This window comes from Lissotriton helveticus, chromosome 5_1 (assembly GCF_964261635.1).
Source record: "Lissotriton helveticus chromosome 5_1, aLisHel1.1, whole genome shotgun sequence".
In the NCBI taxonomy this organism is placed as follows: domain Eukaryota; kingdom Metazoa; phylum Chordata; class Amphibia; order Caudata; family Salamandridae; genus Lissotriton; species Lissotriton helveticus.
In genome coordinates this window covers 11582500-11654588 of record NC_136065.1, presented here as the reverse complement: position 1 = coordinate 11654588, position 72089 = coordinate 11582500, and positions in this window count along the sequence as shown.

The following is a 72089-nucleotide window of genomic DNA, read 5'->3' as shown; positions in this document are numbered from 1 at the left end:
CAACCGCGTCCTCTGACAACTCGTCACCGAACCCACCCTCGCCGACGGCCACACACTCGACCCCGTCTTATCTACAAGCACCCACGTTGCCTTCAACCATACCACCAAACTCCACTGGAATGACCACCGATGCATCCATTTCGCCTTCAAGAAACCAACTACGCACTACCGCAATCAACAGCTGCCTCGCCGCTGCTGGAGCAAAGTCACCGAAGACCAGCTGATCACCACCACAGCCCAGAACCCACCCACCGACCCCACTGACACAGACGGCGCCGCCCGAAATCTCAGACAGTGGATCGACGACTGTGTCAACATCTTTGCCCCGATCAAGAAACCCTCCATCAACCACCCCAGCAAGAAAGCTGCCTGGTTCACCGAAGAACTCCAGATCTCCAAACGAACATGCCGGAAGCTGTAAAAGAAATGGCTTCACGACCACGCACCAGACAGCCATGCAGACCACAAGGACGCCATCCGCAGACATCACCACCTCATCAGAATAGCCAAGAGACCGTCCTTCAAAGCCAGACTGGACAACAACGCATACGACAGCAAAGAACTTTTCAACATAGTGAAGGAATTCTCCAACCCCAGCGCCAACACCAACGACATCCCGCCCTCGCAAGATCTGTGCGACACACTGGCCACCTTCTTCCAGCGCAAGATCACCGACATCCACGACAGCTTCAACTCCTCATCCACCCCGATCAGAACAAACCACACCTGCACCAACCAGCTGACCTCCTGGTCCCAGGTCAATGACGAAGAGTCACGCATGGTCATGAACTCCATCCACTCAGGATCCCCATCAGACCCCTGCCCACACCACGTTTTCAACAAAGCTGACGCAACCATCGCACCCCAATTGCGGAAGATCATCAACATCTCCTTTGACACAGCAACATACCCGGAAAGCTGGAAGCATGCCAAAATCAACTCCCTCCTCAAGAAACCCAAGGCAGACCCCAAAGACCTCAAGAACTTCCAGCCCATCTCCCTGCTCCCCTTCCCAGCGAAGGTAATCGAGAAAATCACCAACATGCAGCTGACCCGCCACCTCGAGGACAACAACATCCTAGACCCATCCCAATATGGATTCAGATGCAACTACAGCACCGAAACTGCCCTCATCGCCGCCACAGACAACATCAGGCACCAGCTAGACCACAGCGAAACCTCAGCCCTCATCCTCCTGGACCTGTCAGCCGCCTTCGACACGGTCTGCCACTGCACACTAAGAACACACCTCCAAGAAGCCGGCATCCAGAAGAAGGGCCTGGACTGGACCACGTCCTTCCTCTCCGGCAGAACCCACAGAGTCCGCCTCCCGCCCTTCTGATCCGAAGCCACTGACATCATCTGCGACGTACCCCAGGGCTCATCCCTCAGCCCGACCCTGTTCAATGTCTACATGACCCTCCTTGCACAAGTGGCCCGCCAGCATGACCTGAACATCATCTCCTACGCTGACGACACCTAGCTCATCCTCTCCCTCACCAAGGGCCCACACACCACCAAAACCAACCTCCACAAGGGAATGAAAGCTGTCGCCGAATGGATGAGGAGCAGCCGCCTGAAACTGAACTCGGACAAGACAGAGGTCCTCATCCTAGGTCCCACCCCCTCTGCGTGGGACGACTCCTGGTGGCTGACCTCACTGGGAGCAGCTCCAACACCCACGGACCACGCACGCAATCTAGGATTCATCCTCGACCCCTCCCTCTCCATGTCGAAGCAGGTCAACGCCATCTCCTCCTCCTGCTACACCACCCTACGCATGCTTCGCAGGATCTACAAGTGGATTCCGACCCAAACAAGAAGAACAGTGACCCAAGCCCTCGTCATCAGCAGGCTGGACTACGGCAACGCACTCTAGCAGGAATCCCAGCCGTCAACGAGAGGATCACCTTCAAACTCCTCACCCATGCACACAAAGCACTCCACTTCACCGGACCAGCCTACCTGAACGACAGACTCAACTTCTACACCCCCACACGCCAGCTCCGCTCCGCCAGCCTCGCCCATGCCGCCGTCCCGTACATCTAGTGAGCGACCTCCGGCGGCAGATCCTTCTCCTTCCTCGCCGCCAAGACCTGGAACACCCTCCCCACCCACCTACTGTAGACCCAAGACCTGCTCACCTTCAGAAGGCTCCTCAAGACCTGGCTCTTCAAACAGTAGCAGCACCCCCCCTCTCAGCACCTTGAGACCCTCACGGGTAAGTAGCTGTACAAGTTCTTTGATTGATTGATTGATTGATACAATGTTAGAATCCTTAAAAGCACAAGAGGTGGATGTGGTGGAATCTTGTAATAACTCGCAGTAATGCCCGCGGATCCCATGAACCTGTATCGTACACGTTACTAATATTTATGTGTTTATATTCCATTGCCTGAAATCGAGAAAAAAAAAGGATACGTTGTATTGATTTTTCATACTATTGTTGGTTTCAAACTGAATAAGTCAGCTGGGCTCTGTACAGACAACCATTCTAACCATGTTATTTACATGTGTACAAAGGACTGGAGGGTGGGAATTTTGTTGGGGAAGTTCTGTTTTATTAACGCAGACAGTGCTACTATGTGACAAAACTACACGCACGACTAGGTGGTCATAGACACCCAGACATTGCCATGCATATATTTGGCATTGATAATACGAATAATCCTTGACCAGTTACGAGAGAGGATAAAAATGTTAAGAACATCAGTGTCCAATGCATGTCAGATTCTCTTGGAAAACAAACAAAAAGAAAATATATAAATTCTGTGACTACAGAGTTGGGGAAACATCCTATATGTCTGTGAAGAATAGTAATTGTATTGTAAAATATGAAAAAACTGCTAATAAAACTTTGTTTAAAAAAAAATAATAATATTAGCATTCTCCCTTCTAGTTGATTTTTCAACTACATCATTTATCCTGCGCTTCATGACAGTCATATTCTTAGGGGCTTGTCGTGTTTCAGTTTTAACTATTACTACTTCCCTTGTTACTTGCATGCTACCCAATTTGAGAACTGCATTTTTACAACAGGGAACCCCCACTCGTGGGAAACCACACATGAACAGTACAAAAATGAGAATAAGAAGCAATGCTGTGCACGGTAATGTAACCCACCGGGGTGAGCCAGGAGAACCAGCTTATGTACCAGTCCTGTTCAGGGGCATCACCCTCCTAACACATGTTGGTTTGTAAATGATGCAGTGCTTTGATGGCAAGAGACATGTCATTGCCTGGGATGAACGTGCAACAGACGCTTCGATCATGGCACACATCCCTCCCTCCATCGCAGTCATCAAGTCCAACACATACTGATGTTGCATCACCATAAGGCAGATGGCTCTAAGTTCTTCCTTAATTGCATGGAAACCGAGCTCAGTACTGTTCGTGATTTTCATCATTTCCCATTTGGGTATTTGCAACCAGCTGCCGTTTGCTTTTGTCTGCATGGCAAATCATTGTATGGACCCTCCCGCCTTGATCTGTGTGTCAGAAAAGAGTCTGAATTCTTCTGGAATGTCCTTGAACTGAGCACCGACCTAGATAATCAATAGTTTTTTTTCTGAAGCCTGATGCAATAGAGTTATATTTCCTGGCATGGGTTATATATGCTGATGTTAACCCTCCCCTACGAGACTCATTTCCCTTCGTATCATTTAGGTGTATGTCCCTACACTGGAATTCCATGTCTGGTGTCCATTTGTTATTAAAGAAGACTGCACCAGACACTCTAAGGGCCACACTGGAAACACAGACAGAAGTGGGAGCTGGCATGATTGTGCACTGGTGTGGTGACTTGCTGCCTCCAAGAATCGCTTTTCTGAAATGTCTGGGGCCAAAAAGTATCCTCCTCTATGGTACCCCGCCTGCGCATCTTATCTAGCTCTTTTTGAATCTCGCTAGGACCGATGAAGATGTACAGTGCTGTGGAAATGGTCTCATAATGGGTCATGTTGACTACTACCTTAATGGTTTCCACTCTGTTAGGTTGTATCTTGGCCTTAGTCCTACCTAGGTAAAGGTGGAGAAGGCATTTTGCTTTTTTGGGGGCTACCTCTTGGAACAAGTAAAGCCTGTCTGCGCCTACTACATGTGGTATCAGCGAACAGACGAGACATGACCCGGCTGATGTCTGGGCACCCACGCCAGTCATGTGTTGACGCCATGTATTGTGTAAAAGTGCACTGTGTAGTGCATGTGGAACACTAGTGTTGTGTTTAGTGTAATTATAGGTGACATGGGTAAGATCCCTAAGCAAGCACTGCGTAAATGCCCTGAAGACACACTCTTGATGGACAGAATGCAGAACAAATCAAAACATTCACCCCCAGTCAAAAGATCTGGGTTAAATCCATCATTCTTTTGCTCACCATGCCACCCCAGTTTAGATCTGGCCATATGCAAATCAGTCTCGACCCTGTGCCTCATGGGAACAGTGCAGCCCGAACTGCAAAGCCAGGTCATCCCTGGACCGAAAACAAGCATCCTAGGACCGGTTTCAGGGTTTCACCCTTCTTCAGCCAGGATAGCTTGGATCCAGTGGCACAGTGAGCACAGGACCAACGTCTGAGAATACCCAGCGCACTTAGGGTGAGAAAGCAAAAGACACACAATTGATGGATGGAATGCAGAACAAATCAAAACATTCCCCCCCCTAGTCAAAAGATCAGGGTTAAATCCATTATTCTTTTGCTCACTGTTGGACTTGGCCCTCTTGGCACGGTCATCCCTGAATTGTTTGCCTTCCTCCAATATTCTCTCTGACCTGTTTTTGTTGGTTTAATGACTCTGGGCACTTTACCACTGCTGACCAGTGCTAAAGTGCATATGCTCTCCCAATGTAAAGTGTACCTGTAATTGAGTTCCCTGATTGGCTCATTGAATTTACTGTCAGTCCCCAGTAAAGTGCACCAGGAGTGCCAGGGCTTGTAAATGCCAATACTGCTAGAGGGCCTGCAGCGCTGGTTGCGCCACCCACAGAAGCAGACTTTTAAAATGTGTCTAGGGTCTGCCATTGCAGAACCTGTGTGCAGTCTGGGACTGTCATGCTGGCTGGGCAAGTGCACACACTTGCCAGCCTCTAAACCTTCCCATTACTTCATATCAGTCACCCCCATGCTAGGCCCAAGGCCAGGGTGCATTGTAAGTGTAAGGTAGGACATGCCCTGATGTGTGTGGCATGTTCTAATAGTGAATTACAGCCAATTTCATTTTCACTATTGTAAGGCTACCTGTTCTCATAGGCCAAGATGGGCTGCTGGAATTATTACACCCTATAATCCCAGCAGGCTCAGGGAACATGGTAGAAAATAAAGTTTAGCCTTGTCTGCTCGCGCCACGCACCTAGAGGGTGAGCAAGGGTTATTCTTAGGAGTAATCCTACGCCCTGACCTAGAGGTGAGGGACCCTGCTTGTCGCTGGTACTTACCTGTGCCAACCAGAGCCCCCCTCATTTCTAACATTAGTGGCAGCGGTTAGGATTTTCGAATTTGCATTTGTAGTTTATACACAGTGAATTATTAATCGCCACGTAGTGAGCGCAGACCAGTAACGCAGCCACAATACTGAGATTTTTTTTGTTTTGCCAAGAATCTCCATTGTTAAGGAACAATGTCTGGTTCACTCCCTGTGGAAAGGGCAGCCTCTGTCTTCTCTGGAGTAGATGACGTAGATTGGGGAGAAGAAGCGCTGAGGACTTTAACAAATAAACAGCTGAAAGGTTTCTGCGTGAAGTTCAGAATTGCCAAACATGGATTGAACAACAAGACCCAACTCGTAACGGCGCTGAGGGCCTGGTATGAGTCAAGGCCACCAGAGAATGAGGTGGAGGTGATTCCACCAGACAGCAACCATGGATTTGGTAGTGGCCTGTCGCCAGAGGAGTTGGCGGACAGGGCCGCAACCAGGGCACATGAAGTGGAGATGGCAAAAATCAATGGCCAGATGGATATGGAAAAGCAAAGGCTGGCAATGGAAAGCCAGAGACTGGCCATGGAAGAAATGAAAATGCAGCTTGCACATGACTTGAGAATGAGGAAACTTGACTGGGAGCTCGAGGGGCTAGAGGCCAGGAGGACTTCAGCCCGGCAACAAGAAATGTGTGTAGCTCAGAGACAATTGGAAATGGAAAAACAGAGATTGGCAATGGAAGCGCAAAAACGCCAAAGAGCTTACCACTTGAGGATGAGAGAACTTGATTTGGAGCTTGAAGCCAGGAGGGCTTCAGCCCAACATCCAGAGATTTGTGTAGCTGGCGGATTGAGCTTTGCTGAGTTGGAGGTGGAGTCCAGCTCAGATGGTGGCAGCAACATTAAGGTAACCAGTGCTGAGAGCATAGCGCACACACCTAGAGATATGGCACCTGACTTGGAGGGGGTTAACACACAACAGGAGGTTCAAGGGCATGAGGTAGCTCCAGTAGTGCGCAGCGTCCCTGAAGGGAATAGGGTAGCTGGCGTAGGAGTTCATGGTCCTAGTGGTGGGAGGGATTCCCCCATGGTTGAGGTCCTGGTGGGTGAGTGTAAGGACCGCCCAGAAGAGTGTGGGTTGTGTGACAGAGACAGTCCGCTACTGTCTGGCCAGTCTCAGGAGAATGGTGTGGAGTATGTGTGTGTGGCTCTGGATGGTGAGGTGAAGGATAGTTTGGTTAACCCTGCTAGGGGGCTGTGTAATCCAATTGTGGGAGAGCATACTTTAAGTCCCATTTTTCCAGAGCTATACCAACACCTGTTTGAGAGTGAGTTCTCTGACCCTAGGGAGCTTGAATTGGAGGCAGACCTTGTGGTGGAATCCAGAGGGTCTGGAGAGGCTTTGTGGTGTGATCCTGTGGGGAGTGGCTCAGGTATTTTCCAATCCAGAGTGGTGGAAGTGGCGCAGAGTAGCCCAGCTAGGTCATGTAGTAGTGAGAGGGGTGTAGGGCCTCACGTCCTGTCCTTAAGGGGAAGGAGTGAGAATGGGGTTTGTCCCGGTAGTGCCCAACCTCAGTCTCAGAGCCTGGATGGTTCTTTAAGGGAACACCAGGTGGGGAGCCTAGGCGGTCCGGATGAGTCACCCGCCGAGGGGGATCCCCCAGTGGCTAGAGAACATAGAGGCTTTATAAACAGAGCTCCAGTAGTTCTGGTGTCTGGCAGTACCCCCCCGTCGGGAGGGTGCAGAAGTCCAGAAGGAGGGGCGAGAGGGGGAAAGAGTCCCCAGTGGAAGAACCAGTGGGTCAGGGGCCAGCCAGCAGGGCTGCGTCCCCAGTGAATGACCATGGGGACATCACTTCTGTCCTGGGGGATCTTCCCACACTGTCAGAGGGACAGGGGTTGGGAGATCTGCGCCAGGCAGACTGTCGCACGACACATGAGCTATGTGCCACCCTCAGGGGGGGCATGCGTGCTCCCCAGGAAGTCCTGGTGCGCCAGGCAAGTGTTCAACTGCTGGGTTGGGCCCTGAGTTGGAGAGCCAGGTTCAGGTGTTGTCTGACCTGGAGGGTGGGACCACTGTAATCAGTGTCCTGACCCATGTCACTTCTAGGGGTACCACTATAGTGGGGAGTGGGCAGTACTCTGGAAGGGGGTGCAGAGGGAGGGAGTCCTCGCCTCTGACCCTGGTTCAACTAGAGGGTTAAGACCCTAGGATAGAGGGCCAGGTGCAGGATGTCCCCCCTGACCTGGTGCCCCAGTTGCAGGATAGCACTCCTGAACTGGTGGGCGAATTGTGCAGGTCACCTGCCACAGGTGCCCTGACAATTCTGGAAGGGGGTACCACTCCAGGTGGGAGGGTACAGAGCCCAAAGGAGGAGGACCGGGTGTGGGAGAGCGCACCCCTGTCTTTGGTCCAGCCGCCAGGTACAGGCCTGGGGTGGTGGGTCAGTGCCAGGATGTCATACCAACAGAAGCAACCTTTCCCCTCCTGAGGCGGAAGCCGGGAGGTCTCTTTCTTTACTCTGTGCTTTTTAGCATTTCCCCTGCACTTTTAACTTTGTGTGATGCAAACCGCTTGATTAATAAGCGTTAGAAACTTAGAGACTTCCTCAGCGCTCCTAAGCGCTTTGTGTTCCTTCCCCCCCCTCCCCTGCCTCCGGACCGCCCTCGGCCGAGTATCGACGCTGAGGGCTGGCTTCCCGGTTTTTGGCAGCCATATTGGGTGTGGGCCAGGCGGGTGACGCGCTCTAGCAGCGCCTTAAAAAGGAAATAGCGAGCCTGTTCCAGTGATAACCAACAGAAGCAACCTTTCCCCTCCTGAGGCGGAAGCCGGGAGGTCTCTTTCTTTACTCTGTGCATTTTAGCATTTCCCCTGCACTTTTAACTTTGTGTGATGCAAACCGCTTGATTAATAAGCGTTAGAAACTTAGAGACTTCCTCAGCGCTCCTAAGCGCTTTGTGTTCCTTCCCCCCCTCCCCTGCCTCCGGACCGCCCTCGGCCGAGTATCGACGCCGAGGGCTGGCTTCCCGGTTTTTGGCGGCCATATTGGGTGTGGGCCAGGCGGGTGACGCGCTCTAGCAGCACCTTAAAAAGAACGGCTATGATCCGGCGCAGGTCCGGCGCGTCCGCGTCCGCTGCGCCGGAGTCGTGCCAGAGTCCTGCCCGTCTGCGCCCATCCGCGACAGGACGCGGCCAGGGGCCCGACACCCACGCCTATTACATCCGCAAGAGCCCCTCTCATTAGGTATTCGGCACAAATCCTGCTAGACCTCAGACCATCCCCTCTTATAGAGTGTTCCAGAGACTCTTGGCCTTGCCCTGAGGTCCCTTTTTCTTGCATATATTGCAAATATCAAACCTCTCCTATAAAATCCAGCACTGAGACACGAGATAAAAAGGAACAAACTCTACCTAAAAGGACAAAGGAGGCAAAGTGCCTTCTCCTAAATGTCCGCTCCCTACCTAGACATCAAGTAGAAGTATGGGACATAATATATACTAAACAACCCGACCTTTGCTTCCTAACAGAAACTTGGTTGAAACCCCACACGGTTCCTGCCATTGCAGGGGGGGATCCTCTTGGCTATAAGTTTGTTCATTTTGACCGTCCAGAGAAGACAGGTGGTGGCCTCGCCATCATGTATAAAGAACATCTGAAGATCATGATACTAGAACAGAAGTATAGCCCCCTCCTTGAGATAATAATCTTCAAAATGCAATGTGCCACAAACAGATTTTGGAAAGGAGCCTTAGTTTACCGCCCTCCGGGGCCCTCCACAGGTTTTTCTCTTGCACTATTGGAACTCTTGGTCCCTCATCTTAAAGCAAAGGAAGACTTCCTCCTTCTTGGTGATTTTAATGTTCACGTTGATAATTCCGTACTCGCTGAAACAATTTCCTTGGTTTCTGAATTATCCTCCCTCGGTCTGACTATGCAAAACCATGAGCCCACCCATATAGGTGGCCACCTTCTCGACCTATTATTCACTAACTTCCCCAAAATACAATGTCGTTCCCCGGTCTAAATAATGTGGTCTGACCACTTTATCGTGGAATTTTCAATATCTAAGGTGGATAAGCCCTCTAATAAAAACTCCTTACCACCAGTCTGGCGTCGACAGTGGCATAAAGTCACCGTAGACGAACTGCAAAAGGAATGGAAGCAGCCCATTCCCATAGAGACAGATAGTATTGACATCGCATTAACTAAATGTAATAATTCTCTCAAAGCAGCAATTGACAAAATTGCACCTCTAAAACTACACAAACAATACCCTTCACCAAACAGGAAACATGGTATACGGAGGAGCTCAGAACAGAAAAACAAAAATGTAGGAGGATAGAAAAGAAGTGGAGAAAAACACGAACCGAAGAAAACAAGAAAGCACATCATGAGGCCCAGATTAAATATTACAAAAATATCAAACTTGCTCGGAGGAATAGCCTCTCTCAACAACTCGCAGAAGCAGGAAATCGTTCTAGGGAACTATTTAAAATTCTCCAAGAGTTTGTAAAACCCACCGCATGCAAAAGTCCGGATGACTTTTCTCAACAACTATGCGACGAAATCTCCTTGTTTTTTGAAAATAAAATCAATTTGATTTATGACAAAATTTTATTGGTCTCAAATCTAAATAGTAATGATCCCTTTTCCCCTTCCATCTTGTCCACATGGAGTAAATCCACACTTACGACGTTTCCAGTAGTCAACAATTCAGATCTCACCTCCCTTATGAGCCACATAAAATCCGGATCCCCAGATGATCTTTTATCAGCTAAAATGACTACTTCCTTGGAAAATTTGCTTAGGCCTCACATCCAAACATTGATAAACCATTCTCTTAGGGTAGGATCTGTGCCTACAGAGTGGAAAAAAGCAGTGGTGAACCCAATCCAAAAGAATGCAGCAATCCCATGGACCGACCTTTCCAACCTCCGTCCCATCTCCCTCCTACCCCATCTCAGAAAGATGACCGAGAGACACGTAAATACTCATTTGTCTAATTACATCGAGGCAGCGGAGGGCCTAGATTTTTTCCAATCTGGATTTAGGCCAAATCACAGCACAGAGTCTGCCCTACTTTCAGTGACTGATAACATCAAGATGTCACTGGATGAAGGAGTTTCAACGATTCTAGTGCTGTTAGATTTATCCGCTGCCTTCGACACCGTGTCCCATGAGATACTTCTCGGTCGTCTGAGGGAGAGGGGAGTAGAGGGAGTGGCTCTTTCCTGGATGGAAAGCTTTCTTTCGGATCGTCAACAAGAGGTAAGATTGGGCTCCCACCATTCCATCTCAAGGGAGCTCACCAAGGGAGTGCCACAGGGCTCATGCCTTATCCCCACACTCTTCAACGTGTATGTGGCCCCCTTGGCAGATATTGTAAGATCTCATGGGTTCACCCCTGTGTCGTACGCTGACGACACTCAGCTTTTGCTCCCCTTTAAAACCCTAGCGCCCGCAATACAAAAATCCTTTGCGGACGGAATGAGGGCAATATCCCAATGGATGGCCACTAATTTCCTCCAGTGCAATGTAAGCAAGACTGAGGTGATGCTCTTTGGGGAGGCCACACTTCTGTGGTCTCCGGACTGGTGGCCCCCGGACCTAGGATCAACACCAAGCCCCAAGCAAATCGTCAAAAATCTTGGTGTGCGTTTAGACAAATCACTTTTGTTTAGAGAGCACTCAAATCAAGTTGCAGGATCCTGCTTTCAGGCTATTGGACTGTTACGACGAGTCTTCCCATTTTTATCAGATTCCTTTAGGAAGACTCTCGTCCAGGCCTTGGTTATAAGTAGACTGGACTACTGTAATGGCCTGTTGATTTCAGCAAATGAAGAACAACTACAGAGACTACAGGTAGTCCAGAACACTGCTGCGAGATTAGTTCTCAACGCCCAGCCAAGGTCTGCCTCACTCCCCCTTCTCACTAAACTCCACTGGTTGCCAATCAGACAGCGTGTAAAATTTAAAATCTGCTGCACTATTCACAGATGTTTGTTTGGCAATGGACCTAAAAATTTAAAAAACATATTCAAACCCTATATGCCCAGTCGTACACTTCGCTCCAGCAGTCAGCAACAACTTCAGGTTCCTAGGATAAAAAAAGATAGGCGGGGAGGGCGAGCCCTGTCCTACAAAGGCCCCATCCTTTGGAACTCACTGCCCTCTGCTCTCAAAAACACTGTTAATTTTCAATCCTTCAAGAAATCACTGAAAACCTTTCTATTCGTCGCTTGTTAGGTTTCTCTTCCTTTCTTTTCACTGTCTAGAACCCGATCCTGGCTCTTTGGTAATGCGTAAGCGCGGAGATACCATTTCGAGGGTTGACTTCCTGCGCTATATAAGCAAAAAAATAAATAAATAAATACCTGGACTGACAGGAGAGAGAATGGACAAAAGGTGCCCAGCACCTGGGGCTACTGCCCCCTGCTCTTTGAGGCCACAGAGGTTTGAGAGCCCTGAGAGGCATGAGGCCTGGGTCTCAGCCCTGACTTCTGTCAGTGGCCACTGTGATTTGATGACTATCTGTTGGGACACACCTGTGAGGAAGTTAAGGTTAGATGCTGCACAGGTGGTGTCCACAGAAGAAGAGAAGGGTGCCCCATGGATTAGCTGGGTGGACCCTGAGAGTATGGACAGAGGAGTTGAAATAGGCTCAGATTGGTGTAGAACTGGAATGTGCCCCTGCTGTTGCGGGCCAGGTCCATGTTCTATCGCCCAAAGCCGGGAAGTCCATCACAGTAGTGATTGGTCTACCCTTGCGTTTTGGCTGGAAGGGGGTTGTGTTGGACTTGGCCCTCTTGGCAGGGTCATCCCTGAACTTTTTGCCTTACTCCAATATTCTCTCTGACCTGTTTTTGTTGGTTTAATGACTCTAGGCACTTTACCACTGCTGACCAGTGCTAAAGTACATATGCTCTCCCAATGTAAAGTGTACCTGTAATTGATTTCCCTGATTGGCTCATTGGATTTACTGTCAGTCCCCAGTAAAGTGCACCAGGAGTGCCAGGGCTTGTAAATGCCAATACTGCTAGTGGGCCTGCAGCGCTAGTTGCGCCACCCACAGAAGCATACTTTTAAAATGTGTCCAGGGTCTGCCATTGCAGAACCTGTGTGCAGTCTGGTACTGTCATGCTGGCTGGGCAAGTGCACACACTTGCCAGCCTCTAAACCTTCCCTTTACTTCATATGAGTCACCCCCATGCTAGGCCCAAGGCCAGGGTGCATTGTAAGTGTAAGGTAGGACATGCCCTGATGTGTGTGGCATGTTCTAATAGTGAATTACAGCCAATTTCATTTTCACTATTGTAAGGCTACCTGTTCTCATAGGCCAAGATGGGCTGCTGGAATTATTACACCCTATAATCCCAGCAGGCTCAGGGAACATGGTAGAAAATAAAGTTTAGTATGCCTGAACTCAGAATAATAAAATACTTCTTTTAGTAAAGTTTATTTTAATATCCTGTGTTTGCAAATGCTACTTTTAGAAATCTAGCATTTGCTTGCCTAACCATTTCAGCCCACCTCTGCTAGAATGTGTATCTGACTGTCTGGGTTATGTGAGTGACAGGGTTGGGAGATGACAGGTGGTGAATGCAAGGATTACACCTCGGTAAGAGTGCCCCTGGACTCTGAATGGGGCTGTGCTCTGCCACCACAATGCTGGCTCCACCTCCTGGGGAACGACTGATGACTCAGCCCGACACCTGGCCCAGGAAGAGGGAAGCCTGTCAACAAAGTACTCCTGGCTGCATAAGAATATATATATAAATACTATTTTTATATAAAACCTGTTTGGTGTCCCTTTGTGGTGCAGTTGATGTGTTTACGGTGTGTATGTACAAATGCTTAACCTATAACGCCTGAAGTTTAGCCTTGTCTGCTCGCGCCACGCACCTAGAGGGTGAGCAAGGGTTATTCTTAGGGGCAATCCTACGCCCTGACCTAGAGGTGAGGGACCCTGCTTGTCGCTGGTACTTACCTGTGCCAACCAGAGCCCCCCTCATTTCTAACACTCACCTTGCCAACCCAGTTTGGACCTGACCATATGCAAATCAGTCTTGACCCTGTGCCTCATGGGAACAGTCCAGACCAAACTGCAAAGCCAGGTCCTCCCTGGACCGGAAACAAGCATCCTAGGACCGGTTTTGGGGTTTCACCCGTCTTCAGTCAGGATAGCTTGAATCCAGTGGCACAGTAAGCCCGGGACCCACTTCTGGGCACACCTTGCGTGCTAAGGGCGAGAAAGCAAAAGAAACAAAATTGATGGACGGAATGCAGAACACATCTAAACATTCACCCCCAGTCAAAAGATCTGGGTTAAGTCCATCATTATTTTGCTCACCATGCCACCCCAGTTTAGACCTGGTTAAATGCAAATCATTCTTAACCCTGTGTCTCATGGGAACAGCCCATCACGAACTGCAAAGCCAGGTCCTCCCTGGACCGGAAACAAGCATCCTAGGACCGGTTTCGGGGTTCCACCCCTCTTCAGACAGGATAGCTTGAATCCAGTGGCACAGTGAGCCCGGGACCCACGTCTGGGCATACCTGGCGCACTTAGTGCGAGAAAGCAAAAGACACACAATTGATGGACGGAATGCAAAACAAATCAAAACATTGACCCCCAGTCAAAAGATCTGGGATAAATCCATCATTTTTTTGCTCACCATGCCACCCTAGTTTAGACCTGGCCATATGCAAATCAGTCTTGACCCTGTGCATCATTTGGAACAGTCCAGCCCGAAATGCAAAGCCAGATCTTCCCTGGACCGGAAACAAGCATCCTTGGACTGGTTTCGGGGTTTCACCCCTCTTCAGCCGGAAAACCTTGAATCCAGTGGCACAGTGAGCCCGGGACCCACGTCAAGACTGAGTTGCATATGACTGGGTTCAAACTGGAATGGCATGGTGAGCAAAAAACACGATGGATTTAGGCCCAGATCTCTGTACTGGGGTGAATGTATGACATTGTTCTGCATTCTGTCCATCAACTGTTGTTTTTGCAAATGTCCGGGCGTACTCCATTTGACTAGGCAAATCTTTGGCAACATAGATGTTACACCCATAGTATGTGGTTACACCCATAGTAAACTGATTCAGAATCATGCGGTGGTTAATGATTGGTGCTATGGGCGTTATGGGATCTTTATCATTCCAAATGTGCGGAAAACCTCGCTCCCGATTCTGGAACATTGTCTCGTCTTGGAACTGAGAAACGGCCTCCATTGGCCTGGAGGCTGTTGGCTGCGGTAGGGATAACACACTGCGAGGGAATTTTGGTCCTGGGCGGGATACCCGAGAAAGGTGTCCTTTCGATCTCGTTATTGGAACCCGTCCCCCAGTTGGACTTGGGTGAGGGAACATGGGTGTCTGGTTTTATAGGGAGGCGCCCAGTTCCCTCATCAGATAGCCCTCCCCCTGCGGTGTGTCCAGCCATCTCCACACTGGAGGATCAGCAACAGATTGGGACCTGGGCTCCTGTGGGCACCCAGATGTTGGACTTTTGTGAGGAATGCTGATCGACACAACATACAGCAGCCCCAAGTTTCTTGAACACATGTAAAGACTTTGGAATTCCTAATGTTGTGTTACTAGTCTTTATTTTGAAATGTGTTTTGAGGTGTGCATGATGTGTATGTTCTGCATTGGGGGTTAGAACTTACTGCACAGGTGAGTTTTGTGATTGCATAAAGGCATTGTCTCCCCAGACAGTTACCCCTTCCTGCTGCGGTCCCTGTTGTGCTGGGGTCACTGCCTGTTGCAGCTTTTGCCATGCGTTTGACCAACCACCTACTCCCTGCTTTTGTTTTGAAGTAGTTGTCTGGCCTACCTGTGGTTAAGTGTATGTTGCATTCGGGTTGCCTGGGGTTTGTTTCTGAGGATGGGGATTTAGCTGCAACTGGCTCAGATTTATCAATCTCTGCTCGTGATATGCTTTTAAGCGGCATCGGTTGGCCAAATGGCTAGGCCTGGTCGGGGTTTGCAGAGTTCCGCTACGCAGAACTCTGTGAAGTGATCAAAAGACTGTAGAGCACTACTCGGAATTCCACAAGTTGTGGAGTGCATTAGGCTGCGCCGTTCACACTGATTTTTAGCGTCAGGTATTTGTCCCGCACTGGAAAATCAGCGAGTATGGCACCATGCACAGCAGAAGAGGTCGCTGCATCTTTCTGCTGCTCAAGAAAATATTCTACTCGAGCGACAGCTTCCTCAACGCGAGCGGATGGTTTCTCAAGATGAGCAATTGTGACCATCCGTGACTGCCCTCGTTGAGAAATCTCACTGGGAGGTGGTCTAGCATTGGATTTTCCTCGCTCCCCAACTTAACACTGGAGGGCGCTAGCAAGGAGTTTTTCGGAACTCTACGTGTACCGCAGATTGCGGAAAACTCCACTAGAGGAGTTCACTGCCCAGACCTAAATGTGGCCCATTCAATAGCAATAACAAACATTCTCTGAGGTCCGGCTGCTGCCAACATCCCTGACCTCTGCTGTTATAACTGGGTTGAAAACCTCTGGGGTTTTGTGGTGGAGCCCACTGCGAGAAGATGCCCTGGCATTTGCTGTCCACTATTCTAGTGGGCACCTTGCACCAGTCCAAATGACCATTATTGATTGTAGGTTAATGACGTTGTATGACGTTACAACGCATACTTTTACAACGCATACCATTACAACTAATTTTTTACAACGCAAAAACTTTTACAACGCATACCATTACAACGCATGTTTTTACAACGCAAGTACTTTTACAACGCATACCATTACAACGTAAGTATTAGTAAGTATATATTATTTTTTTTTTTTATTAATTGAAATTAATATAATTTAATTTAATTTAATTTAAGTTAATTTCATTTTATTTTTACCCTGTACCCCTGTACCCCAAATTTAATTAAATTAAATTAATTTAATTTTTTTTTCCTGTACCCCTGTACCCCAAAAACCCCAAAATGACCCTGAACCCTAAAAGTACCCCTATACCCCAAAAACCCAAAACTGTCCCTGAAACCTAAAAATACCCCTGTACCCCAAAAACCCCAAAGTGACCCTGAACCCTAAAAATACCCCTGTACCCCAAAAACCCAAAACTGTCCCTGAACCCTAAAAATACCCCTGTACCCCAAAAACCCAAAACTGACCCTGTACCCTAAAAATACCCCTGTACCCCAAAAACCCAAAACTGACCCTGAACCCTAAAAATACCCCTTTACCCAAAAACTGAAAACTGACCCTGAACCCTAAAAATACCCCTTTACCCAAAAACTGAAAACTGACCCTGAACCCTAAAAATACCCCTTTACCCAAAAACTGAAAACTGACCCTGAACCCTAAAAATACCCCTTTACCCAAAAACTGAAAACTGACCCTGAACCCTAAAAATACCCCTTTACCCAAAAACTGAAAACTGACCCTGAACCCTAAAAATACCCTTTTACCCAAAAACTGAAAACTGACCCTGAACCCTAAAAATACCCCTTTACCCAAAAACTGAAAACTGACCCTGAACCCTAAAAATACCCCTTTACCCAAAAACTGAAAACTGATCCTGAACCCTAAAAATACCCCTTTACCCAAAAACTAAAAACTGACCCTGAACCCTAAAAATACCCCTTAAAAAAACCCAAACATATAAAATTTTAAATATATTTATATACTTACCAATACTTACGTTGTAATGGTATGCGTTGTAAAGGTACTTGCGTTGTAAAAACATGCATTGTAATGGTATGCGTTGTAAAAGTTTTTGCGTTGTAAAAGTTTCGTTGTAATGGTAGTGCGTTGTAAAAGTTGCGTTGTAAAGGTTGTTTCCCCCTTTATAGAAAGCTATCCTAGTGGTAGCTGTGGAGAACAGCCTTCAGACTAAGTCTAGGAGGAATGTAAAGCAGCTTGTTTTATAAGTCTATAATCTTGTGAATGACCAGATGAAAGGAGAAGCACACCAGGTCTATATATAAAATATATGTATTTATTCTAAACACATCCCTCTAGTCTCTTTATGAGAATGGAGGCAAAAGTACATACAGTCAACTCAATAGCGCACAGTAAATTAGCACAATATATGTTGAGCCCTAGGGTTGTACCAAATCATACATCAATACAGTGGTATAAGAACCACGACTTCGATAGACACAAGGCCTAGAGCCTGTAGAAGTGCTGAGGCCACGAGGAACCACCCAAAGTAGTGACACAGGGGACCCACATGGAGGGCGTGCTGTGTCTAAACACAGCCCCGGGTTACCATTAACTTCTATGAGGAAAGTCACGGTTGGAAATTTAAAGGAAAGGGACACTTCAAGGAGGACCCCTTGAGACTGATAGGTTTCTATGTGCAGTGATTTAAGGTTTATATAGGTAACCTACATCTTTGTAAGGGGTGCATGCAAAACCTTACCCAGGCTGCAGTAGCAGTCTTGTGGTGTCATTTTGGAAGGCTTCCCAGGGGTGGCATAATACATGCTGTAGTCCCTGGTAGGCATCTGGGGTACCTATGCACTTAGTACCTAGTGTACCATATACTAGGGATTCACAAGGGTACCCCAGTAACCAAACTGGAGTCTACCTATAGTAGATGTAATCAATTTAGAGAGGAAAGCAGAGAGGTTGGACCCTGGATAGCAGGATCCTAGCCAAACTAAGTAAAAAACCATCAAAACACCAGGAAGAAAGTGGGGGCAACCATGTTGTCAGATTCCACCTTCCTACACCCACTTCAAGACAGGTGCCATTTGTATGTTAGCGACCAAAGCTGCTCCCTCGAAGGCATCTTTTTCAATTTTTGTTGGACCAACTTGGCGGTGTCTCTCTGGACTTGCAGTTGCCCCTTGCTTGTGGGAGGCTTTGTGCAGAGTCTCTGTGGCTGCCTACTCCTCCCAGGCTCATGGCCCCTACCCAGGTGGTTGGCCGAGACACTTCCTTGAGGTGGTTTTCTATTTACTCTACGTGTCAAATTTCCTATGGTGGTTACGTACCTGGATACTGCATTTGGCAGCAGGAAGGGGGCTTCAGGCGTGTGCAATGCACAACATAGAGCCAGGCGCCACCTCTTTACTCGTGGAGGTGCAATAGTGGTGATAGGGGCTAAGCTAAGTGAACTCAGGGGTACGTGTGCTCTGACTGTTACTGCCATTGCCCCTATGCACCTTGGCCTTGCTTTACACCCAGTCACGGGGGACATGCACCTGTCGCAGTCCCATGTTGCTTTCTCCCTGATTACCCTGTTGGTTATCAGGGTTCTCTTTCTTTTGGTTGCTTCAGCTAGGAAGTGGTGTGTACAACACACCCACTGCTGGGTTCACACACTAAGGGGTCGATTATGATGGCGGTGAATCCGCATCCTCCGGGCCGGTGGAAGCCACCGCCGGCCCGGAGGATGCGGATTCACCGCCGCGGTCCCTGTCAACACCACCCGGCAGATTAGGATGGCGGTGGGATGAGCGGCGGATGACAGGTTGTCCGCCGCTGATCGGCGGGGTGTAGACCGCTATTTGGTGGCGGTGTCTGCAAGACACCGCCAGCCAAATTAGGAAGCGTGTGTAAACATGCTATTCCGCGTCGGTTTTTCTGCCGTGGAGAAGCATGTGGACCTTTGCTTCTGGGGGGCCCTTGCGGGCCCCCAGGGTGAAGGGGGGGTGGGGGTGCACATGGGGGGTACCTATAGTACCCCCCTGCAGGTGCATGCACTAAGCGGCAGGCACCGCGCGGTGCCTGCCGCTTTGTGCATGCAAATGCAATGCATGCATTTTTAACATTGCGGCGGGTGCTGCTTGAAGCACCACCCGCCGCAATGTTAAAGATACTGGATGTGACCGCCAGGGTGGCGGTCACATCCTAATTGGCATGGACGGAACGCCGCTGCCCTTGTGGACGGTCCCTCCACCTCGGGGGTGGCGGACGCACGCAAGTCCGTCCGCCATCCTAATCGACACCATAGTTCGAAGAAATTTTCTGTATATTCAAGGACTGCCTCAGTGAGGTGGGTCTGCTTGGCTAGGACTGTCCTCGAATGTGTACATATAGTGCAGGAATACTTTGTGGGTCTGGGTTCTAGGGAAGAAGCTCCAAGGGAGGAGAAGGTTATAGTTCAGTTGGTGGCAAACTGAATGGACATTTCTAGCTTGGTAATTAGGTCTCTTCCTAAGATATTAGTCGGGGATGAGGGAACGTATAGTAACTGTTCCCTCATCTTATTCCCCCCATCTCTAGCTCGAGCCATTCTGTGATGGGGATCCCAGCCACTGTACCCAAGACTCCTTGTATAGTTGCAATGTTTAAGATGCTGGCCCTTTATAACGCCCAGGGCCTATGAGTAACATCTGTATCACGCCCATCGATCCAAGCGATGGGGCCTTGCCGCTGTATCACACCCAGGGGACAAGCGCACCATTTGTTTCACTTCCAGTGGTCCACTCCACTAACAACCTTCACCTTTCCTAGTGTGTTGGCTACAGAAAAAAGGTGACCTCTGCAGGATCGCCTCTGAGGCCACCTTGCGACTACTCAGTTTAGACTCATAAAACAGGCAATATGTCAGATTTCTGTCAGGGCAGGCTGCACAGGATACATTTTTGCTCTTCTTAAAAGTTTGCCATACAGCAAATGCTGGGGACTAAGGATCAGATGTATTCTCTTACACCATTGACGGCGGCTTCAGGATGGACCTCCGTCCCATGGATTCAGCAGAGCTTTCAATCAATTGTGGCATCTGCTCACCTTCCTTGCTGCGCTGATGTGAATCTATCAGAGCGGGGTCCTTTACTTCAGTTACAGTTGGGTTAGCAGCACCAATCTCTCAAGGCTGGCTCATTAAATTGTTACTTGAATATGAATTTACCTTGAACAAACAAATACAAGAGGTGTTTGGCAAAACAGGAACAGTTGCTTTAATCAAACAATACGGCCAGGAGCACAGTTACATAGTTGGGGTCTGAGGACTGACTCAAAGTGCAATCGTTTTGAGCGCCTTTATATACATTTCTAGAAGCATCATAAAACAATTCATAGATCCTGTTCTGGGAGTGGAATGTAGGCCTAGGCATGCAGCCATAGATTACTCACACCTGAGGACAAATGCAGGTGGGTCTCAACCTTGCGTGGACACAATGAGGGCCAGTGGGTTATGTGTTCAGATGTCTGGCATGGGGAGCGCGTGATCATTGCATGTGCTGTGTGTGCTATTGTCATATAGTTACTCATTGCCTATATGCTGTGTTGAGTTAGCATGAGCTTATTAAATGTTTAAACACCATTTTACCTTTTGCTGCTTCTGCACACGACACATAATTGTTGTTTTAGCGTTCAGCCTAGTAGAGCGTTTAGATTTACATGAGAATAATATGTTATTGCTCTGATATCAGCTTTGCTTGGTAAACTGTCTGTACAGTGAGTGCTGAAGCCTTCAAGGATAACTCGACACAGTGTTGTTGTGAGGTCTGATCTTCGCACCTTCCTAGACATAACATACATGCAAGCGGCAGCCAATTTCTGGCTTTAGGCACGTTTTATATTGCTCCACACAGATCAAAATGCACACTTGATGGTGCTTTGCATGCAGAGAGCTGGTGGAAGATGATGTGATTCCTTACCACTAGGATCTTGAGGTATGGTGCCGTCCTGCTAAAACCCAAAGAGACCTTCTTAGATATAATATAATATACTAGATAGGGAGGGTGAGAATTAGGTGTTGTAAAACCCTATTCATTTCAGCATTTTAGCATGTTGTCACCTTTTGTATTCTATGGACTAGTAACTATGCTGATAACTTTGCTTCTTATAACATGTTTGCTTTTATAATCTAAGATACTGCGTTTGAGAACACTGCATTAGTAAATAAACATTTCAAATGTGCACACGTCCTTATTTACTCCTCGTTTTGGATTGAAATGATTGTATAACGAAAGAGTGTTCATGCGTTCCACGTCACCTGAGGTATTCTAAGTTCATGTTCTGGTTTGTCTAAGCATTGGGAGTTTGTAATGACCAATGAGACACTGCAGCTAGCTCGGTAGGGGATTTTGGGTACTAAGGTGAGTTTTGGCACACCCTAATTCACTGAGGTTCCAAGTCTCTGTGCACAGTTCTGTAGGAGAACAAGATCCCTGCTACATGGTGCCCAACGTTTTCGGTGGTCTTATTACATGACACTTGAGTAGTAAACTTTTCGATCCTTAACCCCTTCACTGTCGTTTCCGGGAAACGGTGGTGTTGGAAAAACCTACCTATTTGAATAATAGGTCTTTTCAAGCTTGAATCTTTCTAAACGGCTTCCTTGAATTACTACCCAGTTGTGCTACAAAGTTTGCTTTGTCCTTTTTACTTTCTGTGTCGTTATGGCCGCGGTGGACATTCCTTTTTTAAATTTTTTTTTATAGTCCTCATTAGTGCAATATCATTAGTAAGGAGTTGTCGGGCCCCAATCTCTCTTTAATTCTTAGACTTCACTGTCCTGTGATAGATTGTATGTAACTGGACAGTTCCCCTGGAACGTTTTTAGAAGAGAGGTGGGTCCCCTTATTTCCATTACTTTGTAGAAGGATTGGATACGAGGGGGGGAGCTAGCCATTATGGCTACTCATGCAGGCCTTCTCCTGCCTTTCCGTTGCTTACACATAATCATTGGACTTTTTCAAACGTTTATCGTGCCAACCACTGGGACAATATCCCTTCAAGTTTACCTCCAAGCGGATTAGTTTACACCTTGCTGGTAGTTTTCCCAAATGTCCCAGAACTTAAATTTTTTTCTAGGGGCTTTTCTTTTATCGAGTCTATATATTCTTAATATAGATGTTAACCATTCACTTTGAGTTGGAGGGGCCAAACTTACCCATTTTACACATATTTCTCTCCTTGCCAACAGGATTAATAGGAAAAGGAGATTTTCCTGAGCAATAGAAAGTTTATCTAGTACATTTGAACTCCTTACCCCAAAGATAATTAAGTCAATACTTACATTTAGATGTCCTCCTAACACTCCATCGAGAGTCTTACCCACATCATTCCAGAAGCCGTCGAGAAGGGGGCACTGCCAAAACATGTGTAGGTCGTTGGCTCTTTCCAACCCGCATTTAGGGCAGACTTTCACTGTCGACCCAGCAAATTTCGATAACTTTTTAGGAGTCCAGTAGGCTCTATGGGAGGTGAACAGATGGTTTCTCTTTAGGGCAGCTGATGTCACAATTGTCCAGCATTTACTCATAGATACTTGCCATTGGTTGTTTAACTCCAGCATCGGCAGGTCTTTCCCCCATACTCTCTCCAGTATCCGGAATTCTTCCTCTCCTGCAAGGATCAAAGCCCAGTACCAAAACGCGATTTCTTTGTGAATGGTATCTGTTTTCTGCATTTCACTTTCCAGGGTTGGGTTTCCCGCTCTAACTTCTTTTAGAGATTTGGAATTTAGATAGTGAGCCCGTAGTTTTGGAGGATAAGATGTTCCACTCCATGAGATTGTTTTGAGACATCAGATGACCCCACTTGGTTAATCCTGCTGATTTTATCGGGAGAGCTAATTTATCTTTGAGACACTCTGGAGTGCCGGGAGAGTCCCATATGGGGGCAAGGTCGCTGTAATAGGGAATATTTAAGGTACATCTTATGCCAAACCACAATTTGGCCGCAGACTTCAGCATCTTGAGTTTGATTTTTTTGAAGAATTTAGGGTGTCCAAATTTGTATAAGAAGTGGCTGGTATTATTAGTCATTGTTTGAAAGTACAATGGATAGCATTCAAAAGTGTTTAGGAGCTTTCTGTTTGATTTAAATTGAAAGGCTCTACAGTACTCATAGAGATCGGGGCTTGCGATTCCCCCCTGGATTTTTTTTCTTCTTATCTTATTCCAGGCAATTCTGGGATTTTTTGAGGACCAGATGAAACTTGAGATTTCACTCTGGATTTTTTTTAGTGCTTCTTTTTTGAATTAGAGAGGCATGGCACCGAAGGGAAAGGTACATTTTGGTAGAATTGACATTTTAATTAAGTTCGATTTGCCTAGAAGCGTCAAAGGGAGACCCCCCAAACTTTCAATAACCTTTTGACTTCCTTATCTATTCTTTGGAGGTTTATGTTGGTAACTTTATCTAGGTCTTTAACTAGGTCTATACCGAGGAATCTGATTTCATCCTTATTATAGGGGCTAGTGGTGTTGTCATTCCAGCTCATTGTTTCTGTCTTATCTTGATTGATTTGATAACCGGCAATACTCCGGAACCTGGTTAAGGCCTCTTCAGCTGTAGTTAGCGACCCCCTGAGGTTGTCTGTAAAGATCATCAGATCGTCTGCATAGAGAGCGATCTTTTTGGACCAGTCTTGAAAGGAAAAGGGTGAGATTAGAGGATCTAACCTAAGATGTTCCGCCATTGGTTCTATATAGAAGTTAAAAAGTAGGGGCGAGAGGGGGCATCCCTGCCTGGTTCCTCTCTTTATCTGTATATTAGAGGTAAGACTGCCATTAATTAGGATTTGGGCTCTAGGAGAGGTATATATTTTTGCCACCATGTTCAGGATGTTTTCCCCTAGGTTAAACCTTTTCAGAGCTTTACTTAGGTATACCCAGTTAACTCTATCGAACGCTTTTGCGGCGTCGATAGTGATTATTGATAGAGGGAGTTTCTCGTTGGAAGCTATATCTATGGCGGCAAACAGTTCTTGCGTTAGGTCTTGTAATTGTCTTCCCGGTATGAAGCCCTTCTGATTGTTATTTATTAAAAGCCCGGCTATTTTCCCTAATCTCTTCGCCATAATCTGAGTAAAGATTTTATAATCACAATTCAGGATCGAGATTGGTCGGTATGATTCGCATTTTCTTGGGCTTTTACCCTGTTTTAGGAGGATAGTAATTATGGCTTCGTTCCAGGAATCTGGGAGGTCAGATTTGTCCATGAATATTTTATTCAGCAGTGATGTTAAGGGTGAGAGCAAGGCCTCTGATAGTTTAGAGTAGAATTCATTAGGTAGGGCATCTGGACCAGCTGCTTTGCCATTCTTAAGATTTTTTAATACTTCCTCTACTTCCTGAGTCGAGACTTCCGCATTTAGTTCTTCTCTCAGATCCAGTGGTAAAGTGGGGAGGTTTAGGGGGTCCAGGAAGTGTTCTATTTCTTCCAAATTTGGGTGACAATCTTCGTTGTAAAGATCTGAGAAAAAAGTGAGGAATTCTTGTTTTATTACCGTTTCGTCAGCTCCATTATCTGCAGGATTTCTAGGGTCGATACAAACAACTTTATTCCTGGTTTGTTCTGTCTTGGTTTTCCAAGCAAGCAGTTTGCCACATCCCTCCCCATATTCATAGTGAGCTAATTTGCTAGCTTCCCATTTTTCTCTCACTTTGTTTTCTAATATTTCTGCTAGACTATCTTTTTGACTCGTTCTGTCCGCCTCTAACTGCTCTTTATGAGCAGAGGAGGTAGCTGCGGCTAATTGTAAATCCAGGTTTTTGATCTCATCTTCCAAGATTAATATCGATTCTTTTATACCCTTTGATTTATATGCAGCTAGGCTAAGAATGTGTCCCCTTATCACTGCTTTATAAGCATCCCAAGTAATCTGTACCGAGGTACCTTCCTTATTTTCCTCAAAGAAGATGTTGGTCTGTATTTTTAGCTGGTCGATAATCTGGGGGTCTAGAAGGATTGTGCGGTCCAGAGTCCATTTTGTACTGTCCTTGTTGGGCTCTAGTTTCACAGTAATCAGGACTGCTGAGTGGTCTGAGAGATGGGCGGGGATGTGTTCTACTTTGACTGTTTTTTCGATTAGACTATGATCCAAAAGGAAAAAGTCAATTCTTGATTGAATTCCAAGTTTTTTATTTCTAAAGGTAAAATTGTTCTGATTTTCCCCTTTTAGTTTCCAAATATCCACTAAATTCAGATCTCTTTTATATACCCCCAACCAGTCTCTCATTTTTGGCAAAGTTGTTTGTCTTCTTATAGGGAGGCGGTCTGTTTTTGGGTCAAGAACTATATTAAAGTCTCCGCCTAAGACTATTGGTGAAGAGACCGAGAGTAGGTGTGAGTACAGAGTTTGCAGCGGGACCGGATCATCCATATTTGGACCATAATACCCTGCCACAGTTAGGGCATTGTTTCGAATCCTTACTTTGGCCAGGGCCCATCTCCCCTTTGGGTCCGTTTCAGACGCTTCCAATTTTACATTCAGCGACTTTTTGAAATGGATGGCAATGCCTTTGATGACGCACTCCTGATTAGTACAGATATATGAGTCAACCCAGTGTAGCTTTTTCACGATGTCTTCCCACTCTTTTTTTAGTAAGTGTGTTTCCTGGAGTATTATAATCTCGCTATCTACTGTTTTTAGGTACTCTAATATTCTCCTTCTTCTACTTTTGCTTCTTAGACCATTAACGTTCCAGGAGATAATTTTGACTTGGGTATTATCTTTATTTATTTTAAGAGTGTTTTTGTTTTTTGTTTTTGAGGGGCTCCGAGTTCTCCTTCTGTTTATTCTGATTGTTGCTGAGGACAATTTTTTCTTTTTTTTCCCTAATTTGCTCCCGAATCCCGTGCATAATTTTTTTGATTTTTTGCTTCATTATTTCAGTAGTGTATAAATAAAAAAGTTAGATTAAAAAAGCCCCCCCTTCCCTGGGGAAACCTCCCTTTCTTCTTCCTTGGGCTTGTTGGAAGCCCTCTTTGAGCTCCGTGCTTAATAACGTTTAAGAAGAGAAATAGGGCGCAATCTAATTCCTCATCTGATCACGTATTTGTTCTAGGAATATTTCGGCTTCTTTGGTGTCTTTTATGTTATGCATTTTATTTCTCCACATTATCCGTAGAGAAGCTGGAAATTTCATCTGGACTGTAGCGCCCAACGCTTTCAGCTCCGGCATCATCTGCCCCAACTCCCACTGCCTGTCTTGAGTAGCTTTGGAGATATCTGATCGGATCCTGAAGGACCAGTTGACCTTATTATAGGAGCCACTTTTTAGTGCTTCGCTTAGGAGTCTTTCTTTGATGGAATAAGTTCGGAAGTTAACCAGGATTTTCCTCGGGTTCTTCCTTTCCTTGCTTTTACCAAAGGGGTCTCTGTGTACCCGCTGTATGTCCTCTTCAAGTCCTAGATCTTTACACCATGGGAAGAACTCCTCTAGAAGTGAGATGATAAATTTTTTAATGTCCGTACCTTCTCTGCCTTCCGGAACATTTAAAACTCTGAGGTTGTTACGTCTGGAATGATTCTCCAACGTTTCCAGCTTATCAGCAAAGGTTTTGTCTGCTTCTTTCAATGTTCTAATTTCCTTTTGGTTGGATTCCACTCTCCTGCTTATTGAAACTACTTCAGCCTCTACTGCAGTAACTCTGTCTCCTAGGGCTTTTAGTTTCGCGTCTAAGAGTTCACAGGCTTCCTGGATCTTACCTTGATTCCCCTCTGAGATCTCAAATCTGGACCTCATTTCCTCCATCATTTTTTCTAGTAATGCTTCAGTGGGAGATCTCGTCAGGGTTAGAGTTAGGTCTGAGGTTGAGTTTTGGACCTCGGTTTGGGTAGTGAGAAGGCCTTGGGTGTCTGGGGATGCGTCTTCTGTTAGAGGCAAGGTAGACATCATCAAGCTGATTGAGGGTTTGGGTAGACTGTGCGTAGGAAAAGGGGTTACTCCTACTTTGCGGTCAAGACCAGAAGTCCCTTGTGTATGATTTGGGTCGCGTTCCTTCCTCTTCTCTTTCTCCTGTTTCTGCACTTGTAATTTGAAGAAGGATCTTAGTGAGGGAGTTACTTTGATCTTTGTGACATCCGGCCCCTCCCGTAAATCTGCAAGACCCCCTGTTTTTTTAATGTCTTTCCAGCCTTAGACTGTACTTTAGTGGGTTTCTTAGGTTTTCTTTTCGTGCTTCGAGGAGGAACGGGGAGTTTTATATTCGTAACTGGGTTAGTTTTTAGGGATTGTCTGTTCCTTAGGCAGTACGTTGATCTTCCTGTGCAATCTGAAGTCTGCCCTGTCACCTCCGAGATTTCAAGTGATTTTTCAGTCGCCCCTGAGCCCCCCGCTTCGATTAGGGTGCAGGGAGGCACTCTGGTGCGGGAAGAATTAATCTGCTTATTATGATTTTCGATAATCCCCCTTTCACCTTCGTTTGCCTTTGTCCGAGCCCTAACTACCCCTCTTGAGCCGTCCCCCGTCTTCAGAATCACCCCCTCGCTTACCCGGTTCATGTGTTGAGAGGTGTGTTGAAAGGTGGAGTTCCCAGCGCCTTTCTTTTCTGCGCCCACAGTCAGGAAGGATTCAACAGGGATCTCTGCAACTCGTCCCTCCAGATCTAATCCGAGCCTTGCCACAGCAGACCCGAGCTCGGGACCGCGGTGGAGTCCTGTGATGTCAACGCTTAATGGGCTGCCGCCTCCACCCTTGCCCCGGAAGAAGACGGTGATTCTCCTGGCGGCCCTCCGGCAGTTCCTGGTAGCTTCAGAGGCCACCTCCCACCGGTCGAAGAGAGTTCGGAGCAGAGAGTTCGGCTGCAGCGACGGTGCTCGACTCTCACAACTGCCCACAAAGGCAGCAGGTAGGGACGTATGTTGAGATCGAGTCTTTGTTTGAGTGACCCCGCCGATTTTACTCATTTCCGAAACAGCTTTGTACTTGCTGTGAGAGGGTGGAGGGTTAGGACGGGGCGATGAGAACACAGGCTGCGTCGGCTGTCGGGTGTCGTGTGTCGTATCGTGTGTCCAGGATGTTTGAACTACCGCTGCAGCTTAAAGTCTGAAAGATTTATTTTTTACTATGAATGAGCATTAATCCGCATAGCAAGCAGATAAGCGGAAATCCTAAGAAGCCGAAAAAGTTTAGGTGAGGATAAGAATCCTTACATTATCTCGATTTTGCCGATTGAATGCGCCATTGTCAGCGAGAGAACAGCACAGAGCTCCCGACCGAGCTCACTGACCGGCCACCATCTTCCCCCCTCAGGCCGCGGTGGACATTCCGCAGCATAGTCGCATTGCGGTGCGCAACCATTTGCAGCAGTACAATGTCCCCGTGGATGGCATGGCCGTGATAATGGTGGTGAGTGCGGAGGTAGCTTACCCCTACAAAATCTTTTATTCGTGGGTGACATTCCCGGCTGTGGACGGAGCTTCAGGTGTGTTCACCACGTACACTCCAACCCCTGTGCCGAATGAATACACACCGTACAGGGCACAGGAGGTACCTATAGATACTTGGCAGCATCGCTTTTGGTTTGGTGGTGCCCTCCCCCATTCTTTAACAGCTCCAAGGTTAGGTCCTTTGTCCATTCCAGGTGCAAATTGGCCTGTTTTGGCTGGATTTACTCCTCATCCTCAACACGGCAATTGTACCATTGCTGAGCTTCGTAGACTACATGTAGTCTCAATTAGCGTTATTCGAGCGTTGGTACAATACATAACACATAATCTTCCGGGTGGGGCCCCGGGTGGTGCGGCGCTTCCTGCCGGACAGGGCGGTATGAAGCTCAGTCCCATGATGGTCAATGCTGTGATGGGCAAGCGTCCCCAGGATAAGGATGATTTTCCTTTCTGGCTTGCCGAGAAATGTGACCAGCTGGAAGCAGTATTTCCTAACACGACTCCTGGTGAAAAACACAGGATTCTGACAATTAGTTTACCCAAAGACTTGGCCCCTGAAATCGGTGACTGTGAGACCTGGGGTAGAACATTTGCGGTGGTCTATGCGAGGTGTTACGGCACTCCGTCTATGACTGTCCTGCCTATGGTCCTTGAGCGTGTTCAGGATGAGCACGGACCTGAGGCTGCGGTCGACTTGGGTATGCGCCTATGTGGCACCTTTGATGTGGTTTGCGGTCTCGTTCTTGCTAATGTCAAGGGAGATGCGTTGAACTTTCAGGTAACCAATGCATTGCAGGCGCTTCCCGATGCCGAGAAACCCCGTCAGTTAGCGAGGATTATTGTGGCGGCTTATAAAACCATGGCCCGCAATAGTAGGGGTCTCAAGCCATTTTCTACTAAAGAGAAAAACCAATCTCAAGGACAGAAGTCGGAGACTGATGTCCAGCCCAAGACCTAAAAACAAAATTGGCCTAAAAAACAAAAACAGGGAAAGCAACAGCAACAGAAACAGGAGTCTCGTCCTGCGTCTCCATTGCCTGCCCCCACAGAACATGTTTATGACTTGCGCGATCGCACGAAGATAAAACCACCTGATCGACTTCAGGTTTCTGATCAACGCTCTCCTCGTTCTTTTCAGGATTCATCGGCCTCGGCGACCAGTGGTGGAGGAGGCGGCAGGGGGCGGGTGGCCAGCAAGGACGCGACCAGCCCCGCCCGAAAGACGGTGCAGGAAAGCAGGACGGCTCTACACTGAAGAGACCCCAGTTTCAAAAGAAGAAAGTCGCCGCTTTAACAGCGAGATATGCCACAGATAGTGAGAACGCGGCTTCGGAATCTGACATGGGCTCTGACCTTGCTGGACAGCGTGGAGGAGATTACCATAGTGTTAGAGGCCCTGCGTCCACTACTGAAGGTGACAGCGACTGACCGTTATGTTGTAGTAGAAACAGCTGCCCCTGACAAACTTTATGAAATAGTCCTACTAATCGAAGGTGACATACAGCGTAACATAAAAGGGATATTTTGGGAAAAATCTTACAACTACCTATGACATTTTGTTAGCGGAGGCTGACTGGCCCCCACCTTTTGTTCTCGCAGCTCCGCGAGGGGAGGAGGTAATCCTCCCCAGTTTTGCGCACCCAGTCTCTAAGGAGCATGCGCTGAATTTTGCAGAAGAGTGGGCTAAGGCTCTGGTGCCGGCTCTGTACCGTACACACTGTGGTTGGGATAAATTTTCCCCACATCACGAGATTCCTTTTGGGTCTCAGCCACAGTCTCAACCTCAATATCCCATTAGACGTGAAGCTAAGGCTTCCGTTGCGGAAATCCTTGAACAATTGGAATATCAAGGAGTGATTGAAACATGTGTGTCACCAATGAATAACTCTCTTTTTACTGTGACCAAGCCTGACGGATCGTATCGTTTGGTGTTGGATTACCGGCATTTAAACTCGCATTGCAGTACCTGTGCAGTACAGAATACACACGGCTCTGCTTTTGTGGATAGTCTTGTGCGTAAGCGGTTTAAAACCACGCTTGACATTTCCAGTGGTTTTTATGCCCACCATTTGGATGGTCTGAGTTCCCAATGGACCTCCTTTACTTGCGGCGGTGTCCATTAACAATTTCGGCGTTTACCTATGGGCTATAAGAATAACCCTGGGATTTTTACTGCCCGCATTGTCTCTCTCTTAGAGAGAATCGACCCTGATGCATGCTCGGATGTGGATGACATTTATCTCACAGACGACGAACTTTGGGAGCATCTGTGTCGAGTTGACCGCTTAATTTGTAGCTTTGCGGACATGGGTTACAAATTCAACTTTGCAAAATCGCACATTGCTGAGTATACAGTGTTGTTTCTGGGCTACGAGCTCAACAATGAAGGTAAAGGATTGGCTCCTCACTTCTTGGAGAAATGCGCACAACTGCGCTTTCCTACAACTCTGAAAAAATTACAATCTTTGCTGGGATTCTTGAACTTCGGGAGAACATACATTCTTGATTATGCCCAGCGTATCAAGCCTTTGTATGCTTTGATACAACCAATTTTTTCCAAATCATGCTGGCTGCCTGAGCACTCAGCTATCCTGCAATCGTTGCAGGCTGATCTGCTCCTTCTAAATTCTTACTGACTCGTGACAACCACACCAACCTGGTGATAAGAATCATCCCTGGAACGGTGGATTTCACTTACCTGACTTTTAACTAAGGAGACACAGTACCTATTGCTTACAAGTCACACTTGTACACATCGGCTGAAATGTGATTTTCCACTGTGGAGAAGGTTTTGACGGCTGTACAGATGCCGATTCTTAAGGAGCGTGCTCTGTCACAGGGAAAACGCATGTTGGTTGTTACCCCGTGTCCTGCTTTGGAGGCAGTTACGAAAGCCAGTGTACCAAATTCAAAAGCTTTGCACCCTCTGTGGATACAATGGGCTGCTTCATTGACGTCCTCGGATGTCACGTTTGTTTTTGACGCCTCCTTACAGTCGCAGGAGTACTTACAGTATGGATTTGTTCATCCAGCTCCTTTAGCTATGCGGCCTTTGGAGGATTTCCATTGCATCATTTACACTGATGGGTCGGCGCAGGTTGTGCATGGCTCTAAACACGCCTACGTTTCCGCATGCGCCATTTTGGTATGTGCCATGGTGATCGATGAGTTCAAGTCCAGAGTCGTGCACACGCAGACTCTAGGGGACTGCACCGCACAATTGGCAGAGCTTCGAGCTCTGATGCTAGCATTGGAGTACGCTGATCCTAGTGTGACGACTCTTATTGTGATTGATTCCTATTACTGTGTCCTGTCTTACAATGAAAACTTGTTCTTTTGGATTCAAAATGACTTTCGTGCTTCCAAGGGTAGCACAATAAAACATAAAATGATCTGGGTCCGAGTGGCTGAGCTTAAAGAGCAGTTGCCGCTCGTGTTTGTAATTCACACTCTAGGTCATCAGCGCGTGGGAGTACACGCTGTTGGCAACTCGCTTGCTGATGAGGCAGCGAAATCTGCAGTATCGACATATTTAGTTGCAGCAGTTACACGGTCCAAAAGTAAGATTGAAGATGATATCATGACGGCTGTTGCTGCCACTGAGAAGGGAGATAAATATCCTGCGGGGTTCCCTTCGAAGTACACATACCACTTAAGTCCCGATAAGGTTCCTTATGTGAAAATTCCTGAAGTTGGGGAGAGGTTGATTCCCAACTCGGACTGCAGGAATACATTGCTCACAGCGGCACATGGAGGTGTTGCGTCTGCGCATGCGTGCGTTTCTGCCACTGTATCTCAGTTACAACAGCGTTTCTGGTGGCGGGGACAGTACAAACAGACGCGCGATTATGTCCTTCAATGTGACATTTGCCAGCAGATTAAGCCTTCAACTGCTGCGCGTCCGCCACCGACACAGTTGTACATATCTAATAAGCCACTAGGATGCGTTTATTTAGATCACTGCGGTCCTTTTTCTTCTGATACTGCATAGAAGTATATCTTAGTGCAGTTGATTCATGCACACGCTTTGTCTGGGTCTGGCCCCACCGCAGCGCTGATTCACGGACTGTCATAAAAGATTTGCGCGTCTCTGTGGAGATTTTTGCCTGTGGTACCTTCCATTCGGATCAGGGTCTTGCTTTCGCCTCTAAGGCGTATAAGAATGCCATGATGTCGATGGGGGTCCAAGTCAAGTTTTCGTCTCCATACATACCTGAAGGTAATAGTGTAGTGGAACGAATGAACTGTGACTTAAAGCAATCATTAACAGCTCGGGTTATAGGCACTGGCAGGAACTGGCTGGCCCATCTCAATGGCGTGCAGCGTGCTCTTATTAATCTCTCTAGAAGGTCTCTGGGTGGGCGGACCCCATACGAAATGCTCTTTGGTATCAAGATGTATTTCCTGGACCTTGACGGTCTAGACTGCGTGGCCCAAGCCACAGCCTTTGGCGTAGATGAACATTGCAATCTTTTAAGGATCTACAAAAGACCAGAGACAGTCTTGCAAAGGAACATTTGCCCTCCACATCGGATGATGCGTTGCAGATCCCGGTAGTTGGCTGGCTACCCCAAGTTGGAGAACTGGTTCGGGAGAAGATCGAGAACAAGAAAGAATTTGGTCCATCCTTTCGAGCTCCGGTTCCTGTGCTTGGTGTGAAGGGCACAAGAACAGTCATTTTACCACCACTTCCAGGTCGTAAGGAAAACAGGTTTATCTCAATTGACAATGTCAAGATACACAGAGTGGCCGATTCTTCTTAGTATGACACCGGCGGTCTCCTGTCCTTCAATTGTGAGAAATTCTGTTTTGGCCACTGCTTCTAATCCTGGGCCAGAGGTGGCCATCGAGATGCCTACTGTTTCCAGTCCTTTATTAAGTGCTTTGCCTTGTACTAATGTTGATGAAATTGATTACACTTACCCAACTGACTTATCGATGCCTGATCTACAAACACGTTTGGCCACAGAATCCAGATTTTCATTTGACACTGTCTCGCACACTTCAGGGAAGCCTTCTCGAATTGCAATATATTCCAGTTTATTTTAAAAAAAAAATTAATTCCTCCTTGGACATATATTTGGCCGGTACTTTTTTCGATTTATCTTTTTATGTCAATTGGTTTTGTGTTTTATTTTTACCGAATCGTCAATGGACACAATGTCGAAGAAAGAACATGCATTCGACATCTGAATGGAACATTGGCTCCCCTTTCCTCCCCACATTCTGCACACAGACTGAAGAGAGACTTGGCATTTGTTAATATCACTGCCTGGCCTGTCCTTGACGGGATTGTGTGCGATGCTGTTAAATTTCAAATTCATGGCCCGACTGAGGTGGTTAATGTCCCTAATGTGCTCAGGGTAAATATGGGGGATGTAGTGAAACAAAACAAACATTCTGATGATTGGGATGTTCAGGCCGTAGAGGCTTTGTTTTCTGATTTGAAATATTATGCTGCATTTGATGCTGAAGATTTGTACTTCGAATCTGCTAATTATGGTGCTTTATTTTGCTTCCAACATTTTGGCAACCATTTTTTACATAAAACGAATTCCAGAAGAAGTGCTGTAAATTATACACAATGGGAGCATTGCCCTACACCTTTACAACCAGTTCGAGTACTTTTTTGAGAAAGTACACTTATTTTACTGACTTCAATCAGTCCAATCCCACTTCATTTTATTTTAAAATGACAGAAAAGTCCGTGTCCAAGGTTAGACTTACCGATTCTAAGTTATTGTACTCGAAGTCCTTCCTAGACCAGCTAGCTGTTGGAGGCTACGAGTTGTGGAAGGAAACAAATGACCTTAAATCTGTTTGGGGTTCTAAAAGTTGGCAGGTACAAGGCACTGAGGCTTTGCACCATGCATGTCTCATCCCAAATCATATGTGGTTTTTGAACTCTACCATTTCACAAACAACATGCTTTGGATTGGCTACTTCTAAAAAATTGAATACTCCTTCCGTCCCCGATTTAGAGGAATATTCTGGTTGGAGTAATGTTACACAGTGTTCCATTAGGGAATTGCAATCTCTATTGCTAAATTCGTCCTTTAACATATCCAGTTTGGACCCGAAAGGTTGGCTGATGTGGCACAGAAGTGCTGATTCATGCCAACGTCGTTTTCTGGGTTTAGCTGATGGCTTTACGCAAGTCAGGACCGATCCCCATTTTGAAACTGACCATTCTGTCACCACTTATTCAGTAGGCAAATTATGTCAGAATTGGCTCAAACATTCTACCTTGGCTTCAGTTAAACTACATCTATCTAAGCTGACTTATGATGTTGATTTAAATGATTTTATAAAAGGCCCGGCTAGTGGTAGAGGGAAAAGATGGATATAAGCGATTTATAATGAAATCTGGAAGACGTCACAGATTGAGGCGGCTAAACGCCTTAGAGCTATTGATCAAGCTAATTTAGAAAAGGTGCTTACAGTTGTAGGTAATAGCATTAAAACACTTTCTTCCCGCATTTACACGTTGGATAATATTGTGTCTTCTGTTGTTGATATTGTGCAAGATGAAGTGTCTGTGTTATACCATGGTCAAAATTGCGTTCCATTATGCAATTTGCATGGACCCTGCAAACGCTTAAGGCTGGAAAAGTGCCTTGGAATTACATGAATGTCTGCTCCCTCTTTGCCCCTTTTAATTTGACTGACAAGCAGCGCTTACTTTCAATGAGAGATGCATCTTTTTCCATGTTACACATTGAAAGATTGGAGTCTTTACCATTCCCTGTGGCAGAAGCCACTGCAGCAACGTGGCTAATCCACAGGTTAATCACATTACCATTTGCTTTGTTTAAATTTACAAATTGTATGAGATATATTGCAATAGGCCGATACGAACCACTGGGTAGTTCATATCTCCATGAAGCCTGGTCGCTTCCTTTTACTTACAGATGCCTTAAAGATGGGCAGGAAGTTTATCTAAAAGGCGAAGAGTGCACGGAGACACCAGATCACTCATTAATGTGTAGACATATCCAATTACATGGTTCCTGCAACCAAGAACAGCCGAATTTAGCCTGTGTTTTGAAAGGGACTCCCGTTCCCGCAATCGTCCCCACTTTCACATTACTGGCAAACGGCAGTTATTTACTTTTAAATAATGAGGATTATTGTGGGTTAATTAGAGGTATTGCTTATGTGGTTACAGTGTCTGAACGTGTGGTTTGCTGCAAAAATGTTTTGTATTCTCCTCCACATGGGAACTCAGATGTTTCCATCTGGCCGAGGATTCCAACCTTGACGGCAGAGTTCAATGGAATGAGTAGAATAAGAGCCCTTTTGTCCCAAAAAGAAGTGGCCCTGAGTTAAGCTCGTGAAACATTTGTCCTTCACGTAGCCAACACCCGCACAGAAGTGCAGGCGTTATTAAATACTGACCTGCCATTGCATTTCAGTGAACTGATTCATTCAATCTTTAACGCGTTCTCCACTTCTGGCCTCACACACTTTTTTTAGATAGTTAGCAGCGGTCTGGTGACTTCATTTGAAAAGATATTTGGAGTCATTCCTGCTTTCTTCCATTCGATATTTTCAATCTAATTTGGTGGATTTCCTGTGTTGATGGCGCTGGCGGCAGGCGTTCTGGTGATATTTTGTTTTATTAGAAATGGATGCCCATCCGGTGTTACACGACACGCAGCCCCACCTGGCACTGTTTCGCAACAGGATGCTTGAATACTATGGCACGCTGCCGCTCGCCACCTTAAGCGCAGCATATCGATTATCGTTTCGATTTTCCTATTTCACATGTGTCCAGCCCGTGTTTCATTGCCTGAGCTGCGATTTCGAGTGGGCCCTTGATTTGTGTCTCTGCAAGATGGTGTCTCCTGACGTGGATTTTAATCAACTGATGAGTCCCTTAGTTGCTCACGAGTTGTTTTGTTCTGACGAAAGGATTATGGCCTTGGCAGCGATGCATTGACTAATGGGTCGTTGGAATATACTCGCAGCTGCGCAAGATTTCTTGGCACACAGCTTTATTGAGAACGCACGAGTTGTCCTCTGATGTTGCTAGAGACTCCGGTACTTGAAGAGCACATATGTTCTTTCCCACTATTAAATTGGATGGCTGAACTGTTTTCGGATGATAAAAGTGACTTCCTGCTGGAGGCTGTTGCTGCTTATTTTGCATATTCAGTCCTGGCCTGAGGGCATTCATGGCCTTTGATGACCTTACGTTATTCGTTATATTTTTTTTGAAAATTATGGAAAAAAATGTGCCACCCAGGCCTATTGACTTGAGTAACAGAATTGTCATGTTGAACCAATTTCTCTCTTGGGCTATTGAAAAAATTATTACTAGCTTTCCTAAATTTGACTTGGCTGATCGTTCTTGAACTCTGCTTTCATGCTGAGCCCCTTGCCTTATCTTATCTTATCTGATCCGTGCTCGGATCATGGGGGGATGTCATATAGTTACTCATTGCCTATATGCTGTGTTAAGTTAGCATGAGCTTATAGTGGAGAAGTGTGGCTCAGGGGTTAGAGGCGGCAGACCCGGAAACTGAGATTGGTCCTGGACCAGGGTTCAATTCCCCGCCTCGGCGGGTCTTGGGCTAAAAATTCCACGGACTCGATAATTCTCGCCCCGGTGCCTCCTCGACTCACGGGTTCACACTCGGCGACTCTGGGCAATAGCTTGCTTAATCTCCACAACGGCCCCTCGCAGCGGGTGCCTGACTTTCACCTTGTGGATACCCTGCTATCTCACAGGGGAATATCAGGAAGGGTTCCCTAAGCAAGCGCCGGGAAACCCACTGCGGGTAGCTGTGCGCTATATAAGCTCAACTACATTTACATTAAATGTTTCAACGCCATTTTACCTTTTGCTGCTTCTGCACATGACACATAATTGTTGTTTTAGCTTTCAGCCTAGTAGAGCATTTTGATTTACACGAGAATAATATGTTATTGCTCTGATATCAGCTTTGCTTGGTAAACTGTGTCTGTACAGTGAGTGCTGAAGCCTTCAAGGATAACTCGACACAGTGTTGTTGTGAGGTCTGATCTTCGCACCTTCCTTGACATAACATACATGCAAGCGGCAGCCAATTTCTGGCTTTAGGCATGTTTTATATTGCTCCACACAGAGCACAATGCACACTTGATGGTGCTTCGCATGCAGAGAGCTGGTGGAAGATGATGTGATCCCTTACCACTAGGATCTTCAGGTATGGGGCCGTACTGCTAAAACCCAAAGAGACCTTCTTAGATATAATATAATATACTAGATAGGGAGGGTGAGAATTAGGAATTGTTAAACCCTGTTTATTTCAGCATTTTGGCATGTTGTCACCTTTTGTATTCTATGGACTAGTAACTATGCTGATAAATGTGCTTCTTATAATATGTTTGCTTGTATTATCTAAGATACTGCGTTTGAGAACACTGCATTAGTAAATAAACATTTCACGCGTCCTCATTTACTCCTCGTTTTGGATTGAAATGATTGTATAACGAAAGAGTGTCCATGTGTTCCACTTGACCTGAGGTATTCTAAGTTCATGTTCTGGTTTGTTTAAGCATTGGGAGTTTGTACTGACCAATGAGACACTGTAGCTAGCTCGGTAGGGGATTTTGGGTACTAATGTGAGTTTTGGCACACCCTAATTCACTGAGGTTCCAAGTCTCTGTGCACAGTTCTGTAGGAGAACAGGATCCCTGCTACACTATGTCTAATTGGCGAAGTGTTCCTAAGTTCCAGTGGCATCTAACTTTATGGTGTTTGGGGAACGCATGCTCCTCTGGCCATGAGCCAATCTCCTAGGACCATTGTGGTGTAGCTGCCTATCTGTGGAACTAATCTGGGTTTTTCCTGTTCACACGTTTACCTTGCTGGTTACGTGCCACCCTACCTGTGATCTGTCAATCAGTAACCTCAGTCCTAGGTTGCAGGGCCTGCCTGACCATGTATTTCTGACTCAGGGTTGATGGAGAGGTCATATTGAGAGATTTCGACAATAGTGATTCGATTTTTTGTTTGTAAATACACGTATCATTTCGAACATCAACATCAATATTACCATAAACATTGAAAGAGAAACTTGCACGAGTATCAGTAAAGGGAGAGTGGGCATACTGTGTGAGCGCAGGGTGGGTAGCGTGCCTGTATGGGTGTAGGGTCAGTGTGAACGCTGTATGAGTGTATGGTGAGTGGGGATATTGTAGGAGTGGAGGGTGATGTGTGTCATCTTGGGCAGGTGGTGGATCAATCTGGCAGCTGCATACTGGATGAGCTGGAGTATTCGCATGGGTTGGGTGGTGGTCCCGTCATAAAGTGTGTTGCCGTAGTTAACCCAGCTGGCGATCAGGGCCTATGTCACAGTTTTCTTTGTTTTGATGGGGAGCCATCTGAAGACTTTGCGGAGCATGCGGCTCATGTGGAAGCAGGCTGAGGTGACAGCGTTGCCCTCACATTTCATGGAGAGCTCACTGTCCAGAATGAGGCCAAGGGTGCGGGTGTGGCCTTTTGGTGTGCGGGTAGGTCCAAGCTCTGCTGGCCACAAGGAGGCATTCCAAAGGGCAGTGTGTCTGCCAAAGATCATTTTGTTTTGTATGTTTGAACTCAGGCTGTTGTCTTTCATCCATGAGGCAACATTCTTCATGCTGTTGTGGAAGTTGTTCTTCGACATGGTGGGGTTTGCTGAGAGTGAGAGGGTGAGCTATGTGTCATCAGCGTTGGAGATGATGTTGATGATGTGCGATCTTGTGATGTATGCGAGTGGTGTCATGTAGATGTTGAAGAGGGTAGGGCTGAGGAATGAGCCTTATGCTACTCCACAGATGGCGTGCTTCGGTTGCGAGGTGAAGGGATGGAGGCGGGCTCTCTGGGTGCATCCTGTAAGTAAGAATGCCATCCATCTAAGCGCATCGTCTGTGATTTCAATCTGGTGTAGTTGATCGATGAATGTGTGGTGGGAGATGGTGTTGAAATCAGCAGAGAGGTCGGGAGGATGGGAGTGGCTGATTCTCCTCTGTCAAGTAGGGCTCGAATGTCACCAGTTGCTGCGATCAAGGCTGTGTCAGTGCTGTGGATGGCTCTGAAGCCTGATTGGGATGGGTCCAGCAGTATGTTTTTTCCATATGGTAGGTGATCGGTGTTGGGGTGGCGGTGAATCGGCAGTGGATGCAGATGAAAGGTCCAGCTGTCGAATGTGATGAAGTGAGGAAGCAGTTGTTGTTGCCTGCATGGTCCAAGGCACAGAGTTCTGTGGTGAAGTACCTGTGGGAGTGCAGGGGACCAGAGTTTCAGGCATTGGGAGTGGTACAGGCTCCGACGGGTGCACACAGGCTTGCATTTGGTGCACCTTCAGTGTGCCAGTGGGACGGCCGTGCTGCAGCCTCCATTAAGTAGCCCTGGGAGGTGGTAGGGCCTGTCCGGGAGGTGAGGGGACTTGGGTGTCGGGAAAAGATGGCACAGAGGGCAAAACTGATACGGTATGGTGTGTTGTGCAAGAATGAGTGCAGGGTGAGTGGGGGCACAGTATGAGTGCAGGGTGAGTGGTGTGCCTGTATTAGAGCAGGGTGAGCAATGTGCATTTATGAGGATAGGGTGAGTGAAGATACTGTAAGAGTGCAGGTTGAACAGTGTTCCTATATTAGTGCAGGGTATGTAATGTGCCTTAATGAGTGCAGGGTGAGTAATGATAGTGGGAGTCCATTGGTTGTGCGGCACACTATATGAGTGCAAGGTGAAAGGTTCACCTGTGCGGGTGCTGGGTGATTGGTAAGCCTGTGTGAGTGTCCGGTGAGCAAAGCAATGTGCTTTTGTTACTGTAGGGTGAGAGGGGTGACATGTCTGTGAGCGTAGGGTGAGTAAAATGCCTGTTTGTGAGCAGGGAGCGCAGCAAGTCTGTTGGTTTTAAAAATGGTAACAAGCTTTATTGAGAGATATATGGAAAATACTTCATTTACATCTATTATTTCTAAGGTTCTGGAGAGGATCATAAATTCCCAACTCACTGCATATGTGTCCTCCGAAGACCTTATGGATCCTACACAATACGGTTTCCGTCAAGGATACGGTACGGAGACTGCCCTGCTAATGGCAGCAGAGGAACTTCGTACCACTTTGGATTCAGGTGCAAGGGCCGCCTTGATCCTATTGGATCTATCGGTGGCCTTTGACACCGTGAACTACGTTATTCTTATTAAAAGGCTACAAATACTTCCTTGTGCGGTGCGACAAGGCTCATCGTTGAGTCCTACTTTGTTCAATCTATATGTGACCCCCTTAGCTGATGTCATCAGGCAGTTTGACTTTTCATTGGTCTCTTACGCAGACGATACCCAGATTGTGGTGTCCATCTCAAGCAATCTGGTGGATACCGCTGCAACTTTAACCAATGTATGTTCTACGTAGACCACTGGATGAACTCAAACTACCTAAAGCTCAATGGAAGTAAAACAGAAGTTCTGCTGATGGGATCGAATACCTCTTTCTGGTCACAGAACTGGTGGCCTCTGGATTTGGGAACTCTTCCTACTCCAGTGCACAAGGTTAAGAACCTGGGCATCATTTTTGATGACAGACTCACCTTTCATCACCAAATTAATAAAGTCGCCTCTCAGGTTCATTTAACACTGAAATTAATCCGGAAAGTAAGACCATTTATTCCCCCAGATGCAGTGAAAATACTACTGACAAGCTTAGCAATGTCCAGACTGGACTATGGAAATGCCCTTTATTTGGGCATTCAGAAACAGCACTTGCGTAAACTTCAGTGGGTACAAAATGCTGCTGCCAGGCTGCTATTGAACATTCCTAAGTACCAGTCTGTTTCTTATGACCTGAAAGCTCTTTGATGGCTCCCGGTTCAGGGAAGAACAGAGTTTAACCCCTTCCATGCTGATGACGGCCGGGAGCCGTCATGACACACAGTGCACGTGTGCTGATGACGGCTCCTGGCCGACATGACCGCACCCGCGATCGGAATGTGCCGCACAGGTGCAGAATCGCGCCCGCGCCCAAGGGGTTAAATCTTTATGCTTGGCATATAAAGGTGTTAACGGAACAGAACCTGAGTACCTGAAACTGCATTTTTCATGCTGCCATCCTTGCAGAACACTACTCTCAGCACACAGTTAACTTCTTCAGATACCCAAATTTAGGAAAGCTCACTGGGGAAAAAGCAGTTTTATCTTGAACACTGCAAAACTGTGGAACTTGCTCCCTCTAGCCATTAAAAACTGTCCAACTCTGCTTTCTTTTAAAAAAGCGCTGAAAACTTGGCTTTTTTCAAACTAAATCCTTCCTTCAATTAGTATTGGCAGAGTCCTCTGTTGCAGCGCCTAGACACCCTTGGGCATTTGAGCGCTATATAAATTTCAAAATCAAATCCTCTTGCAAGGTGAGAACCCCCTGCATACCCCTCCAATGTCTGATTCACGCTTGCTCACACTTTATATTTGACTCGCAGCTTTCTGCCCCATCACTTTTAAAATGCACCAGCTGCCACGGGGCACTACATCTCTCATCGATCCCTTCAGAGGCAGATAATTGCCAAAAGTACTGTACTTAGAAGAATGAGCTACGTGCACTGCTTGAACCAGGAAATAAAGCTGGTTTTCAATTTATAATGTTCCTATCCTACTCCAAACTAGAAGATTACCTCCTCTACCAGGCCAAATTGTAGGTTATGGTTTTGGTATTATAGAGCAAGTAATATCATAGGGTCCTAGATGAGATTCTGTGCACTCACTTTGGCTTAAAGTCGAAAATAAGCTTGGTGTGGTCTTGTCTCATGTCACTGTGATTGCACTGCCTAATTTGCGGTTCCAGCAATAGACACTACTCTTTGCAATTTCCTATTTTGTCCAACTACTTAAACCAAAAACATCCCAACATTGTGATTTTGCATGGTGGTTGGTGCGCCGGAGAACCTTGACAGATCTTTGCCTACTTTATTTTTTGTGGGGTTGGTTATGAAGGAGGAAGGTTTCAGAACATGTATCTTACTTTGTTTCTTCAATGTCTGTGAGGGACTGACAGATCAGCCCCTTCCTGATTCGGCTTAAGTCTGCTACATAGAAGGGACGCAATGGTGTATTTATGAATGCAGATATAAAACTGGGCAATTAATGTATCATCTGAGGAGAAGAGGGGAATCACTATGCAATACTTGTGAAGTTGGTCACTGAGAGTCTATAGGTATCTCTAACATGGGCAGATCACTGGCCCTCAGCACTGTATGCAAACTAGTTCCACTCGAGAACCTCTGTAGGTTCACAGGTGACCTTTTACGATCACAAACCACTTCCACATCAAAACCTCTACAGGTGCACTGGTGGCATCTCTAAGAGCAGGCTTGGATAGGCTTAGAGGAAATATTCTCAGCTGATGGGATGTCAAATGTCCTTAGGCAACTCCAGTCAGGCAAGACTCCAGGCTTAAATGGCTTCCTGTTGGAGCGCTTCAAAAGATTCTCGCACAAAGGTGTTGAATATCTGTTGAGGACCCCATTCCTGCGGGTGATCTTTTCACCAACTTGTGAGAAGCAACAGTTACAGGGGTCCCTTGGACTGGTCACACTGCTGAATTGTGTATCTCTTAGAGACACATTTTGCTCAAAATAGCAGATGCCAAGGTGTTAGGTAAAGTACAGGTGAAACAACATGATGGTGTGATTGGTTCATCTGGACCAAAATGGCTTCACACCAGAGAGGTCCACTTGCCAAAAAATTCAATGTCTACAAGTCATCTTTGTGCTGATCCACCAACAGGCCCTTTGGAGGTTGTACCCATAAATACTGAGTCAAGGTTTTACATGCTGCAATAGATGATGTTGTTTTCTGCCCTCTGTTATTGCTCCTCTTCTCAAGGCATGGATGCCCTCCCAGGTTTCACTCCACTTGACATTAAGCTCATGATCAGGTACTGTGAACAATGTTTTTTGGTCTATAAAATGTTGATCAATGAGTCACCAAGCACTTCTCAGCAGCTCAGGGGTATGTGGGAAGCTATCTGCGAGCGAGTGGAGAGTGGACCTTATGTGGCTCAGGGATCTGTTGGCTTCTAGGAGATACCCAAATCCAAATAAAGTAGAGAGGGGCCCACTCTCCCAAAGGGACAGGGCACTGTATTAGATTATAAAGTTAAAAAAAAACTCTCTCTGGGCTTGTTCCTTTAAATCTCAAACACACTCTGCATTCTTACTTAAGTTCCATTCTTTACTTCATATGCAACCCCAATGGCATTAAGGTTCACACACACCTGTATATTTTTTTTTAAAAAGATAATTTTTCTCTATAACACTTTATTCATATACAAATCCTCAGATCTATTCTAAAAGCCAATAATCAAATAACAAATGGGTGCCAAACAGTATGGTACCAGGATCACAATTATTAAAATAAGATAAAAACAATTATAAATCCACCGTGGTACACCCCTTGAAGATGTAAAAAGAAAAGGGGGAGCAGAGAATTGTTTTTTTGATCGCTTACCCTATTCTATAAGAAATGTATAGACAGTTCATTTCATGAACACTCAGACAGGGAGACTACAGTAGACAGTCACATATGTCTTTACAACAGCTAATCTTTCTAGATCATTGTTCGTAGCACAGAGTATCTCTAAATGGTTGATATCAACTGTGACATTCAATACCCGCCAGATTTAGTGTCCTATATGCATCAACGCATTTCGGTGGGTACCCAATGTTTAAAACCACCTTCTTCAGGAAAGTTGATTACTCCCATAATCTTTTTTTCTTTTATTAGGCATTAGGTACATTCAAATTAATTTGTGTATACAGCTGGTTCCAAAACAAAAAGAGAAAACAAACAAATATGAAATACGAACATCAATACAATCCTTTCCATAAATAGAAATACTAACAGAAATAACCTTACAGTTTTGCTTCAACAAGATTAAACTATTCCTAGTGTCTTACTTTAACCTATACCCGTTCTATCTCCTACTGTATCCTCGCCTTTTCCCAGCCATTTTGCTAAGCGGGCCCAGATCTTCTCCCCTCGCTTCCTGGCTCGATAGCCCTTGTTTTTATAGAGCGCCATTTCCATATTATATATATTCAATAGGTGGTGTAGCCAGGCAGTATAAACAGGTGGGTTTGAGTCTTTCCATGCTGTAGCTAATAATAGTCTTGCAACCGCTATTGAGACAAAAACAAAGTCCCTATGAGCAGATATTAACTCAGATTGGCCATCCTACCCAAAGAGCATCACTGATGCACTCATCTTAATTGTACAGTTCATCAGTTCATACCAGATTCTTTCTATCACCTTTTTTAGAGGAGTCAGGGACGTGCATCCATAAAACATATGTGTACTGTGCGCCAGACTGAGCTAACATCTGGGGCAGTGATGGTTATCTCTTTTTCCCCACCCAAAGAGTTTTGCTGGAGTATAATATAAGTTAAACACCGTTTTATAATGTTGGGTTTGAAGATTTGCGGCCAAAAATATTTTTTCGCCCAGTTTAATTGACATACCAATGTCTATATCCGCATCCCCCAGCTTTAATGCCCACTTTGAGTCTGTTTTCTCCATATCGTCGGGTATTGTTTCTATTAAGATTTTATAAACTTCCCCAATCCTCCCATCCCCCGGATATATTTTATCCATAAGCAGTATTGCACGTAAATTTCCCTGTTTCTTGTCTCGGTTTTGTATATATCCCCTCATTTGAATATATTTAAAATATGTTCTACTTCCAATCTAAAATTTCTGAGCCAGTTCTGACTGCATATCAAAATTTTCATTAAATATATCCCCAATACGCCGTATACCCACCTACACCCACTCTCTAGCCATGCTATCCCAAAATTCTGCAGGAAAAATCGATGATCCCCATAATGGGGTATATTGATTACATTTTGGAATTTGCATAATTCGACATACTTTGCTTCAAACCGACTTAGCTGCTTTCAAGCATTTGGATTGTGATTTTTTTTATAAAAGCTAGGTTCTAGCTGTCTGAGTAAGAGCCCTGCTGCTTCTCTCCCCACAGCTAATTGATAGATTGAGGGCACTTTAGCCTCACTCTCGCAATCAAGTACACCCAATAGATCACCCATTCCTAATACGAAATTTGCCAGGTAATAGTAAAATAGGTTTGGAGCAGCCAATCCCCCTCTCTTCCTTGGCAATGTTAATGTCTTCAAAGGTCTCCTAGTTTTTTGGTATCTCCAAATAAAGTTAGAGAAAATTGAATTCATTTTCTGAAATGTACAGTGCGGGAGTTCTAAGGGAATTACTCGAAATAAATAAAGTATTTTAGGGAAGATCTTCATTTTTAGGAGATTAATCCTGCCTACTAATGTTAAATACAGATTATCCAACCGTCGTAGCTCGGTGGATATCTCTTGTAGCACAGGATCGATATTATTTGCCCATAATGTGTCCATATCCGCCCGATCTTTACTCCCAGATAGGAATCACTATCTGTCTGTCGCTGATCTTGAAAATGTCCCTGTCCGGTGCAGACTGTCTGTGTCTTTTCTTTATTCAGACAGTAGCCTGATCTGCTACCGAATTCATCTGCCATTCTCTCTATTTCTACCATTGTCGTTTCGGGGTTTGATGTAATTACCGCAATATCATCAGTGTAGGCTGTGTGGAGGAGTTTGGCTCACTGATTAGAGCGGCAGACCCTGATGCAGAGGTCTGGCCTGGGACCAGGGTTCAATTCCCGACGTGGCAGGGTCCTGAGGCCAAAAATGTCCACGGGCTTGATAATTCTCGCCTGGGTGCCTATTCTAATCATGGGGTCCCACGCTGCAACTCTGGGCAATAGTTGCTTAATCTCCACTACGGCGGCCCACCTGCTGTGGGATGCCTGGCTTTCACCCTGGGGATACCCAGTAGGGGTTATCTCACAGGGAAAAGCCAGGACGGGTTCCCAAGGCAAGCGCCTTGATGCCTTCGGGTGATACGTGCGCTATATAAGTCGCAATACATTTACGAGTATTTTTGTCTCATACCCATTGATCACATAGGGGTCAATCATTAAGTTCTCAACTACCTGTCTGATAAATGGATCAAGATATATAGCAAACAAGATTGGAGAGCAAGGGCAACCCTGCAGAGTGCCCCTTGCTACCTCTATCGGATCTGATGCCATTCCCATCATTTGTAATCTAGCCGATGGATTATAATACATTGCCTTGATTGCTGTTATCATTTTTTAGACCCAACCCTCGTTCTGCTAACGCCGCTCACAGATACTCCCACTTCATTCTATCGAAGGCTTTCTCAGCGTCCAAGAGAATCACAGCCAGCCCATCCCCCCTGGCTGCAGCTAAATCTAGCAAAGATATTACTTGCCGAGTGTGATCCGTTGTTCCCCTTCCTGGCACAAATCCATGCTGCAATGGAGAAACCAAGCCAGCTATGATTCTCTGGAGCCGTATAGCTAAACCTTTGTATCTGAATTTATCAGGGATATGGGTTGGTATGACCCTGGTCCTGACAAAGGTTTCCCCTTTTTATGTAATATAATTATGTCTGTCTCCTTCCATGAATTAGACGGGACCCCCCGATATTGAACATCGAGAAAAAGATCCTGAAGGAGTATAGCAAACTCGCCTTGAAGTAATTTATATATCTCCACTGGAATTTTATCTGAGCCAGCGGCCTTCCCTGAAGAGAGTGAATTTAAGGCTGACATCGTCTCCTCCAAAGTGATCTCACCTTCCAATTCAGCGCATATATTCGGATCTAGTTTACTAAGCAGAGAGCCTTTCTCTTCAATTATTGACAGATTATCCCCAGGATCCTGCTGGTATAGGTTGCTGTAATACTGCCTAAAAACTTCTATTATCTTAACAGTAGTTGTTTCCATTTGTCCCTCTGAATTTTTAATTTCAGTTATGTTATTTCTGCTAGTCTTTTGCCTGCTTCTAAGGGCCAATAATCTACCTGTCTTTTCTCCATATTCGTACATTTCTTTTCGGTACGCTTGGAATGCCTGGGCTACCTGTGTTTGAAACATGTTGTTAAGCTCTGCCTTGAGGATTATTATCTGGTTCCTAACTGTCATTGATCTATTGCCCGTTCCCTGCGATACTTCTCTGGTATGTTCTGTTTCTAGCTGTGCCAATTTGACCATTAATGAGGTGACCTGTCGCCTCTGAGTTTTGCGCCGTTGACCCACGTAGCTTATTATTCCCCTCTTAGGCACCCCTTAAATGTATCCCACACAGTTATATGCGAGGCACTATACCGATTTATTTCAAAAAATCCCCTAGTCCATTCTTTAATATATTTAATACATTTCTCATCAGCCAGCAGCTTCCTGTCAAATGACCAAGAACGGGGTTCCTTTAGAAGCTCACAGCCCACTAAATCAAGTATAAGGGGATTATGATCTGAAAAGATTTGCGGCAATGTTTTAATTGCGGCTCCCCGCAATAAACCAGCAGAGACCAAAACATAATCTAATCTAAAATATTTTTGGTGTGGATATGAGAAATAAGTATAACCGTGGTCCACCTTCATCTTATCTGCCCACACATCTATCAGGCCATGACTGGTCTTAAAATTATTAATAGCCTTGTTGACCCTTGATTTCCTCCCCTTATACTTCTGCCCTGTTACTATACAGCTTTCTAAATGCAGATTAAAATCGCTGCATACTATTACTGGGGTCGGCCATGTCGCAAGCTTTAGCTCTAGCTCTTCCCATAACTCTGGATCATCTTGATTTGATGCGTACACAGTCACTATGGTTACCCAAATGCTTAGTGATACAATGGCCCACCTACCCCACCTATACGCCTTTGTCTGTTTACAGCTGCCTGCATGTCGTTTAACAAATACTGCTACTCCTCTAATCATTGAGGTCTGGAGAGAGCGGACTCATATCTTATCAAATGAAGGAGACCCCGATTATTCCATGGGACATGTGTCTCCTGTAGACAAATGATCTCCGGGGCTAAAAAACTTCAAATGTCAAAAACTTTTGCTCTTTTTGTTCTATCATTCAAGCCTGCAACGTTACCTGAACAGATCTGTAGGTTATCCATTTAATCTTGTATGGTTGCACCAGCTCAGCACTTCTGTTTTCCCTCCTATATTCATTCCATTATTATCTGTACTTCTAATTCTGTTCCATTCTATGTACCTAAGTGGCTTGTCTTCCCCTTCCAACCCACCCCAACCCTCCTTATTGGAGGGTACTGCGGGACTATCCCCCACCAGATGACTGGCTGAAAAGTCCCAGTTTAAATCTTCAATTCCTCCTTTCTCTTGTGCTTTGACTGTTAGCAATCTGGCTAGCCTCCGTAGTGTGGTAGCAGAGTACCTCCCGCTGGTATCCTGCGGGCCTTCGCTATCTTCATCCACTTCACTACCACTACCAGTACCACTACAGCTGGCTGATCCCAACAATGACCCCATCAGTGACTCCCCTTCTTCTGAAAGTGAGTAATAGCAGTCTGTCATCTCAATGTCCGTTTCCTTCCCTCTATGAATTTTCTGGGCGAATTGTTTAACCCGCAAAAGGGCTGGGTCGGCTGGATCATCTGTTATTTTTTCTGTTGTCCCTGGTTTCCTTTTTAGCGTAGAGAGCCTCAGGTTTGCTTCTTTAGGAATTGGCGGCGTTGTTTTTTCATTGTTTTTGGCAGTGCATTTCGATTTTATCTGATTGGGCTTCCTGGAGCCCCCTTTCCCCTCTTTGTCCTGCTTGCCCTTTGCCAACTCCTGCTGAGGTGTCTGGCCACCCCTCAATTGGGATGCCACCCCATCAACCTCACCATCTCCATCTCCATCGATGACTCCCTCGGTTTGCGCACCCAAGGCACCTACGGTCTCTATGCTGACCTCCGCCGCATCATTCTTCGACCCCGGAGTACCTGCACCATCCCCTCCAATTTCTCCCAACACGACTGTATCAGCTACCTGATCAATTGTAACCTGTGCACCCTGATCCAGACATTCAGATAGATAGTCTTGGCTAGTGTGGCCATTCTCTGTCACATCCAGCCCTTCCTGCATCCCGTCGATTGTCCCAGCTGTATTTTCTATCTCCTTCTCCTTTCCCCCTCCGTCGGGCTCTTCTTGCACAGTTTGCTTTCCCCGGTTCTTCATTAGCATCTCCATGATGCTCGGACCACCAAGGGTTGCTGGGGCTGAGTGTGAGGCGTTCCTCATCCCGGGAGATCCTTCCGTATCCTACTCTGTCCTCCACGCCCAGGCAGCCGCGTTGCTTCTCCCGCCACACCGCCACCATTCTCCGGTCCCCGGGAGGACTTCGCCGACAGTCCGCCCGCTTTGACCAGGGGGGATGCGTCGCTAGTTGATTCTCTCGCACCCACTTTAGCCCGAGCTTTGGGCTTCATTGTAGCGTCGTTGTCTGTCCACCGCACGGATTGGGTGCACAGCAAAGCACCTTGCTCCTCAACGCAATCCGAGGGAACTGTACACCAGAACCAGCAGCAGGTAAGGGCAGCCGCCTTCGTGGCGGTTTCGATAACTATCTCGCAGGGATTTATCCTCTCGTCTCTGTTGTCCAACAGTATTTTCCTCAAGCGTTCAATCATCCAAAGGGTCGGCACTGGGGGGTATTCATATCCTTGGGGGGGGGTCACTAGATCACGCCATTGAGCTAGTGCAGCAGCCCATATTGCCTAGCCTGCCACCATCTTGGCTCCTCCTAGAAGGATGGCTCTCAATTACTCCCATAATCTCAATAAGAATAATTTTGCCTATGCAAAGAAACATAAAAACAATAATAAGCTTGGTTCATTCCAACATATAGATATCCCATTTAAAAAAAAAAAAAAATTCCTTCCTCTACGTTAAAATGTTCACAATGTCTTATTACATCTTCGTAGACTGAAAAGGTATCAACATTTCATAGATTCATATTCTTCTTTACTGGACCCCAGTGTCCCCAATTAGACCTATTTGGTATTACCACCTTTGTATGCAGGGTGTCTCATGCAATTCATATTCCATAGGCGCCATCTTTGAGATTTGCAGTGTGACCACCTTGTTTATGCCGCCATGACATGGAGACTACCTGACTGTGTACTATTTGGGGATACCAGCAGTATAAATTTCTGGGATTGTCTCGGAATTATTCGGTGGAAAAAAGCTTTCTGCTCAAATCTGGCTACTGTCAGCATTAAGCACCCTGGAAATAAATATATAATATTAGTTTTGTAAATCTAGGTATGATTAATGCCAAAACAGATATTGATGGGAAGTGGTATACTAGGGTTTCATCTACAGTAAATGGGGAAATATGAGACAGACAAATGCAAGACTACAAAAGCATCCAACTGTTACACAACCTAAAGATCTGGGGTCCTTCATGGTCTTTTCGACAAACTAAGGGCATCATTTACAAACAATTGGCATAGGGCAGTGCTGCAAGTCTTTTGCTATGTTGCCCTACACCATATCCGAAGGGCAGGTATTTATTTGACTGATACAGTGCATTCCTGTCCTTTCAGCCAGCTCCGGTGAACAGCTTTGTGCCTAGCGTCAATGCAGGCACCCTTGCACTAAATTGTAGGCAGGATTGGTTTTGTGCAGGAAGGCGCACCTTACTGCACAAAACAAATCCATGGAGGTGATTTTCTATGTTTGTTGTAGAATGCAGCACGCAAAGAAATAGGAAGAAATTAGTAGAAATAAAGATATTTCTCTTTGTTATGCCTGCCCTGGGGAATTGTACAGTTTTGATGCATTCCCAGGTTTACAGATCCTTGTAAATCTGATAATGCGTCAAAACCCATGGGTGTTGCGTGGAAAACCAACCACAATGCCCATGGAATGCCTTCCTGGTGCAGTGTAAGATAATGAAGTGACTTGCGCTGCGTTGCCTTACACCACACTTACGAGACTATGAAAGCCAAGCGGAGTGGTTTTTCGTGGCCTTGTAGATGAAAACATCCATTCCAACGCAGTCATTACATTGCACTGCTTTTACAACACAGCTGTTACAATGCAACTGCCTTTACATCGCATGCAATTACAACGCATACAATTACAAGGATGTCACTACAACGCACACCATTATAATGCATAAAATTACAGCGTATGCCATTACAACGCATACCATTACAAGGATGTCACTACAACGCACACCATTATAATGCATAAAATTACAGCGTATGCCATTACAATGAATTATAAGGTAAGTAATGTGTTTTTTTTTTGTTTTTTGGGTGGGTATGGGTTTTGGGGTGGATGGGAATAGAAATGTTTACCCTCCTGCTATCCAACACTTTGCCTACTGTCGCACTCACTGGGGTTGGAATAGTAATTTTTACCCCTACCCTATCCAACACTCACCCTACTGTTGCACTCACTGGAGTGGAAATAGTCATTTTTACCCCTACACTATCCAACGCTTTCCCTACTGTTGCACTCTCTGGAATGGGAAAAGTCATTTTTACCCCTACACTATCCAACGCTTTCCCTACTGTTGCACTCTCTGGAGTGGAAATAGTCATTTTTACCCCTACACTATCCAACGCTTTCCCTACTGTTGCACTCTCTGGAGTGGGAAAAGTCATTTTTACCCCTACACTATCCAACGCTTTCCCTACTGTTGCACTCTCTGGAGTGGAAATAGTCATTTTTACCCCTACACTATCCAACGCTTTCCCTACTGTTGCACTCTCTGGAATGGGAAAAGTCATTTTTACCCCTACACTATCCAACACTTACACTACTGTTACCCCAAATGTAATGGAATGTGTTGTAATGGTAGTTTTTATAAATGTGTTGTAAAATCATGTGATGTAATGGTTGTTGTGATGTAAAAACCGCTTGGTAAAAGCATGCGTTTTAAATGTTTGCGTTATAAGGTCATATATTCCTCGTAGATATAGGTTTGCAGGCCAGACCATCAAAAAAAGTGATGCACCGGTGGCTCAAGGACCTTGTAAATAGGCCCCTCAATGTTCCGATCAGCACAGTAAAGTCATGTTGCCCAAAGATGGGTGGGTGCTTCGATGATACCTGGGGATCAGCCAGTTGCCAAGGATCACACAAGCTTGGACTGGATTTTGTTGCAAGATTTACATATGGGTGAACAGACCAGGTTTTATTTAAAAAAACACAATGGACCCAATTTCATCTTCCACTGGCCCTGCCTCCTTTCTCAGCACTCACTTATCTTGTTTCATTTGAACCCCCCCTTGCACCCACATCACTATTCAACCACCCCCTGCAATGACTCACCCATGTTCTGGTTATTTTGCTGCATCAAGTCACTCAGGGCGTCATTCAGCGTCTGCCTCACTTCTTGGAAGCTTTCTTTGCTCTCTTCCCAGAACCGTGGCTCCTCATCTGTGATCTTCTCCATCCAAGGGGCCCGGGGCCCTGCGCTGTGGCTCTCACTGGTGTAACCGATGATGGGGACGTCATCCATGTACACAACTACAGAATACTGTGGGACTCTGGGGATGGGCTCCGACAGGAAGGAGAAGAAATAGCGCAGAGAGTGCGAGCCTGGGGTGAGGAAAGAGAATTAGAGAGTGGATGTCACCTATTGCTGCAGTCTCCCCAACCTGGGGTGTTCCATTAATTCCTCTGCACATATCTCTCTTCATATGTGTTTCACTGATTCTCTCCCTCACAACCTCATCCCTGCTTGGTGCACTGATCTTGCACACACCCTAATAACCCTGTGAAGCACTAATCTGCTCTGCTGCACACACCCTTCTCTCAGTGTTCTAGTCTGATCTTATACACACACTACTCCAACAATGCAACACTACTCCCTGCGCACACCCCTTCCCCAGTATACTCTGCTCTCTTGCACACAGCCCATCCCAGTATACTCTGCTCTCTTGCATGCAACCTTCCCCAGTATACTCTGCTCTCTGGCACACACCCCTCCCCAGTACACTCTGCTCTCTTGCACACAACCCTCCCCGGGATACTCTGCCCTCTTGCATGCAACCTTCCCCAGTATACTCTGCTCTCTTGCACACAACCCTCCCTGGTATACTCTGCTCTCTTGCACACAACCTTCCCCAGTGTACTCTGCTCTCTTGCATGCAACCTTTCCCAGTATACTCTGCTCTCTTGTACACAACCGTCCCCAGTATACTCTGCTCTCTTGCAGACAACCTTCCCCAGTATACTCTGCTCTCTTGCAGACAACCTTCCCCAGTATACTCTGCTCTCTGGCACACACCCCTCCCTGGTATACTCTGCTCTCTTGCACACATCCTTCCCCAGTGTACTCTGCTCTCTTGCACGCAACCTTTCCCAGTATACTCTGCTCTCTTGCACACAACCTTCCCCAGTATACTCTGCTCTCTTGCAGACAACCTTCCCCAGTATACTCTGCTCTCTTGCACACAACCTTCCCCAGTATACTCTGCTCTCTTGCACACAACCCTCCCCTGTATGGTCTGCTCTCTTGCACGCACCCCTACAACAAGGCAGCATTGGTCCCCTGCACACACCCCTCCCCAGTATACTCTGCACTCTGGCACACACCCCTCCCAAGTACACTCTGCTCTCTTGCACACAAACTTCCCCTGTATACTCTGCTCTCTTGCACACAACCCTCCCCAGTATACTCTGCTCTCTTGCACGCAACCTTGCCTAGTATACTATGCTCTTTTGCACGCTACCTTCCCCAGTATACTCTGTTCTCTGGCACACCCCCTCCTCAGTACACTCTGCTCTCTTGCACACAACCTTCCCCAGTATACTCTGCTCTCTTGCACACAACCCTCCCCGGTATACTCTGCTCTCTTGCACAGAACCTTCCCCAGTATACTCTGCTCTCTTGCACGCAACCTTCCCCAGTATAATCTGCTCTCTTGCTCATTACTCTCCCCAGTATGGTGTGCTGTCTTGTGCACACCCCTACGACAAGGCAGCATGATTATCTGCACACACCCCTCCCCAGTATACTCTGCTCTTGTCCACACAATCCTCCCAGGTATACTCTGCTTAATTGCACACAACCTTCCCCAGTATACTCTGCACTCTTGCGTACAACCCTTCCCAGTATACTCTGCTCCCTTGCACACAACTCTCCCTAGTATGGTCTGCTCTTTTGGACACACCCCTTCGACAAGGCAGCATTGATCCCCTGCATACACCCCTCTCCCAGAATACTCTGCACACTGGCGCACACCCCTCCCCAGTTTACTCTGCTCTCTTGCACACAACCTTCCCCATTATTTTCTGCTCGCTCACACACAACTCTCCCCAGTATGGTCTGCTCTTTTGGACACACCCCTACTACAAGGCAGCATTGGTCACTTGCACACACCCCTCTCCCAGAATACTCTGCACACTGGCACACACCCCTCTCAGTATACTTTGCACCCTGGCACACTCTCCTCCCCAGTATACTCTGTTCTACTGCACACAACCTTCCCCATTATACTCTGCTCTCTAGCACTCAACACTCCCCAATATACTCTGCTCTCTTGCACACAACCTTTCCCAGTATACTTTGCTCTCTTACACACAACCTTCCCCAGTATACTCTGCTCTCTCTTGCACACAACTCTCACCAGTATGATCTGCAATCTTGCACGCACCCCTACGGCAAGGAAACATTGATCCCCTGCACACACCCCTCCCCAGTATACTCTACACTCTTGCACAAGACGTCCACAGTATAATCTGCTGTCTTGCACACGACCCTCTGCAGTATGGTCTGTTCTCTTGCCGCACCCCTAAAACAAGGCTGTATTTATCCCCTGAACACACCACTCTCCCATTATGCTCTGCGCTCTGGCACACACCCCTCCTCAGTATCCTCTGCTCTCTTCCACACATACCTCCTCAGTATACTCTGCTCTCTTCCACACAACCTTCCCCAGTATACTCTGCTCTCTTGCACAAAACCCTCCCCAGTATGGTATGCTCTCTTGCACGCAACCATATAACAAGGCACCATTGATCCCATACACACACCACCCTCACAGTATCCTCTGCTCTCTGGCACACACCTCTCCGCAGTATACTCTTCTCTCTTGCACTCAACCCTCCCCAGTATCCTCAACTGTTTTGCACGCAACCCTCCCCAGTATGGTCTGCTCTCTTACATGCAACCCTGAAACAAGGCAGCATGGATCCCCTGCACACACCCCTCTCCCAGTATGCTCTGCTTTCTGGCCACACTCCTCCCCAGTATACTCTGCTCTCTTGCACACAACCCTCCCCGGTATACTCTGCTCTCTTGCACGCAACCTTCCCCAGTATACTCTTCTCTCTTGCACAAACCCTCTCCAATATGGTCTGCTCTCTTGCACACACCCCTATGACAAGGCAGCATTGATCCCCGCACACACACTCTCTCCACTACACTCAGCTCTCTTGCACAAACTCCTTCTCTTTATATTCTGTTTTATTGCACACAACCTTCCTAGTATACTCTGCTCGCTTGCACACAACTCTCCTCTGTATGGTCTGCCCTTTTGGATGCACCCCTACGACAAAGCAGCATTGATCCCCTGCACACACCCCTCTCCCAGAATACTCTGAACACTGGCAAACACCCCTCTCCAGTATACTCTCTTCTATTGCTTACAACCTTCCCCAGTATACTCTGCTCGCTTGCACTCAACTCTCCCCAGTATACTTTGTTCACTTGCACGCAACCTTCCCCAGTATACTCTGCTCTCTTGCACACAACCTTCCCCAGTATACTCTGCTCTCTTCCACACAACGCTCCCCAGTATGGTCTGCTCTCTCGCACGCACCCCTAAAACAAGGCAGCATTGATCCCCTGCACACACCACTCTCCCAGTATACTCTGCTCTCTTGCACACAACCTTCCCCAGTATACTCTGCTCTCTTCCACACAACTCTCCCCAGTATGGTCTGCTCTCTCGCACGCACCCCTAAAACAAGGCAGCATTGATCCCCTGCACACACCCCTCTCCCAGTATACTCTGCTCTCTTGCACACAACCTTCCCCAGTATACTCTGCTCTCTTGCACACAACCCTCCCCTGTATGGTCTGCTCTCTTGCACGCACCCCTACAACAAGGCAGCATTGATCCCCTGCACACACCCCTCTCCCAGTATACTCTGCTCTCTTGCACACAACCTTCCCCAGTATACTCTGCTCTCTTCCACACAACGCTCCCCAGTATGGTCTGCTCTCTCGCACGCACCCCTAAAACAAGGCAGCATTGATCCCCTGCACACACCACTCTCCCAGTATACTCTGCTCTCTTGCACACAACCTTCCCCAGTATACTCTGCTCTCTTCCACACAACTCTCCCCAGTATGGTCTGCTCTCTCGCACGCACCCCTAAAACAAGGCAGCATTGATCCCCTGCACACACCCCTCTCCCAGTATACTCTGCTCTCTTGCACACAACCTTCCCCAGTATACTCTGCTCTCTTGCACACAACCCTCCCCTGTATGGTCTGCTCTCTTGCACGCACCCCTACAACAAGGCAGCATTGATCCCCTGCACACACCCCTCTCCCAGTATACTTTGCTCTCTTGCACACAACCTTCCCCAGTATACTCTGCTCTCTTGCACACAACCCTCCCCAGTATGGTCTGCTCTCTTGCACGCACCCCTACAACAAGGCAGCATTGATCCCCTGCTCACACCCCTCTCCCAGTATACTCTGCTCTCTTGCACACAACCCTCCCCAGTATGGTCTGCTCACTTGCACGTAACCCTACAACAAGGCAGCATTGATCCCCTGCACACACCCATCTCCAAGTATACTCTGTCATGTAGGACACACTCCTCCCCCGTATACTGTGCTCTCTTGCACATAACCCTTCCCTGTATACTCTGCTCTCTTGTACACAACTTGGCTGCTTTATACTCAGTGAGTGCTTTATCATAGCTTTCCCTTTCTGTTGGGGAGTAGCTCCTCCTCCATTTTCTTTCTGCCTGGCGGGATTTAAGTTTTACTAGTTTTAACTCTGCGGTGAACCAGTAAGAGGTTTCATGCCGCCTGGAAGTCCTCTCTTTCCATTGTAACGGGGCATGCTTGTCACATGCACGTAATTGCCAGTTGGAGAAAGCTCTTTCCAACTTATTGACATTGTCCATTATTGGAGGGATTGTGGAGTTCAAGGAATTGAAGATCTCTGATAGGCGGACAAGATTCCAATTTCTAGTCAGTAGTTTTGTGTTGCTCAACCCGTGTTGGTAAAGGTAAACCATTTATAGCAAAGTGTATCAGGTGGTGATCGGACCACAAACACGGCTTGACCGTTAAGTTACGTACCAAAAGGTTAGAGGTCCATAATTGGTCTAAGGCATGCCCTTTAATGTGGGTGGGTACTGTTATATGTCCTTGAAGATTCAGATTATTTAGTAAATCTGTGAGCTCCTTTGAGCCCCGGCTCCCCCTTTCCTCTGACGACCAACAATTCAGATCTTCAATTACAATAGTGTTTGCGTAATCTATAGTAAGTGGGGTGAGGTAATTAGCTAACACAGTAACAAAATCTCCTATTTCAGTAGGGGGGTCTATAAATAAATATACACACTAATGTCGATTTAGGTAATTTAAGTTTGAGTGTAAGGCTGTCCACAGATGGTGATTGCGAATCAGTTTATATCTGTGTTGGACCCGGCCTCGTGGCGTGGTTCGCCTCTGTCCCTCCACACCCTGTGAGCATAGGCCTGTACCCCGAGTCCCCTGCGCAGCCTCCCCGTTAGTGTAGCCTGCACCCCGAGCCTGGTCGCCCTACCCCAGCGAAGCCTAGATCCCCCTGGAACCTCGACCAGGCCTGCCTTCCCCGCTCCACTCCCGGCTCCGAGCGCCTAACCTTGCATGCCCCACAAGGCCCGGACGCCATCTTCCCTTCCCGACATCCCTGTCTCCCTGGGCCTAGCGTGACCCCGGCCCCAGTGAAACCCTGACTCCAAAGGCGCGCCAGTCCTGGATGGGGGGTAAAGCGCTCCCCGAGTGTGATAAGCCAGGCAGTTTCAATGGCACCTCCGGCCTCCCCTGAGAGACTGGTGTCTGTCACACCTTCGGCCCTCCCCTGTGGGCCAGTTTCGATCGCACCTTTGGCCTCCCTGAGTGCTGGCTCCAGACCTGCTGGGCGTCTGGGAATTCCCGGACCCATTTATCAAAGGATCAAAGAGCCGACCGCCGGACCTCACCAACGACCAGCCCCCAGGGCCTGAGACCTCCGCCTGCGAGGGTCCGGAGATCAAAGAGCAGAAGGACTATAACTGGGCCCGCCCAACAACTAGCGGGCAGTTGTATCTTGGACCTGAAGCCCTGCTGATCTGATCGCGGCTAACCCTAAGAAAACTCATCCTGAACCTCTGAGCCCTGCTGACGCTGTCGCGGCTCAAGCTGAACTTGTACCCATCGGAGCCCTGCGGACGCTGTCGCGGCTCAAGCTGAACTTGTAACCATCGGAGCCCTGCTGACGCCGTCGCGGCTCGACCTCTAAGACCATCGGAGCCCTGCGGACGCTGTCGCGGCTCAAGCTGAACTTGTAACCATCGGAGCCCTGCTGACGCCGTCGCGGCTCGACCTCTAAGACCATCGGAGCCCTGCTGACGCTGTCGCGGCTCGAGCTGAACCTGCACCATCGGAGCCCTGCTGATGCTGTCGCGGCCCGACCTCTAAGACCATCCGAGCCCAGCTGACCCCGTCGCGGCTCGAGGAGTACTCTGGTCCGGCTGGACCATCGAGACCACCATCACGACCGAGCCAACTCGACGGAGGTGAGGCAGTCAGAACGACCATCATCCCGTGCCCCCCGGCTCGAGGATTGAGAGCTGTGCGTAGGGTACGCCTCGTACTGACCCAGACACTAAAAGACTGTACCGCTTCCCCCTTCCCGAATCCTCTAAGACTTTGTGGTCCCTTGACCACTGTGTATATAAGAATGCTTCCTTCGTTATTTGCTTATATAAAGATCTTGTTACTAAAACCCACCGGTGTGGTGTCTGTTCGTAGTGTGGTGTGAGCTCAGTGTGTACGATCCTAGACCCGAAGTCCTCCCCGGTGAGGACCTCACAATCAAGACTCGGCAAGTTCTGTGGGAGAGGTGGGTCTTGGGGTGTCCGGGTGAGCACAACCTGGCCCTCTGAGATTGCCCCTTCTAACATTGGTGGCAGCGTCGCGATAAGAACCTATGTCTAGGGATCGTACAGTATTGACACACTACCCGAACGAAGAAGCAGCCATGAGCGTCACGACCGACAAGACCACCTTCCAGATGGAGCTTCTGGGAGACTATTCGCACCGTGAGCTCAAGCAATTCTGCAAAGATCTCCGTATCCCGTCAACGGGATTAAACACCAAAGAGGACTTCCAACAAGCTCTAACAGCCTGGGTGGAGGCCGGAGAACAACCTCCAGCACCGACAGAAGCCGATGGAGGGGGAGCCCCCCTGATCGAAACCCACGCCCCGAGCGAGAAAGAACAGAGTCCCCGACGCGGACTCCCAGCACGGAGAGAGGTCTGTCTCGAGAAGAAATGACCGACCGAGAACGCAACCGAAACCACGAACTAGAACTAGCCCGTCTGAAAATGGAAGGAGAACTCAAGCTGGCCGAGAAAAAGCTAGCCATCGAGCAGCTGCGGCTGCAAGGAGAACTGGAGGAGAAGAAGCTCCAACGAGAACACGACGGAAAGAAGCTCCAGCTGGAGCACGAGCGCAGCATATTGGAAATAGAACTAAAGGCCCGGAACGAAGGCAACAAAACAGCAGCGACCCGAGAGGCCGTCTCCCCGGTGGAACCAAAGGTCCACATCCCCAAGGACGTGGTCAAGGAATATTATAAAAACGATGACATCCAGCCTACGAGGTCGCCATGACCTCCCACCGAGTTCCGCAGAAGGATTGGGGAGCCGGGCTGTGGGGTCGATTCCTGAGTGAGGGGAGAGACACCCTACTCGACCTACCGTCTGCCGAACAGACCTCCTACAGCCACATGAAAGAGGCCCTCCTCACAAGGTACGGGCTCACCCTAGAAATGTATCGCCAACGCTTCAGAGACTGTAAGAAGATCCCTGGCACCACCTGGGTGGAATATGTCAATTTCTACAGCCGGGCCCTGGAAGGGTGGATCAAGGGCAGCAAAGTATCCACCTTCGAGGGGCTCATCGACCTCATTGCATATGAACATTTGTCCCTGAATAGCTTTGTGGAACTCCGACAGCACCTCCTGGACAGCAAGTTGGCTGACCCCCGGAAACTGGCCGTCGAGGCCGATCGCTGGGTGAGCACCAGAGTCCCCCGGGGCCCGGGGGAGATTCTGGCCGAAATGAACAGGGGTCGTCCCGCCAGAGGGGAGGGGGGAATCAGAACAGACAGAGGGGTTCCCAGGTAGGGTCCCCGCGTAGTCCCCCCAGAAACCAGCCCGGCATCTCGCCTCCCACAGCACGCGCAGGGTTTCCCCCAGCTAAGCCAGGGCCCCGAGTCAGCCAAGCCTGCTACCATTGCCAGCAACCAGGGCACTATGCCAATGACCCCCGCTGCCCTTTGTTCAAGAAACCTGCCGCTGCAGGCCCCCCAGCGCGCCACATCACCTCAGTAGCCCTAGAAGAAGAGGAGGGAGAAGAGGAGTTTGAGGGCGCAGACCCCGCGGCTATGATGTTAGTCTCCCTGGGGGATAGGGAAATGGTCCCCGGAGCTCCCCTACCCGACAATACAGAGAAGTACCGACAGCAGGTGACTGTCAATGGCCATCACATAGGGGCGCTCCGAGACACTGGGGCCAGCATCACCGCCGTCAAACGGCACCTCGTCACCGAGGCCCAGATTGTTCCCCACATCTCCTGCAGGGTGATCGCAGCTGATAACTCCGTCCGCACCTGCCGGATAGCTCAAGTCCCGTTCGAATGGGGGGGCGTCTCTGGGGAGTTACGAGTGGCGGTCCGCTCAGACATGCCTGTGGACTGCCTGCTCGGCAACGATCTCGAGAGCTCCCCATGGCAGCGGGTTGGGAAAAGGACCCACCTGGAGATGGTGGGCCTGCCTGAGTGGGCCTGTGTGAGCACCCGGTCGATGACCGCCCGAAGGGTCACCCCCAAAGGGGCGACCTTAGAGGCAGCACCGGCGACCCCTGAGGACCCCGAGGTCCCTGAACCCTCCGAGACCCCTGAGCGGTTCCCCGGAGAGAGCTTCCCCCCCGACGCAGGCCCCCTCAGCCCTGGCGTCGAACCAACCCCGAGCCTGGACGACCTTCCTGAGCTGGCCCAATGGCGCCAGGAAGGGGGACTGTCCCGAGAAGAATTCTGCCTAGAGCAGACCTCCTGTCCCTCTTTGGTTGGGCCGCGGCAGCAGGCCACCGCCCAGGCCGCCGGTGACCAGTCCGGCTCCCACTTGGTATATTGGGAAAACGGCCTCTTATACAGCGAGCAAAAGTCCGCCGAACTAGGGTCCGGCCGAGTGCTGGTGGTCCCCCTACGCTTCCGCGGCTTCCTCCTGAACCTGGCCCATGATGTGCCCCTGGCGGGACACTTGGGCCAAGACAAAACGTACCATCGCCTGGTCACCCACTTCTACTGGCCGGGCATGCGCTCCGATGTGGAAGCCCACTGTAAGTCCTGCCCCACATGTCAGTCCAGCGGAAAGAGCGGAGGGAAGCGCAAGGCTCCTCTCCAACCCTTCCCTGTGGTCAGTACCCCCTTTGAGAGGGTGGGAATCGACATCGTGGGCCCTCTCGACCCCCAGACCTCCTTGGGTCACCGCTTTATCCTGGTGCTGGTGGACCATGCCACCCGATACCCCGAAGCCATTCCCCTCCGAACGGTGACCGCCCCCGTAGTGGGACGGGCCCTCATGGCCATCTTCTCCCGGGTGGGATTCCCCCGAGAAGTCGTCAGTGACCGAGGGACAAACTTCATCTTAAAATACATGAAGTCCCTGTGGCAACAATGTGGGGTGACGTACAAATTCACCTCCCCATATCACCCCCAGGGTAACGGTCTGGTGGAGCGATTCAACCGGACCCTCAAGGGAACGATCATGGGTCTCGAAGAGCCCCTGAGGCGTAAGTGGGACGTCCTCCTTCCCTGTCTCCTCTTCGCATACCGCGAAGTCCCCCAGAAGGCCCTGGGGTTCAGCCCCTTCGAGCTGCTCTACGGGCACCCCGTCCGGGGACCCCTCACCCTGGTCAAGGAAGGGTGGGAGACGGCGGCCCCAGCGCCCCCTCCCGATGTGTTTCGATACATTCTGGCCCTCCGGAACCAGACGAGGAAGTTCCGAGAACTGGCCGAGGCCAACCTCGAGGCCAGCCAGGAAGAGATGAAACGGTGGTATGACCAGAATGCCACTCTGGTCGAGTTTCAGCCCGGACAGCGGGTCTGGTTGATGGCCCCCGTAGAGCCCTGTGCCCTGCAAGACAAGTGGACAGGGCCCTTCAAGGTGGTTGAACGCAAGAGTCAGGTGACCTATCTCATCGATGTAGAGTCCCCCCGGAACCCCTTGCGGGTCCTTCACGTAAACCGCCTCAAGCCCCACTTCGCCCGGTCCGAGTTGAGTTTACTCCTCGCCACGGACGATGGGGAAGAAGAAGAAACGGAGCCTCTCCCCGATCTCCTGTCCACGAAAGAAAAAGATGGCTCCGTAGAGGGGGTGAGTCTCTCCTCCTCCCTCTCTCCCGAGCAGCGCGAGGACTGTCGCCAGTTATTGGGACAGTTCTCGGACCTCTTCTCCCTCACCCCCGGTGTCACCAACTGGTGCGTCCACGACGTGGACACCGGGGATAGTCCACCAGTACGGCACAGAGCCTACCGCGTCCCTGACCGAGTCCGGGCCTGCATCAAGGCCGAGGTATCAAAGATGCTAGCTATCGGGGTGGTCGAAGCCTCTGACAGCCCATGGGCTAGCCCCGTGGTCCTGGTTCCGAAGGCAGCCGCCCCCGGTGCTGTTCCCGAGCTGAGGTTCTGCGTCGACTACCGCGGGCTCAACGCAGTCACCAGAACCGATGCGCACCCCATCCCCCGAGCCGACGAGCTTATCGATCGCCTCGGGGCTGCTCGCTTCCTTAGCACATTCGACCTGACCAGTGGATACTGGCAGATCGCCCTCACCGAGGGAGCTAAGGAAAGGTCCGCTTTTTCCACCCCGGATGGTCACTACCATTTCCGGGTGATGCCCTTCGGGATGAAGAATGCCCCCGCCACCTTCCAGAGGCTGGTGAACCAGGTCCTGGCGGGGTTGGAGGAGTTCAGCGCTGCATATCTGGACGATATCGCAGTATACAGTTTCCACTGGTCTGAGCACCTCCAGCACCTCTGGGAGGTGCTGACCGCCCTGAGAAAGGCTGGTCTCACCATTAAGGCAAGCAAGTGCCAGATCGGACAAGGGTCCGTAATCTACCTCGGGCACCAGGTCGGCAGCGGCCTCGTAGCCCCCCTCCAGCCCAAGATCGATCCCATCGTGGCCTGGGAGGCCCCCACGACCCAGACAGAAGTGCGGGCGTTCCTAGGGCTCACGGGGTACTACCGCCGGTTCATTAAGAGTTACGGCAGCATCGTAGCCCCCCTCACGGAGTTAACCTCCAAAAACCAGCCGAAGAACGTCAGCTGGACCCCCGCCTGCCAAGAGGCGTTCGAAACGTTGAAAGACGGCATGTGCACCGCCCCCATCCTACAGGCCCCCGACTACTCCCGAGAGTTTGTCGTCCAGACGGACGCATCCGAGCATGGCATCGGAGCGGTCCTGTCCCAGGTGAACGAGAACGGCCTAGACCAACCCGTGGCATTCATTAGCCGAAGGCTACTCCCTCGCGAACAAAGGTGGAGCACCATCAAGCGGGAGGCCTTCGCGGTGGTTTGGTCCCTGAAGAAGCTGAGGCCCTACCTGTTCGGTACTCACTTCCGGGTCCAGACCGACCACCGACCCCTCCGGTGGCTAATGCAGATGAGAGGGGAGAATCCCAAACTGCTGCGCTGGTCCATCTCCCTCCAGGGGATGGACTTCACTGTTGAGCACCGGCCTGGCTCTGACCACGCCAACGCAGACGGCCTGTCCCGATTCTTCCGCCTCAGCGAAGAGAACCCCCAAGAGGATGGGTAGTTCTCCCCGCCTTCAGCTGGGGGGGACGCGTGTTGGACCCGGCCTCGTGGCGTGGTTCGCTTCTGTCCCTCCACACCCTGTGAGCATAGGCCTGTACCCCGAGTCCCCTGCACAGCCTTCCCGTTAGTGTAGCCTGCACCCCGAGCCTGGTTGCCCTACCCCAGCGAAGTCTAGATCCCCCTGGAACCTCGACCAGGCCTGCCTTCCCCGCTCCACTCCCGGCTCCGAGCGCCTAACCTTGCATGCCCCACAAGGCCCGGACGCCATCTTCCCTTCCCGACATCCCTGTCTCCCTGGGCCTAGCGTGACCCCGGCCCCAGTGAAACCCAGACTCCAAAGGCGCGCCAGTCCTGGATGGGGGGTAAAGCGCTCCCCGAGTGTGATAAGCCAGGCAGTTTCGATGGCACCTCCGGCCTCCCCTGAGAGACTGGTGTCTGTCACACCTTCGGCCCTCCCCTGTGGGCCAGTTTTGATCGCACCTTTGGCCTCCCTGAGTGCTGGCTCCAGACCTGCTGGGCGTCTGGGAATTCCCGGACCCATTTATCAAAGGATCAAAGAGCCGACCGCCGGACCTCGCCAACGACCAGCCCCCAGGGCCTGAGACCTCCGCCTGCGAGGGTCCGGAGATCAAAGAGCAGAAGGACTATAACTGGGCCCGCCCGACAACTAGCGGGCAGTTGTATCTTGGACCTGAAGCCCTGCTGATCTGATCGCGGCTAACCCTAAGAAAACTCATCCTGAACCTCTGAGCCCTGCTGACGCTGTCGCGGCTCAAGCTGAACTTGTACCCATCGGAGCCCTGCGGACGCTGTCGCGGCTCAAGCTGAACTTGCAACCATCGGAGCCCTGCTGACGCCGTCGCGGCTCGACCTCTAAGACCATCGGAGCCCTGCTGACGCTGTCGCGGCTCGAGCTGAACCTGCACCATCGGAGCCCTGCTGACGCTGTCGCGGCCCGACCTCTAAGACCATCCGAGCCCAGTTGACCCCGTCGCGGCTCGAGGAGTACTGTGGTCCGGCTGGACCATCGAGACCACCATCACGACCGAGCCAACTCGACGGAGGTGAGGCAGTCAGAACTACCATCATCCCGTGCCCCCCGGCTCGAGGATTGAGAGCTGTGCGTAGGGTACGCCTCGTACTGACCCAGAGACTAAAAGACTTTCCCGCTTCCCCCTTCCCGAATCCTCTAAGACTTTGTGGTCCCTGGACCACTGTGTATATAAGAGTGCTTCCTTCGTTATTTGTTTATATAAAGATCTTGTTACTAAAATCCACCGGTGTGGTGTCTGTTCGTAGTGTGGTGTGAGCTCAGTGTGTACGATCCTAGACCCGAAGTCCTCCCCGGTGAGGACCTCACAATCAAGACTCGGCAAGTTCTGTGGGAGAGGTGGGTCTTGGGGTGTCCGGGTGAGCACAACCTGGCCCTCTGAGATTGCCCCTTCTAACAATCTGAAACATTCTCCTTGCCATGTGGGGTTCCTCAGGGTTTGTCCCTGATGTCTACTCTGTTTAACCTACACGTCTCCCCTCCGCCAAGCAAATATGCTCATTTGGATTGCAGGCTGTGTCATATGCTGACAACAGACAGATAATTGTGTCTATCTAGAAAGACATGGATGCCATTGTGGCGCCTTGAATGCAGTGGCCAATTGGATGGGCAAGAATTGTCTGAAGCTCAACAGTGATAACACAGAGGTTGTTATTTTTAGGACAGCAACTGGTGGCCAAATATGCTAGCTACACTTCTCACTCCAATGTACTCAGCAATAAATATAGTTCTAAATCTGTACAGTGAGTTGTCACTGGACCTTCAGAATGCTGCGGAAAATCTTTCCATTCATTCCCTTTCCAGCACACAAACAAGTAGACCAAGTGCTAATTTTATCCAGGATTGATTATTGCAAAGTTTCATACCTTGACACCAATAAGACAAGAGAATCAAAGCTGCTAATAGTGAAGAATGGTACTTCATCACTGACTTTGGGTGTCCCTAAACATAAGTCGGTTTCCAGAGGACTACTCAAACTTCACTGGCTTCTGGTGAAAATGTGCATTATGTTTAAGGCACTTTGCATGATTTGTAGCAAAGATGGGGAGGCAGAGCTTTCTCAGTTGCTGCAGCTTGGCTCTGGAACTCCCTTTGTCGTCGCCTAACTTGTCTGAAGATGTATACTCCTTTCAGGAAGGCTCTAAAGACTTGGGGCCTCATTTATGAAACGTGATGCATCGCTGTGTGAAAACAGCGATGCGTCACTTTTCACTGCGCCCTCCTTGCGACATCAATGATGCGTCATATTTACATTATGACGACTCGTGGCGCAAGGAGTTACAGATACGTCAGAATTTCTGACGTATCTGTCTGGTGCAAAAGTGACGCATTGCTGGAGTGTGTCACAAAAGTGATGCAACTCCAGCAATGTGTCCTTTCACATGGGGCAAGCTCCATGTGAAAGTGCCTGCGTCAGTCTTACGCCTGCTGTGAGGCAGGCGTAAGAAATTGACGCATTTGTGTCCTAGAAGTGGCGCAGTGAAATCTTATAGATTTCACTGCGTTACTTCTATGACCCTTTCTTGCGTGGAAACGCCCCCCTTGCATACATTATACCTGGCGCAGGTATAATGTGGCGCAGGGGTTTACAAAGTGACGCATCCACCTAGATGCGTCATTTTGTAAATATGGCGCAACAAGGCGTATTTTTTACGCCACTGGTGCGTCACAAAAAGTGACGCATCAGCGGCGTAAAAGGGACTCAGAGCCTCATAAATGAGGCCCTTGGCTTTTCATTCAGTAAGAAGTTTCATTTAAGCTGCGCAAACTTTAGCACATTGATGCTTTAAGGCATTTGTAAGCTTATACAAAACTGTATCATTTCATATTATATCATGCCGGGAAGTACTCTACTCTGTAACCCAAGGGTAGTACATAGCTCATCTGTTAGTGTTTCTTGTTGTTTGCTGGGATTAGTGCTGTAATGCAGAGGATGGGAAGAAAGGAGAGGGTAACTGGAAAGAAAGTTTGGCTCAAGCTTAGTTTTTCGTGCCAGGTTTTAAGAATATAAAAGAGGCTTTTCAGATTGCATAAATACTAAGGGCCAGATGTAGGTCGCCAATTACCGGTCGGTAACGGCCGAAAGGGGCATGTTAAAATACAGATTCGGTAATTTTACCGAATCGGTAAAATACAGAATCGGTATAATTACCGAATCTGTATTTTGACATGTAGGTAGCACTGTAATCAGTGCTACAGGGGTTTAAGAATTCTCAATTTACCACCAACTAGTAGTTGGTGGTAAATTAAGGAAACCCTTTAAAAAGCATTTCTTCTGCTTTTTAGACAGTGCCAGTATGTCTGCAACATGTGCACCCATGCACAATTGAGGGGTGCAACAGGGTGTCAAAGTGACACCCTGCCACCCTTCAATGTTCCCCTAATTACCGAAACGGTATTTACCGATTCGGTAATAGACATTGATTCCTATGGGCCTCCAGGCCCATAGGAATCAATGGCAATTACCGAATCGGTAAATACCGATTCATTAATTACCGAATCATACCGATTCGGTAATTAAGTCGGTAAATATACCTACATCCCGATTGCCAGTTCTTATATACCGAATCGGTATGATTCGGTATTTAAGAATCGGTAATCGGGGATTACCTACATCTGGCCCTAAGTGTTCAAAATGTAGAAAGAAACGGCATTATTTCCATTTTTGACCGTTCTTTGTTACGTGCTTTTAATAGGCCCCAGAATCAAGTGAACAGGTTATCCACTGCAAACCTATCGCTCATCTCCGCTCACACACTGTACTATTGAAACGTAGAGGCAGGGAAGCAGGAGGGTTATTGATGACTTCAGCAAAGATTCCTTCAATGCAGATCTGGGATTAAAACTTTTGCGCCATAGGATTTATACTGTTAGCAATGAATGTAGAATACAATAATAAACTTATCTACGAAACAGTCCGCGGCCTCTATGTCTAAACGGTGCCTAGGAAAATATTTGTCAAATACCAGCCACAGAAACCAAAAATGTTTTTGAGAGCAGCCTGTCATCATAATGTGTCCATCTTAAAGTCTGAATCTAGACGATATGCCTTGTAAAGCTATGAGTAACCTTCCATATAGCTGCTTTACAAATGTCCGATATGGGATGCATTAGCTGCTACGCTCTTCTTGTCGAAAGAGTTCTGCGTTTGCCAGGTCCACAGTTGTGAAAAGTTATCCCTAACAAACATTTAAGGCCAAATACCTGGTATTATTTTGGCCCCCATTCTAAAATATTATACATTTTTAAAATCCCTTTAATGTGAAATGGAGTAAACCGGGGAAAGCACGTGCAATCTATGGGTCGGTGATACATTCCACTCTGCCCACTCCCCAACTTCTGGCAAAACTCCGCCAACAGCCGTGTCGTAGAGTTTATTCTTGCGAGCGGCTCGCCAATGTGAAGGTGGCATGATTAATAATTTGCATTTCCTAGTGTTATTTCCAGGCACTAGAATCACACCTGGCAAGATTTTCACAACAGAATTCTCTCCCAGAGTTCTCTCCTTCTTTTTTGCATAATTTATGCGTCACTCTATGCCTGAAAGGGTTTTGTTTTGACTTAAGATTTTCACAACGCCAGCGGTAGCAACTGTATGCATTGAGAAAGCTGCCGCTCTAATACAAAATGTTCTTTAGCAGCAGCAAAGACGATGTGCCTGGTGCTGTTCCTATTAATTTTCTACCGCGGAACAAGCTCAGGGATCTAAAATTCAGCGGGATGTACTGATATCCACCCGCTCACGGAACTCCTTAGAATCTCTTGGAGAACTTTACAGAATTCGGGGGCATGTTATCAAGGGGGGGCGATAGGAAATTATTGCCGCTTTAGGTTTTTGTCCGCTAAGCGGCAATAATTCAATCGCTCTATTAGCAAGCTCTCGCTAACTGCTTATAGGTGATAGCGAGCGGTTTTGGGCCCGCTTTGCATGTCAGCGATATTTATCGTTAATGACATGCAAAGTGGGCGTACCCAACCTGTTAGCGACTGAAAGCAGTCACTAACGCCGCTATCGCCTATTAGCAAGGCAGGCGTAGCCATGGAAATATTCGCGCTAAGCACGAATATCTCCAAAAACTAACGCCTGCTCACACCAATTCTTAGGATTTATATCCAATGGGAGGTGGATATAATGGCTAAGACCCTGTTAGCGATAATGCATGAATATCGCTGTATTCTCAGCGATATTCACGGATTTCGCCGCTATCGCCGGAAATGTTATCGCTTTTGAGATAAACGTTGCTAATAGCACGTTATCTCAGCAATAAAATCCGGTGATGCGCGGCGATAAAAAAATTGCCGCTAACCCTACTTAGCGGTAAATATAGTTATTTGTTGATAATGTGCCCTTCGGTTCCTCTCACCCCTAATGCAATCTTGATTAAGATTGTTATGGATTCTTACCTGAATGCAGCGCCTTGGTCAAACTCGGTGACTCCCCAGTCTCTCTCCTTGTACACCTGAGAAACTCTTTTCTTTTGGAGAATCTGCAAAGCACAAAACCACTTGAATATAATAACTTGACCACAATCTACATACTCGAGTCCACAGTGCTAACAACCATAGTATTAGATGTTACAGCTATAACTTGTAGACCCCTGAGTGTTTAAACTAAATTTAAAAATGTCTTTGGATCTGAATTTAATTAGATAGCGCAGAGCTTTCGCCTTTGAATAGAACAACACTGTTCCAAGTGAAAACTTACCCGAGGAGGGACTTGAAAACTGGTACCGGAAATTCTGCAATTAAAGAATATTGTTTTGGATAAGTAAGCTGTGAGTGCAAGTATGGCAGTTAAACTCCACACATAATATTGGTACTTAAGATCCCTGGGAAACATGTACAATTCTCAGTAGATTAGATGGAGGAGCATGATATCGCCACTAAAAGGTATAATGTTGCGTTGTTCTTGCCCCGCAATACAGCTGTGAGTGCAGACCTTCAACACATGCCATAGACTTGTCCATCACGCTCCTCCTGCTGAGCCCAGATATTTCCAACACTGTCCACATGCACTGGGGCATCCTCTAGGTGACATGGAAAATAGGAAGGCAGGGTCTCTCCTCTCAACCAAAGCACAGTAGGTCAGTGTCTCACTTACTAGACCTTAGCCTTCTGCTAGCAAAACAAGCGTTCACGAGCAATTGAAAATGAATGAACGGCCCTTTAATCACTAACTGGTGAACAACACTCATGAGATGGACCTAGGCGGAAAACAAGAGTCCTACACAGAGAGGAGAGTAAGGTACTGGGAGCGCCTGTGGGCTACATTGTGAGAGGGGACGATAACTTGTAGTGTAGTTCCTATATTCCCAATAGGCTCTGCGCATTGGAATAATATATCCTATAGATTAGACGTAGGACTGAGGTAGACTAGGTCTCTATCGAATATACTAAATTTAATGGTGAGTGCCAGCTAGCTCAGAGGTCACTAGAAACGTTCTCGAATTCACAAGAAGGGATTAGTTTCTGACAACCCCATAAACATGACAATTTTGTTTCCCAAGAATAAGAAATATATCTCTAGGGTCGCGGAAACAATAGATAAATATTTCGCTCAGTCAATCGTGCATGCTTCGTTTCTACAGGGTTGCAGAGAAATAGAGAGACGGGCATTTTCAATAAAAAGGTTTATTGAACAGTCTTCTTTCTCATGCAAGAGAAGTGAACTGCTACAATCGTTATGCAGACTGCAAAGTATAATGCGTACAGCAAGAATGGTATTATAAAATAATACTGTAAGAGCATTGTATGGTTTCTAAGCCATATAAAAATACATACATAAATAACATTGACTAAAAATACTCAACTGGTGCTTCTAAAATACGCCTACCCCAATGTACCTAACCTAAGTCTAGTACGAGAGAAGAAGTAAGTATTGTGTAGCAACACTCCGCAAGGGGAGCTTGGAAAAACTGGAGCTGGATTCTCGGCAGGAGAAAGGCAGCCTTTTGATCAGTGCGTCAGCTAGAGAGTCGGCTTCCGTCGGCACTTGCTGTAGCGAGCTCCGTCGGGCAAGTAGATAGTTGAACTACTCCGAACCACCGTGTCTTGCTAGAGCAAGTGAAGGTATATTTATACCTTGAAGGTGTCTAGGAATGACATAGTTTGATGTAAAGTCGGGCATCATAACGTCAGGAAAGAACCACTAGGGAATAGTCGTTCTTTGAAAAGTACATGAGTTCTTGGAAAAATCAATATTCAAGCAAGGGGAAGTTCCCTAACTGCTTAAGCCAATTTTCCAAGAAATCGTTGTGACGTTTCGTACTGGTGGAAGTAGCCAAGCCTTATTTGGTCTGCATGGGCTATGTCTAAATAAGGGCTTGATTTCTATGCCTATATAAGGGAAATGTGTATTATACCTATATGAGGGCATGAATCAGGAGAATTCACTCGGAGCCTAAAACGTCACTGTTAGACCTGGCACCATTGGCGTTGGTCTCCCTTCCATTTTTGCTGTGCCTCATGTGTTTTTGCTGGTGTTCGTTGCTTTGGGCACTGTGCCACGGCTGTCCAGTGTCACAGTGCGAGTGCTCCCTACTGTAAATTGATGTATTGATTAGTGGTTCCATGATTGGATATTTGGTTTACTTGTCTGAACCTAGTACAGT